We start from the raw sequence: 69,869 nt of genomic DNA on the forward strand, positions 1-69,869 counted from the left end.
CCACGGATACAACCAGGATTCAGAACATTACAAGGGAATACATCTCAAAACTTTATGCTAATATGTTTGAGTATTTGACAGAAATGGACCTTTTCCTAGCAAATATTGACATGCCAAAACTAAACCAAGATGAGTTAAACCAGCTCAACAGGCCCATATCAAGCATTGAAATAGAAACAGCAATAAGAGATCTCCCAGCTAAGAAAAGTCCAGGACCAGATGGTTTTACAGCGGAATTGTACAAGGCCTTCAAAGCAGAGCTCACACCAATACTCCGCCAACTCTTCAATGAAATTGAAAGAGAAAGCTCACTACCGAACACATTCTATGAAGCCATCATAACCGTCATCCCAAAACCAGGCAGGGACTCATCAAAGAAAGAGAACTATAGACCCATTTCTTTGATGAACATTGATACAAAACTTCTCAACAAAATTTTCGCCAATCGACTTCAACAATTCATCCAAAAAATCATACACCATGATCAAACAAGGTTCATTTCAGGGATGCAAAGCTGGTTCAATGTACGCAAATCAATTAATATTATTCATCACATAAACAGGAGTAAGAATAAGAACCACATGGTTATTTCAATAGATGCAAAAAACGCATTTGACAAGATCCAACACCCCTTTATGATGAAGGTTTTGGAAAAAGTAGGAATCCATGGAACATTCCTCAATATAATAAAGGCTTTATATGACAAACCTACAGCCAGCATTATACTCAATGGTGAAAAACTAAAGCCATTTCCTCTTAACTCAGGAACAAGACAAGGATGCCCACTCTCTCCACTTCTCTTCAATCTAGTATTAGAATGCCTAGCTACAGCAATGAGACAAGATGCAGACATAAAGGGGATCCAAATAGGGAAAGAAGAAATAAAACTCTCCCTCTTTGCAGATGACATGATATTGTATTTAAAGAATCCCATAGACTCCACTCCCCAATTACTAAAGCTGATTCAAAATTTTGGCAAAGTAGCAGGTTATAAAATTAACCCCCCAAAATCAATGGCTTTTCTGTATGCCCACAATGAGAAAAGTGTGGCTGAAATTAGGAAAGCAACTCCATTTGTAATAGCCCCACAAAAAAGAAAATACCTAGGAATTAACTTAACTAAAGAAGTGAAGGACCTCTATGATGAAAACTTTAAAATCTTAAAAAAGGAAATCAACACAGAACTTAAAAAATGGCAAAACCTCCCATGCTCCTGGATTGGAAAGATTACCATTGTGAAAATGGCAACTCTTCCCAAGGTTATCTACATATTCAACGCAATACCTATCAAAATTCCAACCTCATTCTTCAAGGAAATAGAAGAGGCAATCCAAAAATTCATATGGAACAATAAAAGACCCCGAATAGCAAAAACGCTCCTCAATGGAAAGAACACTGCTGGAGGAAAATCAATACCAAACTTCAAACTCTACTATAAAGACATAGTAATCAAAAAAGCTTGGTATTGGCATAAGAACAGACCTCAGGACCAATGGAATAGAATTGAAAACCCAGAAATGAACCTACAGACCTATAGCCATCTAATATTCGATAAGGGAGCTAAAACAATAGCATGGAAGAAAGACAGCCTCTTCAGTAAATGGTGCTGGCAAAATTGGTTAACTACATGTAGAAAACTTAAGCTAGATCCTTATATATCACCCTGCACCAGAATCAACTCCAAATGGATCAAAGACCTTGAACTCAAAGCAGACACTCTGAAAACATTACAGGATGGTATAGGAGAAACCCTAGGTCTCCTTGGCTCAGGCCGAAATTTTCTGAATAGAGACCTGGAAACACAACAAATCAAAAAAGGTTGGACAAATGGGATTGCCTAAAGTTGCATAGCTTCTGCAGGGCAAATGACATAGCTAGCAAGATCAATAGAAAGCCCATGGATTGGGAGAAGATCTTTACTAGCCATACAACGGACTAGGGTCTCATATCTAAAATATATTTGGAACTCAAAAAATTAAACCCCCCAACAACAAATCCTCAAAGAAACAACTGCCCAATACATAACTGGGCGAAAGATTTAAAGAGAAACTTCTCTGAAGAAGAAAGAAGGATGGCCAATAGACACATGAAGAAATGTTCAACATCCCTAGCCATAAAAGAAATGCAAATCAAAACAACATTGAGATATCACCTCACTCCAGTTAGAATGGCAAAAATCAAGAAATCTAACAACATCAGATGCTGGAGGGGATGTGGACAGAAAGGAACTTTACTTCATTGTTTGTGGGAATGTAAACTTGTTCAACCACTTTGGAAAGCAGTATGGAGGTTCCTCAAAAGACTTCACATAGAACTCCCCTATGACCCAGCAATCCCACTTTTGGGCATTTACTCAAATGTTTACAAACAAGACCACACTAAAGCTACCAGCACATCTATGTTTATTGCAGCATTATTTACCATAGCTAAGATATGTAACCAACCCAGAAGCCCCTCAGTAGATGAATGGATCAAGAAAATGTATATATACACAATGGAATTCTATGCCTCCATCAGAAAGAATGACATTGCCCCGTTTGTTAAGAAATGGAAAAACTTGGAAAAAATTATATTAAGTGAAGTAAGCCAGGCCCAAAGAAACATAGGTCCAATGGTTTCCATTATTTGTAATATCTAGTATATGTATGAGTCAAGCGCAAAAGGTCAGATAATGTGATGTCAGGAAAATGAACCCTTAGGTGTGTATTTTAATGTTTTTTTCTTTCATGCATGTGTTTCTAACACATTTATAAGATTATCTCTTTGTTGCTTTGTATGTCCCTCCCCCACAGTATAACCCCTGCTTTCACTATATTTGATGTCAGTATCACTAGTGGAGGAGATGGGGAAAAACCAGTTCTATAAGGATACAGGTGGACCTGTTGCTACAATGAGAAGCACAAGTTGTCATGTCCAAAACGAGCTTTACAACTTCGGTGCGGCAGGGGGGTGCAGGGGAGGGGGGGAAGGAATAGGATTGGGATGGGGGGGAGTGGGGAGCCTGGGAAGGGATGTGAAGGGTAAACAAAGGAGGAGGCTACAATGCTTGGTAAGAAATGTACACATTATCCTGCCCATGTAATTGTAACTCCTCTGTACAGTATGTTCACTAATAAAATTAAATTAAATTAAAAAAACATCAAATTACTTACATTATAATATATGCAGTTCAACTGGCACCACTAGCACCTCCATAAATCAAATGCAAACTAAAAGTTCTATTTCAAAATCCAACATCTAAGGCAGTGCTGGAAATACAAGAAAATACACAATAAATCTAAAGGAGTGAGATCTTTAACAATGGCAATGAGCAGTGATAGCTGAATATTTAACCATGCTTGAAAAGTCCAGGAGTTCACTAACTATGTGATTAGAGTTGCAGAGTTGACCTTGGTATCAATGTTGGAGATAAAATTAAAAGGCAGCTAAGGTTGCTGCAGTATTGTAGCTCAATACAGTGTGACCCTGCCTGATAATGATAAAGCCCAGAATAGATGCTAAGTCAGTAAAATGTATAGGAAGGATTCTCCACTGAGAATAATTGCAGGGGGTGATCATCACTCTTGCGTTGAAAATGTATTGCCCATCATCCTACTTTAAGCTTTAGCATATTTCTGATCTGAAGACCATTATAACACACCAATGTGCCATGAATGCTGATCAGTGTAGACGTATATTACTGTAATATATGTAAAATCCTTACAGGTATGTAACGGCCTGCCCCTGACACTTCATTTTGTGTTCTTGAGTTTCTTGGAGAAATCCTCATAATTAGGCAATTCACACTCATCTAATTCTGAATCAGGAAACAGAGATAAGATATTAGGGTAATCACTCCAGTCACATGGTCTGTGACCTATGAAATAAATGACATTATTTCACAATGTATATGTGTTTCTGAAAATGTATGCAATACCAAATACCTAGAGACAATTATCTTTCTCATATTATCAGAAGTAAAGATACTCCTGAATTGTACTTTCTTGCTAGAGGATCATAGGTTGACTGCTAATGTTTGGTATCTTTCCAGGTGCTCCTATACATTTGTCAATGTTCTGTGAGGAAGTGTTTGTCATAGTTTGTTTTGAGGTGTTCAGAATACCAGTACTGTCACTAACTGCAACCATGGGACAACCAAGATGATGGGAAACCTGGACAAAGAACTAAGAAATCACAGGAAGTGATAGGAAAGAAGACACCAGAGGACCCAAAGCGTCATTGCCAAATTCTGGATCCCTAAATCCTGCTTGACATGCTTTATATTCATTCTACTACCGGGGGGTGGTGGTCAGTGGCTGCAGGTATGTCCGCAAAGACATCAATATAGTTTGTGGTTACAACTATTAACATGAAGTATTGTTTGTAGATATAGTGACAATTGAATCCCTTATTGTTAGGGAGCAGAAGGGAACAATAGTCATTCCAACCATAACACAGACATCCATTGTGTCTCCGAAGTCTTAAACTTTTAGTGTCCAACAGCTCGAAATTAAATACTCTTGAGGTAATAAATCATACCCCTGTCTTCCCTTGACTGCTTGGCCTTTACAGAGCACAGCTCTCAGCCTTTCGATTGCTGTTTGAGATGGCTTCCCAATCTATCCTTTTCCAAGTCTAATAGCTTGACTTTAGGACCACTCACAAGGTCTGTGACAGATGTATTATTTTGAAAACAATATTTTTTCTAGGATAGGCTCAATTTTAAAATTTTATTTTATTTCAAAAATACTATACAGGGTAGTTACAGTTACATGAGTAAGTTGCATTCCTTGTTGAATATTGTTACCCACTCCATTGTTGTTCTCCTATCCCTTCCCACCACATATACCTCCCACCCACTCCAAAGTTGTAAAGTGCATTTCCGTTATATAGTATCTTGTGAATATCATTGTTGCAATGAGTTATTCTTTTTACATCTTTCATCATTATATTTTTTCCCTTTCCTTCTCCAAATCAGATAAATGTATATACAAGATGGAAGGAACCAGAATCAAGACAGAGATTGCCAGGGATAAACCAATGGCAAAAGAAAAATGAAATAAAATAAGATCTAGATACTCTACAGACAGCAAGGTTGACATCTGAAAAAAGACGGTTTTTTCCATGTTTTGGAGTTCATTTCAATTAGCTTCATTTTGTAAGGTCAAATATACGTAGCTCTGGAGCCAGTAATCCCACTCCTGGGCATTTGTTGAAATGATCTCAAGCTAAAACCCATTAAATCTACAACTATGTTTTTGGGAGCATTATTTGAACCAATCAAGATGCCCCTCAAGAGATGAATGGATCAGGAAAATGTGGTATATATAAACAATATAATTTTATGCATCTATCAGAAATAATGACACAGCCCCTTTCATAATAAAATGGAAAGACTTAGAAGCCAAACATATTACGTGAAGAAGCCAGACTCAAAGAAACATAGCTTCCATGGTTTCCCTCATTTTTATTAATTAATATATGCTTAGGATAGTCCTTAAACTCTTAATATTCCCTGTTTTCTCTCCCTCTTCCTCTCTCATTCCATTTGTGTGTGTGCACACACACACGCACACATACGTACAATAATGAAACTTGACTCAGAGCCTCAAACTCTTGCTTGGTTTTTTTCACTCATGATTGACTGAGTTTGTAGTATTTGAACCAAGGTTTAACTCTGTCGTTGATTGAATAATTGAACATAAATGTCTCATGAATTGCTACACCAGCCATCTGTGAACCATGATATTCCAATCTCAGGCTCATGACTATCTGGGAATAGGGAGGAAGCACTGGCTTCCAGCTCTATTGCCAATTGTCTTTTCTTTGTTTTGCTTTTGTTTTTTGTTGGTTTTGTACATCCAAAATGTGTAAGCAAAACAAATCTTTTATAATAAGGACTACTCCCATAAAATGTGTGAGGTGTAATGGTTACCTTAATAATGTTATGCTTTTGCATCCACATTATATGATTTGATTTTTTGAACTCTATTGTTGCGAACAGTCAAGTTACTTATATACAATTTGAATCTTCTGGTCTTGGTTTTATAGTTTGTTAGGTGTTTCCAAACAGAATTTATCAAGGTTTAACTCTGTACTACTGAAGCAAGACATTTATGATTATTCAATGTCTTGAAAAATCGTAAGTTCTTCACTGCATGTGGCACCATATGACCACAGATAGTTTCCTATAACACCTCCACATAGTTTAGACCTCAATGCCACGCATTCTTCGGCCAAATATGCAAGGGCATCCTTAGTAATTTTCCATTCATTTTCACTGTTCTTCTCTTTTCTCTCCATTGTTAAATCCTGTGATGGTCATGTTGATTTTCTCCCCTGTTATATTAATTATTGCATCTTGGGAACTACAGGTATGCACTAATGTACTTCTGTCCATTCCCCTTGTGCTTTGGTTTGTACCCCTCTCATCTTGAAGAGCCAGAAATTGGGGATATGTTCTTCACACTTTATCTCAGACATCTATCTTTACTTTCTAGCAATACATTCATCGAATATTTTTTTGTAAATATAAGGCCTTAAAAATGATTATTGCGTTTTCATGGCTTTATTATTTGGCATTAGGGAAGAACATAGGTCAGTAATTGTAATTTAAATAAAAGAAGATTGCAATCATGCCTCAATAGATATTGTTCATTGGATAATGTTTACTTCAAGGTCTGCCTGCCTGCTTCCTTTTCCTTGTTTTGTTTATTTTTCAATGCAGCCTTTTCTTCTGGACATTATTTGTGGGCCTAGAGAAAATCAATTCCTACTGTAATTAGTCATTAATTTTATTCCAACATCATTTCACAGATCCTTCTGAGTCTCTTCATGGTCTCTATAGAAGTGCTTTACATTCTTAGATACATTTTAACAGCGATGCATCCAAAGATAAATACACATTGTTTAAGTCACCATTTTGATGACTGGAAAAAAAACCATGCTGCAATCCCACTATATGGCAATTTTATTGTTTTAAATCCTTTTAGATTAAAGTTGATGCTGGAGAATGAACAATCTGTGTACATTTTATATTTTCCTAATTAATTTTAGTATACCTTCCAATATTATAAAAAGTTAAAACATTATTACTGCTTACATAGTTTTAGGATTTCTAAAATGGTCAGAGTAAAGGTTTCATTCATTCACAATTTTAAGACAATAGAGTGTCCATTATTACTAAGTGAGACATTTAAAAATTTTTATTTGTGGTTCTTAAAAGTTGTGATGGGGAATCAAGTCCAGTGCTTCATGTGTCTTAGTCTACTGTGTGCCTCTGAGCCTGATGTGACCAGTGGTTTTATTTTCACTCAACTGGAATAAAGAAAATTTTCACTAGAAAGGAATTATTACTTGGTTTCTTTCTTCAATATCTCTCGCATACATAAAAGTAATACAATTCTATACTGACAGAAAATGGTGTTCCTATTTGGAGTAACTGTATATTTTTTGTCACCCAACTCTTCACTAAGTCTTGCCACTTTCCTATCCCCCTTCCCATAAAACATGACTGGATCCACTGGAAACACACTTCCAGTCAGCCTCCTCATTCAAAAGTCCAACCTTAACTAACCTACCCACTTGTAGTCCTGCTGTACACTTTCAAAGCCTGACTGCAACCAGACTACTTCCTGAAAGCCCTCCTCTGTTACAGGGAAAGCCTTCTTCAACTCCACCCTTTCCTGGAATCCTTGCTCTGTACCACCAGAAACCAGGCCATATCCATATCTCCTCCTTCTATGTCTCTCCTTGCTTCACCAAGAACCCAGCCTACATCGGGCTTCTCCCTCGAATCCTCACTTCATCCACCAGATACCCAGCGCCTAACTACACTATTTCCTCATAAACCCATTAATCCCATATCTTAGTACCTCCAAGCTCCTCCCTTCTCTTTCATACCCACCCCACAACCAGACTTCTCCCTCCAGTCCCTTCTGGTTTCATCAGAAACTCTGTCCCTCTCTGTCTGCTTCTAAGTGGCCTAACTTGTCAAACACAGCCCCGAACCTACCTCTTCCCACAAAGCCAATCATGCTACACAAAAACCCTCCCCCTCTGTATAACTGCCCTTGAAGCCCAGCTTTGGTTGGCCAGAAGCTTCTCACATAGCCCATCTCCTGCTTGGAAAGCCAGCTCTGCTTCAAAACAAGTCTCTCCACCTCCCATACCTACTCTCTCAATGCCTTGGATTGCTCCCCAGGTAAATCCAACCCTATTGGATGCTCCCTCAGATCCACACTCTACTCCAACAGATACCCTACCCATAATTATACTACACCTTTGTAGACTTTCCACTCTTTCTCAAAGCCCCTCCTCCAATTAGCCCCATGGCTCGAAGCCCTGACCTGCTCTACAAGACCCCCACTAAAAATCTCCCACCACACTATCCCATCTCTCGACACCCACATTGCTTAACTGGAAAACATTGCACCAGTTGGCCCCCTTCTGGAAGCCTCACCATGCTCAACTGTAAATCCCTGTCCCTCGGTAGTCTCTTTTTGAAGGTTGCCTTGCACTACTGGAAACCCTGTCCAAAGTCCTTGTCCTGCCTTGTAACACTGTAATCCCCACCCAACCTTATTCCTCTTTTTGAAGTGGTGACTGGCTACACCAGAAAGCCATCTTAACTAATCTAGTCCATTGGATCCTATCCCTGCTTTAACAAAGCCCTGGTCCTGAAAAGCTTCTCTATACATTGTGAATACATCCTGCTCTGCTAGAAACCCCACCTCCTCCCTAACACACTTCCCAAAGCCCTGCCATTCTCCACCAGAAACCATGCCTCTTACTAACCCACTTCTTCCTAGCACTGCCCTGCCCTCTTAAAGCCAGACCCTGAAAAGCCTCTCCCTCATAGATCCATATTCCTGCACCAGAAACCACACCTTCTGTCAGCCTCTTGCCTCCATTCCATTCCCTGCCTTATGGGAAACCTCACCCTACATATCCTACTAGAGCTCACAGTGCTCCACCAGAACCCTTCCTGTAAGTAACCTCCTCCTTTGTAGCCTTGTTCTTCCTTCTCAAAGCTCTTCCCCAAACAGCCTCCTCCCCAGTGACCCAGTCTTCATCCACTGAAAACCCGTCTACCTCCCAGCCTCCATCCTAAAGCCCCACCTATTCCACAAGTCTAGTCCTTCCTGTCCCCTCCCTACTATCTCAAAGTCCTACACAGACTGGCCTTCATCCTCAAAGCCCTGCCCTGCTCCACCACAGGGACTGTGCCAATACTAACTCTTCCTTTGAATCAGACAGTAACCCTACACCATCTCATAAATTTTATTAGAAGCCTTAGTCTAGTTGGAGGTTCTGTTATCAAGCAGATACACATTTTGTGAAAATGTATGAAGATGATTCCTCTAATTGGAAAACATCCTTTGAAGTATTAGTAAGGTTTCATGAGTGATCATTTTATTTCTGGAAAATTCATGCACATTTGTGCCCATTAACTTAAAAAATATTAGTTATTTTAAATCATCTGGCTTTGTTGAGGAAAGAGTTAGTGTGTATAAAGATGACTTTCAACTCATCTCTCTAATGAATAATTTTGGAGTTGCTTCCCTTACTATATACTGGAGTTTTTAGTAACAGAAATTGTCTACCAGAATCAATGATTTTCCTCCTTCCACTAAAGTGCCCTTTGGAAAAGACTGAAGTGAGATTACTCAGGTAAAATGCCAGAAATAAAGACACATTTTGAGATCATAACACAATTATTATGAAGACCCCACCCACTAGACTTACATTCCTATTGGTCCAACAGTGTAAGCCAGACCAGTATTTTACCAAAGCTTTGTATGTGGCATGCAATGGCTTATCCAGGCTTGATACAAAATGTCTCTGCCCAGGATTAAATGATGACAATTATAGCTAAAATTACTTAAAGTCATTATTAACATCTAATGCATGGTGAGGTTTTTGTTTATACTTCTCTTTTTCCCTTTCTTTCTTCCTCCTTCTTTCTTTTATTTATTCCTTTCTTTCTTTCTTCATTTTTCTTTCCTCTTTTAGGAAATGAGTATGAATTTTGATATTGTGTTTGCTGAACAAGTATTCTACCATTAGAATATTCTTTTTTGATTTAGTTACTTTGCTCATAGGTTATCAATAATGCTGAGGGCCAAACAGAGGCTAAGTTCCTCATTTCTGTCTGCCAAGTAGCTGGGATTACAAATTCATTCCAACATGCCAGCATTTAGGATGATATGAGACTATTACTTTCCTTGCACACAGGTTCTGAACTGTGATGCTCTCAAGTTTTAACTCTTCAATTAGTGATGTGAGTTCCAGTAGCCTGCCCTCAGTATAGATTGTCTAAATGAATGATTAAAGGCAATTTCACTTGAATATCTTTTTCTTTGCCAGTCCAGGGACTGTTATAGTTTTATTTCTAGAAATTTTTTGTGTATATGTTATATGTGCACATTAATTGTAAAAATGTTACTTTTTCCTCCTTTTTTCCTTTTTTTAACTTTTCTTGGTCATAGGGCTTGAATTCTGGGTCTGGGCGTTGTCCCTGGGCTCAGTGCCACTTCCGGTTTTCTGGTGGTTAATTGCATGTAAGAGTGTCATAGATTTCCTGCCAGGGATAGCTTTGAACTACCATCCTCAAATTTCAGCTCCTGAGTAGCTAGGATTACAAGAATGAGCCAATGGCACACAGCTAAAATGGTACTTATTTTAAGTTCTATGATATAGTTGAGGGAGTAGCATGAGTGTGTAGAAAGATAACTTTCAAGTCATCTCTGTAAATAATTTTTTTCATTTTCATAATATTTATTCCAGTGATTAATAACCGAAGCTCCCAACGTAACAGTGTGATCTTTCATTTTCTCATTCCCATAAATACTATTGGAAGAGAATGAATGAGATTTAAGTCTAAGACAATATGTACTTGAAATTATAAAAAAATATTTTGACATAAAGAGCCACATAACACAACGTGCTTTTCATTTTCTAAAGAAAGGAATGTCATACAAGTATGTTTATTGGCAGGCTTTTTTCATCTGAAAAACAAAGAAAAAACAATATCCTAAAAAAGCTGAAAGCGATCAGCAACCATGTAAATGTGATATAGCATTGGAGACTTGAAGACATGAATTGGTTCAGATAAAATAATTCTTTGAGAAAGGTATCTGTTCAATTAATTTATTCATTACAAATTTTTTATTTTTATTTACATGTTAATATATAAATACATACAAGTGTGTGTGTGTGTGTGTGTGTGTGTGTGTGTGTGTGTGCGTGTGTGCGTGTGTGTGTGTGTGTGTGTGTGTGTGTGTGTATCAGCAGTATCTGTCCAGTAAACTGTCTGGTTATGTATGGTTAGGTAATTTCATCATGTCAAGTTCATCAAAAGGATGGACTTCCATAAACCTTAACAACCCTGCAACACCACTGCACATGCAAACTTAAGTGTTCATCATTGTAAGCTAGACCTGTGTTTTACCAAAGCTTTATATATAGTGTGCTATTTTTTCATGTAGGCTTAACAGAAAATATGTTTGGCCCTAGAAATAAATGATGACATTTATTACTATGATAATTTAGTGTAAATCTTTACATTGAACACATGGTCAGTATTGTTTTTTCTTTCCTTTTCTTATTTTATCTTTAGGAAGTTGATTTGAGTTTTAATGTTCTGTTTGCCAGACAGGTACTCCACCACTGGAGCCACTCCATCAATCCTTTCTCATTTAAGTTACTTTATTCCTAGAGTAGCAATTTTTGCACCCATCCCACAAAGCAAGGATTATGATTGCATTCCAATATCCCTACCTAGTAGGTTGATATGAGGGTTTCTTTTCCTTCCTTGACTGATTCAGAACTGTGATCCTCTCAAATTCTACCACTTTATTTTATGATGTGAGCTCCAGTTCTGCCTACTTCTAAAAGATATGACAGAAATAAATGATTACAGGTAATTTGAGTTAATCATTGATTAATATAGGTGACTTGATATAAAAATGTAGGGTAAGTTTGCAAGTATAATCACAGTAGTCAGATATTTTGCTAAGTAATTTTGTTTCACATTAAAAACACATCTCGACCAAAATTAAGGACTTACTTTTGCTGTCTGTCAACTTGTATGTCATTTTGGAAAATCAACTTCATGTCTTCCATGTGTGATAAAGGACTTTGAGTGGTCTGATGTGTTAGTTCACATCTATAATCGTGGTTAGAAATCAGAAATAAATAGATCATCATTTGAACATAGGCTAACCAAAAAATTAGGAAGTCCCAATCTCAACAAATTAGTGGATCATGTTGAAACATGACATTAATTTAAGCTCAACAAGAGACTAAGTCTCTGCCAAGTACCTGTGCCACTTAGGTAACTGGCTCACATGGAGCCAGTCAACTCTCCTGATGCAGAAACTTTGCTGAGATTGTTCAAGAGGAGGGAGGAGTCTGCCACACTTTCCTAGGTTGGACCTCACAGAATGCAGTGAGCTTGCTTGCTTTACTCCCCTAAATGCCTTAATATGCCATGCTGCTGAGTGTTCATGATTTGATTCCAGTGATCTGTGGTAGAGGTATAAGGGAACATTAAATTAAAGTTCACATTCACTAACTGAGCTACTCTTCCCAGCCTGTGAGTTCAACTCAGCAAGTGTTCATTATTTGAGAGTTGAGAATACTGAAGTAGGAGAGAGAGAGAGGGTGAGTGAAAGAAAGGAGAGAGAGAGAGAGAGAGAGAGAGAGAGAGAGAGAGAGAGAGAGAGACAGAGAGACAGAGAGACAGAGAGACAGAGAGACAGAGAGACAGAGAGACAGAGAGAGACAGAGACAGAGAGACAGAGAGACAGAGAGATAGAGAGACAGAGAGACAGAGAGACAGAGAGACAGAGAGACAGAGAGACAGAGAGACAGAGAGACAGAGAGGGAAGGAAGGAGGGAAGGAAGGAAGAAGGAAGGAAGGAAGGAAGGGAAGAAGGAAGGAAGAAAGAAAAAAGAAAGAAAAAGAAAGAGAGAAAGAAAATGTTTGAGAATGAATTTTTTAGAGTCTGGAGTCACATGGCAGTACTACGTGTATTTTATATTAGGTCTGCCCCAGGCCATGCAGACCCTATGCAGATGCCTTTTCACTTCTTGGCTAAGTTTCCACCCTTTATGTGTTATCTAAGTATCTGGCACACCTGGAGGCAGCCACCTCCTCCTCCCACTAAGTCACGACCTGGTCAGCCTCTGATCACACTTTCCATCTGACTGGAGGTGAATCCCAGGCCCTGAAGTCACATGCAGATCCAGTATTGCTAGTCTTTCCACCTACCTGGCCACACCTCATCCGATCCTTTGCCTAGATACATCCAGGCCGGAGGTTGGGTCGCCCTATTTTTTGTACATGCCTTTCCACCATGTATGGCATGGGCAGCAGTTCAGTAAATAAACAACTTTACCTGGCTTAATACCGTGTTGTGTTCTCTTCATTGGTTACCTAATGAAATTCAACTAATTAGTATGCTTTACACTTCAGAATTTCTTGTTCTGAAACCATGGATATTTCAGTGACACATGTGAGTTCAGTATCTAGAAAACACATGCATTAACTCATCATTTAACATTATAATTCTGCCAGGAATCTTTAATAACAGCTTAATTAACCATAACATCTATTTTCTTTACTTTCCTTTTTTTTTTTTTTTGCTTAAAATAATAAGAGTTGTCGGGACAATATGAAAGGATCTCTGGTTTCATATTTTCTAATCACCCCGGGCTACAACCTGTGTGCTGCCAGCTCAGATGATGGTACTTTGAAATCCTAGAAAGTAGATGCACATCATAAAGGCCAATGGCTACAGGATTTCTCAGATTTTTTAAAAATGTAATTGTTACTAATTGTACAGTGAGGTTACCATTTCACAATTCATGTAATGTTTACATTTGTCTTGTAGACAAGGCCATCCTTTCCTGAGCTTTCTCCAGTTTCTGGGTTTTTTTGTGTGTTGAATGTTTTTGTTTTTGTGCCTGACCTTCTGCTTGAACTCAAGATTGGGTGCTGCCTCTGATTTTTTTTTGGGGGGGGGTCTGTTCATGGGTCCTGAACTCTGTGCGTGGGCACTGTCCCTCGCTCTTCAGCTCAAAGCTAGTGCTCTATCACTTGAGTCACAGCACCACTTATGTTTTTTTCTTTTTGCTTATGACGTGCTGAGGAATTGAACAAAGGGCATCATGCATGCATGGCAAGCACTCTACCACTGAGCCATCTTCCCAGCCCCTGCCTCTGACTTTTTGTAAGCAAGGCTACTCTACCTCTGGAGCCCCAGCTCCATTTATGGTTGTTGGTTGTTAATTGGAAAGAAGAGTCTCACAGATTTTCTCACTCCAGTTGGCTTTGAACAGTGATCATCAGCCTCCTGAGTAGCTAGGATTAGGCCTGAGTCCCCAGTGTCCAGCTAATATAGAGTTGGTTTCATGCTTTCCTGGTTGTGTTACAATTTTCCTTACCTCTTGCAACTAATACTACATATTGCCTGGCTCAAATCTGAATTGGTGGAACATGCTTGTATTTGAGGAAGGCAGGAATAGGAAACTATAGGCCATAGGGAAATATAAGCTAAACAAATCATTCAGAATATTGCATAAAGACAAATAAGTTTACTGAAAGTTTACTGTGTCCTGTCTTTACTATTAATTCTGCATGGCCTGTGAATGATGTCATACATATCCAAATAGCCATTGGTAGAAATAAGATTTCTCATCCTGTCCTAAAAACAAAACAAAAACCAACCAAAAGTATTATGTATGAGCCCAGCAATTTCCTCTAATTAGAGACCAATCTGCCCTAGTTTATGAAAAAATGTCCTTTATTCAAGTGCTGCTACTTTTTCTAACCATAAATATAATGAAATCTGTAGTAGACTGTAGAATTGTATACCAGAGCTGTCATTTTAATTCATAAGAAATTCAGACATTTATATTTTTTTTTTTTTTTTTTTTTTTTTTTTTTTTTTGTCAGTTGTGGCGCTTGAATTCCTAGCCTGGGTACTGACTCTGAGACTCTGTGCTCAAGTTAGTTAGCACTGGGTCAATTGAGCCATGGAGCCACTTCAAGCTTTTGAGTTGTTAATTGTAGATAAGAGTCTTATGGGAACTTTTCTTCCTGGGCTGGCTTTGAACGCTATACTCAGGTCTCAGGCTCATGAGTAGCCGGGATTACACGCATGAGCCACTGGCACCTGGCTTCACATAGACTTTTTTTTTATTGTGAAAATAACATACAGAGAAGTTACAATTAAATGGACACGTTATTGAATACATTTCTTATCAAGCATTGTGCCCTGTCCTTTGTTTCCCCTTCCCATACCTTCTTATCTCCACCACACACCTCCTCAGCCCACCCCCACTTCTCACCCCTCCTGGCCAAAGTTGTAAAGTTCGTTTTTCAAAATATTGGCTTGTACATTTCATTGCTGCAATATGTCCAACTGTATCCTTTTTTAAAAATATGTTTTTTCCTTCCCCTCCACAAATTATACCAACATCAAATACAGTGAAAGCAGTGGATGTACTGTGGGGAAGGGACATACAAAACAACAAAGAAATCATCTTATGAATATCTTTGAAACAATCGCAAGAAAAAAAATATTTGAATCTTTCACTTCGGGTATATCTCATCCAACATCAACTTATCTGACCTTTTCTGCATGTCTCAGAAATATACTAGTTATTGCAAATAAGGGAAAACAAGGGACTTATGTTTCTTTGGGCCTGGATTACTTCACTTAATATAATTTTTTCCAAGTCTTTCCATTTCCTAACAAATGGGGCAATGTCATTCTTTCTGATAGAGGCATAGAATTCCATTGTGTATATAGACCACATTTTCCCTTATTCTTTCATCTACTAAGGGGCATCTGGGTTGGTTCCACATTTAGCTATGGTAAATAATGTTGTAATAAACATAGTTGTGCTGGTAGCTTTGGTATGGTCTTGTGATCATTTGGGTAAAACCCCAAAACTGGGATTGCTGGATCATAGGGGAGCTCTATGTGTTGTCTTTTGATGAACATCCGTAATACAAGTTTACAGACCCACCAACAATGCAGTAGGATTCCCTTCTGTCCATATCCCCTCCAGCATCTGTTGTTATTAGAGTTCTTGATTATAGCCATTCTATCTGGGGTGAGGTGGTACCTCAATGTTGTTTTGATTTGCATTTCTTTCATGGCCAGGGAGGTTGAGAATTTCTTCATATGTTTATTGGCCATCCTTCTTTCCTCTTCAGAGAAGTATGTCTTTAAGGCTTTAGCCCACTTATTTATTGGGCAGTTGTTTCCTTGAGGGTTTGTTGTTGGGGGTTTTAATTTTTTGAGTTCCAGGCATATTTTAGATATGAGACCCTTGTCCGTTGTGTGGTTAGTGAAGATATTCTCCTAATCTGTGGTTGATCTATTGATCTTGCTAGCTATGTCCTTTGCCATGCAGAAGCTCTGCAATTTCATGCAATCCTATTTGTCTAACCTTTCTTTGATTCATTGTGTTTCTGGGTGTCTTAAGAAAGTTTCGGCGTGTGCCAAGGAGACCTAGGTAGTCTCTTATTCACGGACTCCACTCCTAAACTACTCACGGTGATTCAAACCTTTGGCAAAGCAGCAGGGTATAAAATTAACCCTCAAAAATCAATGGCTTTTCTGTATTCCAACAATGAGAAAAGCGTAGCTGAAATTAGGATAGCAACTCCATTTGTAATAGCACCACAAAAAATACCTGGGAATTAAGTTAACCAAAGATGTAAAGGACCTCTATGTTGAAAACTTTAAAAACCTGTTAATGGAAATCAAAACAATGTAAAAATGGAAAAACCTCCCATTCTCCTGAATTGGAAGGATCAACATCATGAAAATGGCAATACTTCCCACGACTATCTATAACTTCAAAGCGGTACCAATCAATATTCCAACCTCATTCTTCAGGGAAATAGATGAAGTAATCCAAAAATTCATATGGAACATAAAAGACCTCAAATAGCAAAAATTATCCTTAACGGAAAGAACAGTGCTAGAGGAATATCAATACCAAATTTCAAACTCTACTACAAAGCCATAGTAATCCAAACAGCTTGGTACTGGCAAAAGAACAGACCGCAGGACCAATGGAATAGAACTGAAATCCCCGAAATGAACCTACAGACATATAGCCATTTAAACTTTGATAAGGTAGCTTAAAAAAGAATGGAAGAAAGACAGCCTCTTTAGTAAATGGTGCTGCCAAAATTAGGTTACTACTTGTAGAAAAATAAAGCTAGACCCTTATATATCACCCTGCACCCCAATCAACTCCAAATGGATCAAAGACCTTGGAGTCAAAGCAGACACTCAGTCATTTTATAATGATGAACTGCTTAGTGTCTCTGGCTCACATATATAATCCAAGCTATAGTTAGGAATAAAGGTATGAGAAACAAACACTGAGTGTGTGTTGTTCATGATGCTTTGCATTGGCATGATTTAATATTGTTTGTTTCTTATACTACAATGCTCTTATTTTTATTTTTACCTAGGTGGGGAAGATAGGTGCTAGCCAGTGTTGAACCTTCTTTGGTTGAGAGGGAGCCATGTGGAAGTTCTTGCCTTGTATGGCATGTAACTGAAATCCTCCTGCTTTCACCTCCCCATGGACCAGGGTGATAGAAGTATTCCATCATGCACAGCCAGGGGTTGGGGATCATTGCAGGTAAAACTTCATTGGTCTTGAAATGATGTCCCCACTAGCTGGCTTTACAGGCATATGCCTTCAAAACCTTGTTGTAATCCGTTTCACTTTAAAGTAGTGTTTGTACATACTTAGAGATAAAATGGTAACACATTACATGTTTAATATATAGAATAGTCAATATAATTAGCAAGTTTATCTCCTAAAACATTGCAGCTAATGTATTTTGGTAACTTCCTGACTCTGCTAGTCACTTTTTCGAATATACCATAAACATGAATACATTAATAATGTGCACTAGAAGATTGGATGTTGATAGATATAGACAAGTTAGACTATGTGTAGTAAATATATATTTATCTCTTGCTGCTCTGAAGAACATTATCATATGTTCACCATAACAATACCACCATATATTCACCATGACAATAATTTTCCTGCAGTGTAGAAATTTTCATTTCATAATCTGCCATCTTTTAATCTTTTTTCATTCTCATAAGTATGCATTTTTTCTTGTTTCTTGAAATTATTAAGATGGAATTTAAAAAATCGTAGAGTCTCCTAAAATTAGCTCATTTTGTTTGGTTTTGTGTTGCTAAATGATTAAAACCAAGGTTTCCTGAAAGTTATGCTAGCAGACTATATGACTAAATTGTATTGTAATTACATCTTATTATTGTATTTTGCTATAGGATTTTGCTGTTGCTGTTTTATGATATAGTGTCTTGAAGCCGGACTGAAACTTGCAATCCCACTGCCTCCATTAACAATGCTTTATCACCAGGTTATGGAGGCTCATAATTATAACTCCAGCTAATCAGGAGGTTGATACTTGACATTTAGCCTGAGCAGGAAATTTTATGAGTCTCTCCTCTCTAGTTCACTAAAAAAAAGCTTGCAGCTGAACTGTAGTACAATTGGTAGAGCAACATGGTCAAGGGAAAGAAGCGTGGGATTGTCATATAGCTCCCGAGTTCAAGCCCTAAGACACAAATATGCACAGACACACATTCATACACACACACACACACACACACACACACACACACACACACACACACACACACACACACACACATACTCCCACACACTTGTACACGCACAAATTACCAGGCAAAGTTGTACCATAAATACTTATCCAGAGATTGGACAACAGTCTACTTATTTGTGAAGGTTTTTCCTTGATTATTTTGATGGAGGAAGATAGTTCATGGGACACAGACGACAAAACTTTAGTGAGGAATACTTTATAAATGACTAGCTTATAAAAAGAACAGAAGCACGGTTTTTATCTTTAAATCTTACATTCCTTCAACTATACTATTTAAAAAAAATAATCATTGAATTATGAGACAATGCACCTCTTCCCTTTTCCCCTTCCCCTCTGTCATAAAATATGACAAAAGATTCAAAAATACTCTTTTATCTTACAAGAATGTACACCTGTAATAATGTCTGTCTATATGTGTAATAATACATGTGTTTTCCAATACTTGTTTGATTTTCCCACCGCTAAGAACTTGCCTTTTTTTCCAGATGAAAGCACACTGGGGCTTCAAAGGCAAGCAAGATTAGGAAACAAAAACCTAATAATGTCTTAGGAAGTTGATTTCAAAAATAGATGCAAGAAGCACATGGCAGGCCGAGGGGACCCTGAGAGGCAAAATGATTTGTGCAGGATGAGAGGAATAGTGACAAATAAGGCCTGGATCTGACCTAGGAAGGGCTCTTTGAGGCTGAGACATGCCTGTATCTAGGCCTAGCTGAGACTATTGGGATTTGACAATGTCCACATGTGTATAAAGTGATGTGGGAGGGGAGATTTCAGCCTCCAGTTTGTCTTTGGGATGGTCTTATGTGAGCAAGCAGCTTAGATCATTGGGCTCTGAGAGATGACACTACCTCACTCACAATGGAATAGAATATAGAACTCTGAGAGCCACGCAACTGTAACCTACAGTTAGCTCAAGCCAGCTCACTTGGCCTGTGGCTCAGGAACAAGAAAGATGTTCCTGTACTGTTTTCAAAGTCAAGAGACTCAGGTCTCAAGCATGGGAGGTGTGAGTGCCTCACTCTATGCTGCAGACATTCGATCAGTGCCCAACCACGAATCCAATGTCTCAGGACTTTTTATAAGAAGAAACCAAGGAAATTGCAAGGAAATTCAGGCCAGGTATAATTATGACAGAAAACCTATTTAATCTCATCCTAGCCCACACTAGAAACTTCTTATGTGCTTTTATATGTGTAGACAGAAAATATTTGCTGTGCACTTTTCAATCCACTCTACTACAATTACTCAGTTTGAAGTCTACTCTCATTTCCATGTTTCATAGATCCATTCTTTTTTACCACCTCAGTGTGACAATGAGTCCATCCAAACCCTGAATGTGCCTTATAATATATGGAGCCTGGACTCAGGCTTTCTGGAAATTCTGGTAATGGACCTTGTCCCTGCCTACCAGAAAGCTGATCCCTTCTATGTGGGAAACTTCCTCCACCACTACACAGAGTGTAGGACAATGGAGCAGTTGCTGGATATTCTGAAAGTGAGTGTTCTTGGGCTGGGAAGGTGGCTCAGTGATAGAGAGCTTGCCTTGTATGCATGAGGACCTGGGTTCGATTCCTGACCACCACATAAGCAGAAAACAAGCCAGAAGTGGTGCTGTGGCTCAAGTGGTAGAGTGCTAGCATTGAGCTGAAGAGCTGAGGGACAGGGCCCAGGCCCAGAGATCAAGCCCTGACAAACAAAAAAAGTGAGTGTTCCTAAGCCAGGCACCAGTAACTCACACCTGTAATCCTAGATACTCAGGAGACAGAGATCTGTGGTTCACGGTTCAAGGTCAGCCCTGGCAGGAAAGTCCATGATACTCCTCTCCAATAAAACACTAGAAAACCAGAAGTGGTGCTGTGGCTCAAGCAGTAGAGTGCTCCCTTTGAGCTGAAGGGCTGATGGATAGCACCCAAGCCCAGAATTCAAGCCCCATGACAAACAAAAAAATGTTAGTGTTCCTCCTTCAAACCCAGGGCTGATGAGACCCCCTGGCAGAATAATGGAATACTAGGTATATCTCTGAGACAGTTTCACTGGGGTCTTCTCAAAGGAGATTGGCTTGAGACAAAGAAGTGCAGTCCTTGTCTAATTCCTTAGGACTGGGCTGCCAGAATATTTCATGTGCCTCATATGCTAGTGGAGCCTTAGTAATTTGCTTGCTGAGAGACTAGGATTTAAGGAAGGAGCAAGTGGCACCCAACGTCCACGCTCACCTAGGAAATCACTATCTTTGAGACCTTTGAAGGAATATAGACAGAAGTAAGGAGGCAACTTTTACTTTAATTGGGGGCTTGAGTGCTGTCCCATTTCTAACACACTACCAATTTAGCCCCAGGTCCAATTCTGGCCTTTGGCTGGTTAATTGAAGATAAGTATATTTAGATTTTTACAAACCAGACTGGGTTCAAACTGTGATTCACATATCTCACCCTCCGGATTAGTAGGATTAGAGGCATGAGCCATTGTGCATTTATTTGGACAGATGCACATAAGCATCTTCACAGAATTACCATGATGTTGTATAGACATATCAACAATTTTGTCTGTCATGTTTACATTACCATGTGGGACTTAGCGAGTCCTATGTGTGTCCTGTTAGTTCAGAAAAGGAGAAGCATAGAGTTAACTTCCTTCTCTCCTCCCATTGGTACAGATCCTTCTACCATAACTGGGAAGAAGATGAACAAGTGAAGAAGTAAGTGGACGCTGGCACAAAGAATTCTATCCTTGAAAATTTGGTATCTTTGAGGTTTCTGAATCAAACTCAACTTTCTTCTTTGCACACCAGTTGTGATTTTCACCAGGGGGTTGAGGCTTGGCACTTCAGTGGATAGCAGATTACACAGTTGTGGTTGTGGTTGTGCTTTTGGAATCTCATGGATGACAGGGAGGGCTGTGTGTAGCAAGTCAGATCCAGTGGGGAAACAAATTTCTCTTCCTATTACAGGGAGAATTTTAGAGGATTATATTTGAGAAATTACTAGAAGTGGGTTGTGAGGAGCATCCTGCTTGCAGGAGTCTCTTTCCACTTCCCAAAAATCAATTTGCACACAGTCTTGTTTGTTTCATCTTCCCTATGTGGATGGACTTCTACCCTGATGATTTCTATGAGCCCAAGAACAATGACACCCTGAAAGAACTTACACAGAATGTCAAGCTCAACATGGCCTCTTCAGACCTGCTCTTCTGCTTACATATTTTTCTGGACCAGCTGGAGAAACCCATGAGACAAAGAAAAAGAGGAAGAAGTCCTTGTTTAGATGCCTCAGAGCTTGTGAGTAGGGATGGAACCTGAGTCTCTAGGGATGTGCCTGATTGGCCAAGAGCCCTTAGTACTCCCCAGCTTGGCAAAATTTCCTTTTATGGATATTCTTTGCCAGGTAATGTCTATTCTCCTTTTGAAAGAACTTGGAAGTAGACACTCATTAGAAAGAGCCTACCTCCTCATCAGTGTTCAGTCCCAACTCAAATCCTACTGCTTCTCCCATTGGATCCTCTTGGAAGTTTAGTGACACCTTAACTACGAGGGTCTACTCAAAGACTCCTGTACCTATTTTCATTCTCAGGTTTGCATCACCGTAGAGAAGCTTCTGCAGAACTCCAGATAAAGAACCCATCAGTGATGTCGTCTATGGTGACTGATGGAGATTGCAAGCCATCGCTGATCTCCAGAAATCCTGTGAAGGTAGAGGTTATTTTTCAATTTGTAGAAAGGCCCAAGTAGGTTTTGAGTCCTGTGGACATCCCACTGATTCTGAACCCCACATGTGATGCAGGTGTGTCTACACATACCACCAAGGAAGAAGACGATACAGAATGTCTTCCATTGATGTTCACAATCCAGCTAGATCAGCTCTAAATCAGTCAAAAAATAAAAACACTTCTTGATATGATGGTTAAATGTGTGCTAATGGAAAATGACCCCAGTCTATGTTTAGGAAAACCAATAAGTGAGGTCCAAAATCTAGATTCATTTGAGGAAAGGGAATCTTTCCTCACAGAATACCAAGACCAATCTCTCCTCTTGCAAGGGATCCAATTTCCAGTTGATAAATTAGAATCTGTCCCTCCCTGGACTCAGGAAGAAAATCCTGTCTTTAATGAGGAAGTAGATCCCTTTGAAGACTCTGAGGCAGAATTTCTGCCTGAAGGCAACTTAGAGGCCAATCTAGATTTTGAGATTCCTTCTCCCCTTCCTAAGAAAATCCTTATTTTTCTTTTTTTTCTGATTTTTGTAAAAGGTTCATTCTATTTATTTTTCTAACTTTATTAAAATGACAATGTTTTTGACATATTCTAGAATTCATGAATCCTAAATATATTTCTTTTTAAACCTGCAAACTGAAGAATCGTGCACACCTGTTCTGGAGCGGGGGAAGCAGAGTGATAGGGGGCTGTAGAAGAGAGCCTACTGGATATAATGGGAGCTGTTAAATGCAAAAAGAGTGACTAGGAAGCCAGGCCATGCCTGTATGGGGTGATAAGGTGGCTACAAAAGGTCTAGGACATAGCAGATCAGATATCCTAGAAAGCTATTCTGTAAATTGGGACAAATACCACAATACTTACAGTGTTAAGTGGGACTCTCTTCCAATAATGAGTTCAAATCTGTATACATTTTCATTGCATTCATTTGCGTTGAGCAAATATGGAAGGAAATTTTGACTCCAATATTATAAAAAGTCTACTTTGGGCTGAAAATATTTGACAAAATATATAGGAGATATGTATACTGGAAAGTAAAAGCCATCATCAATAGAAGAAAGAAGGCTTTCATAGATGAACAAACACAAAACCAAAAAAAATTTCCACAATTAAATCAGTTATATGTAAATACATGTTATATTCTTTATGTTATATATAGTATATTATATTATATATAAGATTCAATATGATTTTTCAAACTAAAAAGGCATTTAAAGTTTTAGAATTGAGTGTTTTTTGCACAAAACATTAGTGTAAATGTTATTGGAGAAAGTAGTGATATAATTTTATTATAATTATATGAATATATATTTGTGTGTTTCTAGATATAACACTGATTATAAATAAATATTTTATACATATATTTGTATATATCTGTCTATGAAGTGAATATAATGAAAGTGAATATAATGAAACTGAGTATAGTATGTATAAAAAAGTTGAGTACATGAGACTCAGACCTGTAATCCTACTGATGTAGGAAGCTGGGTTTTGAGTTTTAGTATCTCTTATCCCCAAGCCTTAGATTTTTTCAGAGGAGGCATGGGCCCTCCAGTGTAGCAAACAGAAACATATGCCATGGGATCACACTCCCTGACCCGAGAGGAAAGTCAGTAGAAATCAGGACAAGCTTCTTATCTTGACTGTGTACTCAGTTCCTGTACCAAGAAGGCCATCTTTACAACACCAGATGGAAAGTTGGCATTCCCTCCAAAAGGTTCTAAAAAGATCCTTCTGAACGATAGTCTGACTATATTGAATTAAATCTTTTTTCCCTTCGCAAGCTGCAAACACATAGAAATATGACAAGAGCTCAATGACAAATTATCAAAGGCATGTCAAATTTTTTTAAAGGTAATAGAAATATACTCTGAGTTTATTAGGAACTGAGTGATATTTTGGTTGCTGAATTGTTGAATGCACTTCTGGGCAAAGGAGACACATACCTTGGGGGAAATTGTGTGGGGTTGGGTGTCCTCACACGGCTTCACAATAAAATGGCCATAATATCTAGGATGTCACAGCCAGCTTTGCCATGGCAGCAAGTAGGTGTCAGGCACTGATTTTGCCCTGAAATGGACTCAACAACACCAACAGGCACAAAGAATGAGAAGGAGTGACTATTATCCACCAAACTTCAGCTTAAAGAGCTGTCCTTACCAGAACTAGGATAAATTGAGCTGGAAAAGGCTGATCTCCATGTAAGGCTCCTGAGCACTAAGGACTATTGTGTGTGTGTGTGTGTGTGTGTGTGTGTGTGTGTGTGTGTGTGTGTGTGTGTGTGTGTGTGTGTGAATACTGGGGCTTGAACTCAGGGAGATGACCTTTAGCTTTTTTTAACCAAGGGTAACAGTCTATGACTTGAACCAAATTTCCATGTCTTGATTTTGAATGGTTAATTAGAGATCAAAGTTTCAGTGTTGCACATGTTCATTCTTTGTCCCTCCTTTTCAATGACACCTTTAACTTCTTTTTTTGGGGGGGGGTCCGGTCATGGGGCCTGAACTCTGGGCCTGGGCGCTGTCCCTCAGCTCTTCAACTCAAGGTTAGCGCTCTACCGCTTCAGCCACAGCACCACTTCCGGCTTTTTTCTTTTTGCTTATGTGATGCTGAAGAATGGAACCCAGGTCCTCAGGCAGGCAAGACAAGTGCTCTACCACTGAGCCACCTTCCCAGCCCCCCCTTAAACTTCTGAAAGAGAGATAAATGTAAAAAAAATGAAAAAAAATGAAAGAAAATAAATATCATCTTGTTTCTGTTTCCTGGTCACTGATTATTTTTGAGATAGTGCTTCTTACTAATAAGAATTATTGGTAGAATCTGAAAATCTATTTGAGTAATAAATAGACTAGGAAAAATGTTGTCTCCTATTTTTTATCACTACATTTCTTTTTGTCTAAGTATAAATGCCAGACTTACCCTAAGGGCCTAGAATAAGCAAAATGGCTTATAGAGCTCAGATCATATCTTTCCACAGAAGATGACAGCCCCAGAAGAAAAACCTGTCCACAACTTGCACAAGGAAGAGAAAGTTTGATGTCTCCTTAAATCTTAGGATCGAATACTCATGAGGAGCCCTGGGGACTGATGACAGCTTAAGGACCTAACATTTCCTGTGTCGTTCCACCATAGGAACAGTCACCAGTCTCCCATCACACTGTAGGTGCCACGCCTGACTGGTGACCTTGGCTGTGTCATGAGAACGTGCAGCAGGGCTCTGTCATGGTCATTGGAGAGTCAGTATTGCACACTAAGAGGACATTCATGAAGGTGGTAACAAGGCCTGAGTCAGGGTTTTGTCAGATCTAGATGATTTGTAACAGGCACTACTGTATTCAGGCTAAGAATGTGGATATATCATCGGGTTCTTGCACACAAATTTGTTAAGTGTTAGCTTGCAACAGTTCTGCATGAAAGCCAACAAAAGGTCATCAATGCCCTCTGAACATATTTTCATCAACATTTAGTAAGTAAAAAGCTATAAAATCAAGTTCATCATGAGGAAAAATCTGATATGAAAACCAAATTGCAGGAGCATTTACAAAAAAATGTTTTTCTGTATGTATCAAATGTGACAAAATATTAAAAGTTAATGAAGCTGGGAAAGTTAAATTGATTTCTTTTTGTACTATGGTTGCAACTGTCTTTTACATTTCAAATACTTAACAAAAAGAAGGTAGGCCAAGCACCACCGGTGTCTCACGCCTGTAATTCTAGCTAGTTAGAAACCTGAGATCTGAGGAAAGTGAATTGAAGTTAGACTAGTTAGGAAAAACCAGTGAAACTTTGATCTCTAATTAACCATTCAAAATCAAGACATGGAAGTTTGGTTCAAGTCGTAGACTGTCACCCTTGATTAAAACAGCTAAAGGTCAGCTCCCTGAATTCAAGCACCAGTATTCACACACACACACACACACACACACACACACACACACACACACACACACACACACACACACACACACACACACACACATTCTCAAAAATAACCAGTGACCAGGAAACAGAAACAAGATGATATATATTTTCTTTCATTTTTGTCATTTTTTTCAGAAGTTAAAGGGGTCATAGGAAAGGAAGGACAAAGAATGAACATGTGCAACACTGGTATTTAATTGGTACTATGTTGAAAATGACCTATGCAATTTGTTTTGGGGGAAGAACGGGAAAACAGAAAAAGAGATAAAGTGAAAGGGTAAAATTGTCCAAAAAAAATGCACTCAGGGAATTAGAGCTGTGGCTTAATATGAGTGCCATTATTCAGCAAAAGAGCTCAGAGAGAGTGTCCAGGCCCTGGATTCAAGCCTCATTACTGACTAAAACAAAAACAAGAATAAAGAAATGTAATCATTACCACACGATTGTACCTAAAACCTCTACAGCACAATAATAAAAATAATAATGATAAAGAAGAAGATGATAATGAAGAAGAAGAAGAAGGAAGTTAAAAAAACCAAACCAGTGAGAAAAATTGAGAGAGCAAGGAAAGGACTGACCTTTCAAAAAGAAATATATCCATACCTGACTTATATGACTGTAACCTCTGTGTAATTCACATTTATAATAACAATACAAAAGAAAAAACAGAAATGTAGTGCTGGAGCCATAACTCAAATGGGAGGTCAGACTAATATGTATGTGATACCAAGGTCAACCCCCTTATCAATTTCTCCTTCAAAAATGGCTCTTCTCATCACTTGTGCTTTCCCTAGCTTATGAAAAGGGGTGCAGTTAAAGAAAGAGAAAGGTAAATTGTCAGGCACAGAACTGTACTTGCAAAGAGCAGTACTCACTAGAACACATGTTTACTAGACCACTTGATGACTCCATGTTTTCTGAAATAAACAGAACTATTTGGACTTGAATACATGCTCCACTGTATACTAGATGGGGACTCAAAATTAATGAAACTCTCTGGATCTCAAATTCTTTACAGGTAAAATGAGAATAACAATACGTATCTCACAGCATTATGAGATCTGGTTGTCATCAAACATGGAGTGGTTTTATCTTTGGTGTGTGTGCAACACTCAAACACTGCTGGAAGGAGTATAAACTGGCATGATGTTTACTATATTACTTAACAGTAATACAACATGCCTGTAATCCTACTTACAAAAGAGGCTGAGAAAAGAGGATCCAGGTTTTAAGTCTGGACAGGAAACTGGATCAGATTCATCTCCAATGATCTCTAAAAAAGCTTCAGGTGGAGTTTGGTTCAAGTGGTAGAGTGCTAGACTGGAGCATAAGCCTCAGGAACAGTGCCCAGGCACTGAGTTCAAGCCCTAGGACCAGCACAAGCACACACACATGCACAAGCACACACACACACTAAATTTTTTGTGTTCTTATCACCCTGCTTAACAATATATTTCCTCTTGCAAGCTCACCTGATTTTTTTTTAAAGGGACTTCCTGTGTAACACAGGCTGCTCCTAAACTTACAATCCTCCTGGGTACTGGTAGTACAGGCATGCCTACTATAATTGCCTTCACTCAGTAACTCTATTTATAACATATTAGCAAGAAATTCATTCATACTCATGAAGATATTTGGCTTAAAGCTGTTCACAGTAATATTCTACTGTACAAAATGTAAATAATATAACTGGATATGGTACTATCCTACCGCATGGTAATACCAGCGAATACTCAGGAACCTGACACAGGAGAATAAGCAGGTGAGGAAAGCGTGGTCTACGCTGCAAAACCTGGTCTCCAAAGGAAAGAAATTCTATAAATACTAATCTACTATGAAACATACAATATGTTAAATTTATATAATGTAACAAATAGATCATTGTTAATAAAAATAAAATCTTGGCAGACATTTTAAATACATACATATGCATATATATTTAAACTTGTAGAAATAAAATTTCAAGTGCTTTTATCTGCATCTTTCAGTCTACCTGTCACCTACTTATTTACTGACACATTGATTTCTGTTTAGTCTTCACAAAACACTGTTCTCTCACATAAGTACACAAAATTGTAAAACAAAAAGTACAAAACAAATATTATCATAAATACAAATGTAGTTTAATCCCTACCAAAATAATTTGGAGAAAACATACATTAAGTTAATGGCATTGTATACTGCTCAGGAAGGGGAGTCTAGGAAAATGTAGATTGTATGTGTGTGTGTGTATGTGTGTGTGTGTGTGTGTGTGTGTGTGTGTGTGTGTGTGTGTGTGTGTCTGTCTGTCTGTCTGTCTGTCTCTCTGTGTCAGTGTGTTTTCCATGAGAAATATTGGAGTTAGAATTAAACGTATTATTCTTGTTGGTCTTTTTGCTCAAAGGTGACACTCTACCACTTGAGCCACATCTCCACTTCTGGATTTTGGTTTCTTAATTGGAGAAATATCTCAGATTTTCTGCATGGGCTGCTTTAAACCTGAATCCTCAGTTTTTGACCTCTAAAGTAGATAGGTTTTAAAATATGAGCCACTGGTGGAAAGCAACTACGTTAACATTTTTGCATGTTTGAATGAATTTTAAAGTAAGACATATATGTTACTTTTGAGAGTGACTGGAAATATTCATTAACGTTTAACAGAATTTAAAACATACAAAGCTGAGAATGGTAAGTAGCTGAGAACCAAATGGAATAAATCAAAATTACCTATGACAGTTTTCAGTCTGTGCACAGAAATAATTACATTATTGGAGCCCAAGGCCATCAGATAGCTGAGCTCCAGCTGGCTGCTATGCTCATGAGGCCAGCTGGTGCTATTCACAAGAATGTGATGTTGTTGGATGGTAGGGATCAGCTTCAAGTTAAGAACCTGAAATATTTCTATTCATCGAGAAGAGGAAACATACCAGGACAAGAAATGTGATTAAAATTGCTGAATGCAAAAACCATCCAGTTAAAGGAAGACAGAATAACTCTTTCTATATCTGAAGAGTATTCTCGCACAAAGAATCATGAGCTGAATATGGTGGTCAATGTTTGTAATCTCTGAACTTGGGAGGCTGATTTAGAAGTTAACTTGAGGCCAGCCTAAGTTTTAGGCAATCAGAAGGACATATAGTAAAATGCTATCTTAAAACAACAACAACAAAAGACCCAGTGACTGGGAATGTGTTTAGTGGTAGAGTGCTGGCCTTACATGCAACAAGCACTTGATTTGATTCCTCAGTATGTTGTAAGCAGAAAAACTGGAAGTGGTGCTGTGGCTCAATTTCCTTGAGCAAAAGAAATTCAGGAAGAGTGCACAGGCCCTGATTTCAAGCCCCAGCTCTGGCAAAATTAAAAAAAAAAACAAGTGCAAAATGCTGTTTGTTGAAATAAATATGTTGAAGAATTTTTATACTCACTAGAAAATTGTGCTGTTGGGAATTCATAATGAACTTTGTTAGGAAAAATTAAAATAAATTAATGAAATATTATCTGGCATTGGAAAGGACATAGTGAGATGTAAAAATGATTGGTGCCTATGGTTAATTGATACAACAATGTTACAGATACACTTGCCAGATTGTGATTTTTTAAAGTATACAATCGTGGGTTTGTTCTTTTTCAAAATAATTTTACTGCCGGGCCTAGCTACTAAGGAGACTGAGAACTGTTCGAATCCAGCCTGGGCAGGAAAGTCTGTGAGACCTTTATATCCAACTAAAGGTTCAGAAAATGTGAAGTGGCACTGTTGCTTAAGTGGTAGAGTGCTAGTCTTGAGCTGAAGAGTTGAGATACAATGCTCAGACCTAGAGATCAAGCCCCACAACTGACAAAAAATAGTAATAGTAATAATATTAATTTTATTGTTACTATTAAGGTGTTATATATAAAGGCTACCAATTCATAAGTTTTTTTCTTTGCTAAAAGAAATACATATCCATCTTCATTGCCAACAGCCAGGAATTAGCCTTCTGCTTTCCAGCTGATCTCTGGGTGTGGAGGCAATGTGTAATACAAAGCAGTACAAACCAATACAAACCATTTCTGACTATAAATAATTTTTTCTCTGCACATCTTAAAAATCAATGCTGACAACATGAAATAAAAAATCCCTAAGTTTAAAACATTCTTCTAAACAAGTTAAAGAAATCCTGATAACTAGTATTTTAAGAATAATTTCAGAGAGCTTGAACTCAGGGCCTGGGTTCTGTCTCTGAGATTTACTACTCAAGATTGGGTTGCCACTTTGAGCCACAGTGCCATTTCCAGTTTTCTCGTGATTAGTTGCACAGAAAAGTCTCACCAACTTTCCTCTCCAACCTGGCTTTGAACTAGGATCTAGAGATCTCAGCCCACTGAGTAGCTAGGCTTATAGGCATGAGCCCCTGGCACATGGCTTTTTGCTTACCTGAGACAGAGGCCAGTTAATATTAAATGTCAATCATTTTTAACTTTGTAAAATGAAGTTGACTGAAATGCCTTCCACTAGAAATAAGGAATCAAATGAGTAGGTGGGTTACAATGGTCTTACCAAAAGTTACATATTTTCCTTGTGTTTTTTTCTTCCAAAATTGTGTGCTTTCCAGAATCATACCTTATCTTTCCTTGATGGTTTCTTTGGTTTATTTCATAATTGTCCACAGCTTCTTCAGCCATCATTTATTTATGTGAAGAGCTTTCAAACATCTATTTTCAGCCCAAATTCCTTGTATACACCTCTCATCCATATATTCAACTGACATAAAAACTTGTGAAACAGTAATCATCTATTATCAGTATTGGATATTAATGTGTAAGTAAAATTTAAGAAAATTACATCAATAATTATAACATGATTTCAATAATAATGCTAAACATAAATACAACGTTGATTATATTCTGAGAAATTTAATAAAAACCTCCAGGAAAAGAAATCACTTTTTTTAGTGCTGATATTATGGTTTAAACTCAGGACCTTACCTTCTCACTTAAGCTTTTTCCCTCATGGGTGGTGCTCTATATTTCAACCACAGCTCTCCTTCAAATTTTATTTGGGGGATAATATAGAGATAAGAATCTCATGGAATAAAAAATATCATTTGTGTCCCTATCTTGGGGTTCATTTCACGTAACATTCTGTTATAAGGTTATATGGTACCATGTACTACTTTCTGAAAGTGAGGTTAACCATGGGACCTATAGTTATTTGAGCCTCGCTTATTTCACTTAATAAAATTGTTTCCCCGTCTTTCCATTTCCTAGCAAATGGGGCGATTTCATTCTCTCTGATGGAGGCATAGAATTCCAGTGTGTGTGTGTGTGTGTGTGTGTGTATCACATTTTCTTGATCCATTCATCTACTGAGAGGCATCTGGGTTGGTTCCATTTTTAGCTATGGTAAATAATGCTGCAATAAACATAGTTGTGCCGGTAGCTTAGTATGGTCTTGTGTGTTATCATTTGGTAAATGCCCAAAAGTGGGATTGCTGGGTTATAGGGGAGCTCTAAGTGGAGTCTTGGAAAATATTATATTAAGTAAAGTAAGTCAGACAAAAGAAATATAGGTCCTATGTTTTCCCTTATTTGGAATAACTAGTGTATATGTAGGACAAGCATAAGAGTTCAAATGCTATGTACATACCACCAGATAAGATGATGTTAAGCGAAGTGAATACCAAGATAGGGTTTATAATTTACCATGTGATTTATTTTTGTTTTTGTTTTTGTATTTTCCCCCACCAAGGTATAACTCCTGTTTTCACTATATTTAATGTCGGTGCCCTGCATCTTGTATACACCATTTCTCTAGCTAGGGGAGGGCAAGGGAAAAAACAAAATGTTTAAATAGGTCAGGCTGACCCGTTGTAACAATGAGATACACAAGATACTATGTTGAAAAAGAATCTTTACAATATGGGTGGGGAAGCAGGGAAGGGAGGAGAGGGGGGTGTGTAGTTGTGGAGGTGGGAGGGAAGAAAGGGTAGGGGAAAAACAAAGGAGGAGGTAACAATGTACTCATTACCTTGCTCATGTAACTATAACCCCTCTATACCATATTTTTACAGTAAAAACCTCTTTTATAAAACAGAAGGTGTCATGTACACCAACTATAGCAGCCCACATATGTAATTCCAGCTGATTGGGAAGCAGAGATGACAAGGATCATGGTCTGAGGCCAGGCCAGAGAAAAAACTGCCAAGACAGCCATCTCAAAGAATGAGCTTTCCATAGTGGTTCACATCTGTATTCCTAGCTAATTATGTGGGAGGTATAGGTAGCAAATTCTCAGTCAATCTAAGATCACACCCTGGCAAAAAGTTGAACACCTCAAGTAATTAAATGGACTAGAATTACGGTAAAAGTAGTGAGCTTGTTGATGCTATACAACCAGAGTCCTATCTAGCAAGCAGGGAACCCCTGAATAGAACCCTTCCACCAAAAAGCCTAAATAATTTTAGCCTATTTGAACATCTAATTTCAAGGAGCCTGACAGATCAGAGATGATGACATTCTCTTTAAAATTAGGTATTCAAAAGAGACAAAATTATTTAGATTTTGAAAAAATTGAAAAGGAAAATACATGTGATTTTTGTTAGCTCTGTAATTCTTGAAAACATGAAATGTACTCAAGTATTTAATATATATCCATATGTGTGCATATGTCCAAGTATGTATGTATATATATGTATATATACATACATATCTGTATATGTATATATATATATATGTATGTATATATACATACATACATACAAGTAGTTCATCTCTATTCTGTGTAGCAAATGGTACAAATGAATCTGTATAATCACTATTCAAATGCATGAATAGACAAAGAGACTGAGCAAAGAACTCATATTCAGGAAATTATGGCTAGCCCATAACCCTGAAAATCTTTTACATCAGTTTGCATGTTTCAGTTACTGCAGTACAGGGACAGTAGGACGACAGTGGGATACAAGGCAGATGAAATGAGAAATGAGAGATACAAATGTTAAAATATTCTTTCTGATGGGTAAGTGGAATTTCCTCTCTCTCTCTCTCTCTCTCTCTGTGTGTGTGTGTGTGTGTGTGTATTACATTTTCTTGATTATTTTTTCTCTTGAAGGTTATCTGGGCAGATTCAATAAGAATGGTCTGGCTGAAACCTTTACTATATCCTGGTTTGTAATCTTTCGGGTAAATGCCTAGAGATGAGTTGCTGGATCATATGGAAGTGGGTAGTCAAATGAGGGGTGAAGGGTTAAAAGGTAGAAGAATGAACAGGAGAAAAGGGGGGAAATGCAGAGAGGAATCCAATAAACATCCTACAATATTAAGAAGAGTGAAGGAAGAAGTGTATAGAGGAGGGATGGATGAGAACATTGAAAGGGTTGGCATTGATCAACGTATATTGTACGCATAAAATGCTTCGTTTAATGATAATTTCTATGCTACTTAAAATAATAATTAAAAAATCATGTCCCTAAACTGCTATGCAATTAGAAGCAAAGAATGAGAATTTGCTCAGATCAACTCCAGGGTCTATAAGTCTTTTTTGTTACGATAAGTTTTAGAACAACACTAATGATACATATCACCTGAAGAAAATTTAATGATTTTCCGTTATTTAAAGTAATCATTTTGGAGATATGGCTCAAGTGGTAAAATGCTACTTAGTGAGCAAAGGTGTCAGATAATGAATTCAAGTCTCAATCTCGAACAAAAGTACAAACAATCAGTAAAATTCAGGCACTTTCCTGGGCACTGGTAGCTCATGCCTTTAATCCTACCTTTAATCAGAAGGCAGAGATCTGGGGATCTCAGTTCAATGTCAGCTTAGATAGGAATGTCTGTGAATTTCATATCTCCAACTCACTGCCAAAGAAAGCTGGAAGTGGACTCATGGTTCAAGTGGTAGAATGCTAGCCTACAGCAAAAAGCTCAGAGGCAGAACCTTTGTATGCATATACATACAAAGGGGAAGTAAGTCACTCAAGTTCTCAATCTTCCTTTTCCCTAATCCTAACTCAAATATTGGACAGAACCCTAAGAGTAACCTTGATGATAATAGTAACCCAATATTAAAATTAATGGAAAATATATCCTAACAGATAATCATTGTCTTTGAAATGATTTGCACTTTGCTCCAAATACTACAGATTTCCTGACTTGGACTCTGAAATCATTCCCTATTGTGAATCATTAATCTAAAATCTTCATATCATGAAAACTTCTGTAGTTTCCACTGATCTTAACTTTTACTGAACTCCTCTATCTCCAAAAAGAAGTTTCAGGTTTACTTAAAATCTACTCTAGTTCTTAACCCTAACTATATATCTAAACCTTACTAGAAACCTAACTCTAAATTTAACCCTATTGAACCCTGAATAAGAAAATTAAGAAAACTCTGTAGTTTTTGTTAAATTTCACACTTATTTTACTTGAAAGTGTTAGCAGAAAACTCAGTTTTACCTGAAAGCTTACCCTTCCCTAAGCCTAAGCCTAACCTGAACTAGAAACGCAACCCTAGCCCTAGAACTAATAGCCTTTGGATTCTAAAGGTCATAAAAATACATTACTTTTTATTCATCCTAACTTTGATTTAACTCATCCTTCTAAAAATACTTTGTAGTTTTACTCATTATCTTGCCATTTTTGTAACCCTAACCCTAACTGGAATATTGAGGCTAACGCTCACACTAACTATACCCTAATATTAATATTATTAGCAGTTTCTTATTTCACATTCATCCTAATTCTAACTAGACTTGTTATTTGAAGATTTACTTTCAGTTGGACCCTAAACTTTCCATTTCCCCAGTGCTAACACTAAGCCCAGCTGGAACTGAAACCTAACTTTCATACTAATGATAGTCCAATTCAAATATTTAAGAAAAATACTCTAGTTTTTATTCATTCTAATGAATACTCCAGTTTGCACTCTGGAAATGAGTTTGTTTGCCCTAATTCCCACAAATTTTCTGACTCTTCCTCTGAAGTTATCTTGTTCCCTAACATGAACCATTATATTATTTGTCCTCACATTCTCTTATCAGGAAAAATACTGTAGTTTCCAATGATCCTACCTTTTCCTGAACCCCTGTGCCCTAAAACAATATCAGATTTACTTACCATCTAGTCCATTAATTAACTCTAACTCTCAACCTAAACTTGGCTGGAAAACTCTCATTAATCATTACAAGAATGATCACTGAGAAATAAATATAATGATAATGGTCGAGTTACTGTTCAATCTCATATTTTTGCTTCCACTTGTTAGTGAAAACTGAATATTACACTAAAAACTTTCCTATTCATAACACTATACATACTCAGAACAAAATACTGACCCTAAAAGTTAATCCAAATTATATGTCAATACTAACACTAACACAAGTACACTAGCTCCATCCATTTCCCTGCAAATGCCATTATTTTGACATTTCTAATGGCTGCATAATATTCCATTGTTTGTAGATACCACAATTTTTGGATACATTCATCTGTGGTGGGGCATCTGGGTTGTTTCCATATCCTAGCTACTGTGAACAGTGCTGCAATAAACATTAAGGTGCACGTGTCATTGTATATTGGTTCCTGTTGTTCAGTTAGATGCCTGAAAGTGGTATGACTGGGTTATAAGGGAGATCAATCTTTATCTTTCTAAGGACCTTCCAGAGTTCTTTCCAAAGTGGTTGTATAAGTGTACATTCCCACCAGCAGTGTAATGGGGTTCCTCTTTCTCCATATCCCCTCCAGCAATTGTTGTTGGCTGATTTGTGGATGTGTGACATTCTGACTGGGGTAAGGTGGTATCTCATGGTTGTCTTTATTTGCATTTCCTTCACCACCAGGGATGATGAACATTTCCTCATGTGTTTCTTTACCATTTTTATTTCTTCCTCTGAGAAGTCCCTCTTTACCTCCCTTGCCCATTTAGTAATTGATTTGTTAGGTTTAGGAGGGATTGGTTTCTTGAGTTCCCTGTATATACTGGATGTTAACTCTTTGTCTGATATATTGCTGGTAAATATTTTTCCCAATTAGTTATTTGTCTTTCTAGCTTGGTTGCAATAGATTTAGCTGTGTAGGAGCTTTTTATTTTAAAGTAGTCCCATTTGTTGAGTCTCTCTCCAATTTGTTGTGATCCTGGGACTCTGTGCCTATTAGTTCAAGTGTCTCTCCTACTCCGTCCAGCAGTAGTTTCAGAGATTCAGTTTTAATGTTAATATATTTAATCTATTTTGAGTTGATATTGGTGCATGGGGTCCATTTTTAGTTTTCTGCATGTGGCAGCGCAATTTTCCCAGCACTAGTGGTTGAAGAGGCTGTGTTTCTTCCATTGTATGTCTTGGGCTCCTTTGTCTAATATCAGCTGGCTGTAGGCCTGTGATTTATTTCTGGATCTTCTATTCTGTTCCATTGGTCTTCTGATCTGTTTTTGTGCTAGTACCATGCTGTCTTTATTATTATAGCTCTGTAGTATAGTTTGAAGTGCAGCATGGATATCCCTCCCATTTTGTCTTTGTTCCCTAGAATTGGTTTGGCTATTCTAGGTCTTTTTTTGATCCATATGAATTTTTGGACTGTTTTCTGTATTTTAGTGATGTAAGTCATTAGGATTTTAATAGGAATTGCATTGAATTTGTATATTAAGTTTGGCAATATTGCCATCTTCACTATATTAAGTTGGCCTATCCAAGAGCATGGGAGGTCTTTCCATTTCCTAGTGTCTTCTGAAATTCTTTCTTTATCTTTTTATAGTCTTCATTAAATAGTTCTTTTACATCTTTGGTTAGGTTAATTCCAAAATATTGTATTTTTGGGGAGGTTATTGTGAATAGGGTTACTCCCTTTATTTCCCTCTGTTCTTGTACATTGTCAGTATACAGGAAGGCAGCTGATTTTTGTGGATTTATTTTGTATCCTGCTACTTTGCCTAAGTGATTTATGATTTCTAAGAGTTTGGGGATGGAATTTTTGGGATCATGAAAGTATAGTATCATGTTGTCTGAAAAAAGGAATAGTTTAACCTCTTCTTTCCCTATGCGGATCCCTTTCATGTATTTTTCTTGCCTTACTGACCTGGCTAAGGGTTCCAGGACTATATTGAAGAGCAGTGGAGACAGTTGGCATCCTTGCCTTCTTCCTGATTTTAGGAGAATTGGTTGTAGCTTTTCCCCATTAAGTATAATATTGTCTATTGGTCTGTCATAAATGGTTTTATTGTTTTAAGAAATGTTCCTGCTATTTCTGTTTTCTCCAGAGCCTTTAGCATGAATGAATGTTGAATTTTATTAAAGGCCTTTTCTGCATCTGTGGTGAAAATCATGTGATTCTTGACTTTGGCTCTATTGATGGGTTGGATTATATTTATTGACTTACAGAATAAAATAGATCCCAATACGATAATACTAGGAGACTTCAACACACCGCTCTCACCAAAGGACAGGCCTACCAACCAGAGGATCGGCAAAGAAGCTACCAAATTAAGTGAGGCCATACTTCAAGAGGAATTAACTGACATCTACCGAGTATTTCACTGTAAAACAACACAGTACACATTCTTTTCAGCAGCTCATGGAACTTTCTCCAAAATAGACCATATCATAGTTCATGCAAGGAACTTAAGCAAATACAAAGGGAAGACATAATCCCCTGTATCCTATCTCACCATAGTGGAATCAAGCCAGTTCTCAATAACAAAGCATACCGCAGAAATTTCTCTAATACATGCAAATTGAACAGCACACTCCATAGCAAATGCCTGGGTAATGGAAGAGATCAGCGAAGAAATAAAACTTTTCCTACAACTCAATGAAAATGAAAAAAAATCTCACAAAGAAACTTGTAGGACACAGCAAAAGCAGTTCTGAGGGGCAAATTTATTGCCCTCATTGCCCACATCAAGAAAATGGAGACAGACCAAGTAAATAATCTCATGTTGCAATTAAAACAGCTAGAAAAACAAGAAAAAATGGAACCTAAAGTTACTAGACGGAGCCAGATAACCAAATTAAGAGCAGAGATTAACCAATTAGAAAATTAAAAAATTACAGCCAAAATTAACCAAACAAAAAGCTGGTTCTTTGAAAAAATAAACAAAATTGATGGCCCATTTGCAAGATTAATTAAAAAAGGAAGAGAGGAAAGCCATTGTAACAGGATTAGGGATGCCACGGGAAAAATCATAACACATACCCAAGATATACAAACAATCCTAATGGACTATTTTCAAAAGTTATAATCTCTAAAGGAAGAAAACCTGGCAGATATTGATGCATTTTTAGAGAAATCCAAGTAGCCCAAACTGAGCAAAGAAGAAACCACTTAAATAAGCCAATATCCTACCATGAGATACAGGAAGCTATCAAAAGTCTTCCAACCAAAAAAGCCCAGGACCAGATAGATTCATAGCAAAATTCTATAAGACCTTTAAAGAAGAACTAATACCCACACTCCTCAAGCTCTTCAGAGAAACAGAGAAGGAGGGAGCTATCCCAAACTCATTCTATGAAGCCAATATCACACTCATCCCCAAACCAGGCAAAGACCCAACCAAAAAGGAGAATTACAGGCCAATTTCCTTGATGAACACAGGTGCAAAGATCCTTAAGATTCTAGCTAAAAGAATCCAGAAACACATTAAAAAAATCATACACTATGACCAGGTAGGCTTCATCCCAGAGATGCAGGGATGATTTGACATTGTAATGATTTTAATGACAAGTTTATTTTGTCAGATATAAGGATTGCTACGACTGCTTTCTTACTAGGGGCATTTGATTGGTAGATCCTTTTCTAACCCTTCACTCTGAGTTTGTTTGCATGTTTGGCTTAGAGGTGGGTCTCCTGAAGGCAACAGATGGATGGGTCATGTTTTAGGATCCAAACTGCAGTTCTTTTTCTTTTGATTGGTGAAGTAAGCCCGTTAATCTTAAGAGATAGTATAGAGAGATGCATTATGGTCACTGTTTTTCTTCTTTCCTTTCCTCTGTCCTTGCTCAGATAGACTTCTATTAATGCCTGTCTGGGTGCAGGTCTCTGTTTCTGGTTGCTTTTCTCAGGTTGTGTTCCACTTCTTAGTAGTCTTTGTAACGCTGGCTTAATGTTTATGTATTAATTTAGTTTTTCTTTGCTATTGAAAATTTTCAGTTCTCCATCGCATGTGAATGCTAGCTTTTCTGAGTATATCAGTCTGGATTGGCAGTTATTGGCTCTCAGGGCTCATGTGGTACTTTCCCAGGCCTTTCTTGCATTCAGTGTTTGTGTGGAGAGATCTGTAGTGATTCTAATATTTTTCCTATAGTAGTATAGCTCCTTCTTCATTTTTGCTGCATGCAAGATTGTTTCCTTATCATTCAGATCTATCATTTATTCTATAATGTGTCTAGAAGTGTTTCTCCTGGGATCCTGCTTGTTAGGTGTTCTATATGCTTCTGTTATGTGGGTAAGATGTTCTTTTTTGAGATGGGGAAAATTTTCACCGATTATCTTGTGGAATAGGTGTTGCATTCCCTTGCTTTGATATTCCTCACCTTCGTATATGAAGGTTAATTTTCTTGGCACTATCTGCTTGCCCTTGAATTTCCCTTTGGTATAATTTAAGTGAATTTTCCATATCTGTCATTTTTTGTTCCAGTTGATGTATTCTGTCTTCTGAATTCCATTTTGTTCACTCTGTTAACTGTGGCTTCCATTGTGTTTTGCATGGAGGAAATGGACTCATTGTTGATTTCAATGGATTCAATGTTGGTTTTCAAAATACTAATCTCACCTCTTAATGAGGTGTGTACTGCCTCTATTTTGTCACTTATCTCATTGCTTAGTGAGGTGTGTGCTACCTCTATTTTTGCATGCATCTCCTGTTCGATGTCCTGCACCTCTTTTGGTATTTTGACCTGGTGTTCTTTCAAATTCTGGTCTATTTCTCACTTTATTTCTTGAGTCATTGCCTCCAGCATGTCTTGGATGTAGTGTTTGTCTTCCATTCCTGCTTTGCTCCCAGTGGGGCTCTCCCCTGGGTTGCTGCTGGCTTTTAGAGATAGCTTGCTATCCTAGCTGTTGATAAACCTTATAATATTTCTCTGTGATTTTCTCATGGTTATTCAGGGATTATTGCAGACTAATCTGAAATTTTGTTTTGGTCAATAGGTGTCTGTCTTTGCTTGGTTACTGTTTCTGTGCTGGTAGAGGGAGTCTGTACCTGATCTCGGTTCTGTTGGGGGCCGACCTCCAGCTGCTGGTCTGACCCACACAGGATTCTCAGCTCTCTGCTGTAGATCACTGGCAGTTCCCGCCGTTAGAGGGGTTGAGCAACCTAGACTGCTCCTGTTTGTTCCTACAGGTGCTCTTGGCTAGTTTGGATGTGCTGGATGTATTCTCCCAGATGCTGGAGTCTGCTATGGTCTCCTGATGTTTTGTTTTGTTTTACTTTTTTGGCTATTTGTGGGCTTGAACTCTGGTCTTGGGTGCTGTCCCTCAGCTCTTCAACTCAAGGCTGGCACCCTACCATTTGACCCATAGCACCACATCTTGCCCTTTCAGCTTATGTTTTGCTGAAGAATCAGATCCAGGGCCTCTTGCACCTAAGACAAGCACTGTACTGTTGAGGACCTTACCAGTCTGAGCTCCTGACTATTATCGGGTGCTGGAGGCCTGTGTTGTTCAATTCTTAGCCTAGAATATATGGGTCAGGTTCTTGTGGAGTTTGGGCTTCTCTTGTCCTGTACCCCCCGCATCTTTTGCTGTCACAGGCATGATTACCAGGAGTGTAGTTCCCTGTTTTTCTCCCCTCTACTGAGGCGTATGCACAGCTTCTGATTTCAGTTGGGAGGATTTGGTTATGTTGCTCAGGCACCAGATCCCCAGGCCTGGTCCCAGACCCCAGCCTGGGCACACCTGTTGGACCTGTGCTGCTGTGTATCCCACCTATATTTCTTCCACCGTTGGTTTCTTGACCCAGTGGCGCTGTACCAGGCTTGGGCTTTTAAGCTTCCTTCCAGGGTCTCTCTTATTCTAGCCTGGCCAGCTGAGTCTGATTCATGGGCTGGTGGAGCTCTTGAACAGTTTCTAGTTTTAGTGGGTCCTGTGGTGCAGGTTTTGGGGTAGGGGGTCTGGGGATTCGCACCAGCTCTGGTCTCCCTTGAGGAATACACTGTCCCCTGTGGGGTACTCACCCTGGAGCTATTTGTTTCCGTGTGATGTAGGTTGTTGTTGGTTGCCATTGCAGTCAGAGTTCAATTGAGGTGGTTGTGGGCTAGGCTGAGAGGTGGTGGCTCTGTGTGTTTCTTTTCTGTCACTGCCTCCATTGACACTGTTTGGGTCCGCTCCACGGGATTGGCCTCTGACCTTCACCCGAGGGGTGGGGAGGGGACTCTGTTCAGGTTCTGATTGCTGGGGTTTGTCTTTGTTTGTGCTCTCTGGATCAGCACCACTTCCTTTCAGTTCTTCTGCTCTGGTGTTCTGTGGGCATCTCATGTATCTCTGAGGTTCCTGCCATGGGGCTGAGTGGCTTTGGTGGGATGGAGCCTCTCTGCTCCAATGGAGAGTGAGGGGAAGGGGTGGGATCTTTGTGTAAGTTCCCTGCTCGGAGGTTTCTTCATTCGTCAGGATCAGCGGGTCTGACACTGATACCTCAGGGGTCTTTGGTGCTGGTGATCTGCAGACAACTCCCTGTGTATCTGGGCCACCGGTAGCTCCCACCAGGCCAGGCTGGCCATGGCTTGGCACGCTGCTTTGTGGCCAATAGACGTTGGGGGAGGCGTCTTCAAGCTCCTCTGTTGTGAAATTCTTCTTTTCAACTCCTGTTTTTCTCTGGATGTTGATTTTTTTGTTGTTGTCGGTCTCTTGGGGAGATTAAACGTTGGAACTCAAACTCTCTTTTTGGTTGGGGAGAGCTGTGGCGTTCTCCTAGTTCCCCGTCACCATCTTGGACCCCCTCGAGTTTTTGCTTTTTTTTATTCAGAAATAATTTTAATTTATCTGTTGAAATGAGTACTAAAGAAACTAAAGATATTTCTGGTGCTTATGTGAAAAATTATACCTTAAAATATTCTGTATTCTGTTTGTATAATGCCCATAATCTATTTTATTCTTTCCTAGATATAAGACTTTGAATTCTACATTGTTTTGTAATATATAGGTTCATTAATAAATGTGTCCTTTCAGATTGCATTCCATACCAAAACAGTTTAAGATTCCTTTTTTACTAAGTCCTTATAGTATATTTCTTTGGAATAAAATAACAATGTTGCCTAATTTTAAAAGTTTTATAACGATTATGCTATGTAAAGGCCTTTCTAAGGTTAAGATTTAATACACTGATGTCAAACTAACTTTTATTTATATGGATTACATGTATTGTTACACTAGTAATTTTGTAATCAACTTTTTAATAATTGTTTTTCATTTCTTGCATCTGAAGAATGAAAAATCTGGAATAATTCACAGATTTTCATATCATCCTTTGTAATTGCCATGTTAATCTCTGTATTGGTGTAATTTGGGTTCATGTGCTGCTGAAGCATGTAATGTCCTCTAAATTTAGGTAGTTAATGATGGAATATTTATACAGGATTATATCCTTGGGTGCCTGTTTGTAACAAGGAAACCTTATTGTTTCTAACAATGCTACTGATCTTATTTCCCTAAAATTCTGTGTATAATGAAAAATAATTATATTGTTCAGTTGATTGCTCACGTTTGTAATTTTTTTTGTCAATGACTATTTTAAATCTTTTTCATTTTAGTTTAATCATACTTTGAAGCATTTTTAACTAGGTCCAAAGGGGATGGCTTTTTCAAATACTTATTTATTCAACTGAGTTTGCTCTGTGTAGCTAACGGATTCAAAGTAAGCCTTGCTTAAGAGCTACTTCTAAACTTCTGCAGCTGAAATTTTCCCAAATGCGGTCTCATTGGCACAAATGTCTACCTGATTCTTTACCCTTCTTCCATGTAGGATCAGACCAAACAGAATATCTTACCCTGATGGCGTAAATTGTCTTCCTTGAACAAAATAAATCTTAGTTCCAAGGGATCGTAGAAAAATGAATATTTCAGACAGAACTTTTCAGACTAGAAGGTTTTTTTTTTATCAAAATATAATGGTTTATTATACCTACCATTTCAAAAGTAGCTAAAGCCAAGAAGGTGAAAAAATTGTTCATATGCATGATTACCTAATGTCCTGGCCTGTCTACCTTCCAACCAGGCAGGAACTTAGACTACTGCCTTTCTATCACCAAATATTTTCATAGCTCTAGGAGAAGTCCATTTGTTTCTCCTTGTTATTAGGCCTTAAATTGGTAATGTTTCCTCTTGCCTCCAATCTGTAAATCTACAAAAGGTAAAGGTTTAAATCTAACTCTATCAAACACTGAGGTAGAGATAATGGAAAAATACTTTAAAGCAGAGTTGCTTTGGATACCCTAACCAAAACAGAACAATACAAAACATGTGCCATTTTATTATATTATATATAGTTATATATTTTATATTTTTATGTGCTGATTTTATATTTCACACAGTGAAACTTACTAGAATCAATTGATAATTTGACAAATAAATTGATATTTATTTATTCCAATAAATAGAATTGGAATGTAAATAATTAGGTTTAGAATATATATTAGAATATAAAAAGTATCAATGCAATGTCTTCGGTATAAACTTGTGATACCTTCTAAGTGTTCATGGTCTTCTGAATTCACATTGTTAAAAATCAATGTTGTTTTCCTCTAATCTATAAGAGATTTTACTCTGATGCTCTGTTTATTGTTTTAACTCACTGGTCCCAAACTGTTTTTCTCCATATTTCTGATGCATTCCTCCTACATATTATACTCCAATTTTGCTAATATGATATCTAAAAGACATTATTCTTCTATAGACCCATGGGTCCTAATATCTTATGGCTGAGTTACCTGCATCATCAGATAACAGGGGCAATACTTCTCACCTAGGCCTACGCAACATGCCAGCAGACAGTAACTGAAAATCCATCTCAATTTCTCATTTCTTATATTTCAGGGCTCCAATTCCTTGAGAAACAAGAATTAGCAGCAAGCAATTGTGTAATGTAAGGCAACTTAAAATGAAAGATGAAGTCACAAAATCGAGAGAAATTACTCTATTTCAACCTGAATTGACAGATGACCAGCCCATATAAGTGAACAAATCAGAAAGTGTCACAAGATTATTTTTAATACCCCTCCCCTAATGACTAATGTAATATTTCAGTCCAGCATAAGTGGGCCCAAAAATAGTTCCTGGAAGGACAGATCCGTGATTGATATACCATGGTCAGGAAAATGACTTAGAGGTTAAAGTTAATTCAGCAAAACATTAATTGAGAAGATCGTTTGTGCTTCAAAACACTGGTACTTTAGTACAACTTGGTTCTGTGGTATAAAAATGTTGTCATTCTCAAACCAACCTACATTTAATCTCCTGAAAGTGTATTCCTTTTCAAATAAACTTTTTGAAATCACACTTACCAAAATAACATTTGATAAGTAGATGACACTTAGTGACACTACAAGTTTTTCAAGTGTAGGGAGCAAGTTACAATAGAGTTGATTCATTTACCCAGCACTAATGTCAGACAGGTTCAACCATTCATTAAAGTCTAAAAGTAATACCACGCACCATTTGTGTTGCTCAGTAGGTGCCTTCCAGAAATTTGTTTAATAGATCAGCCTCCCATATTTCAACCTTAAACATTAGCTAATAAAGTAAATTTCATCACTTAATAACGGGCATTTTAAAAAGTCACAAATACTTGCCTTATCATATGCTGTTTTGTTTTCCCTCTAACACAGTAAGAAATATGTCTTTAAGTCTTGAATATGGGTACTCATCTGAGATGTGACAAAATCTATCTTCTATTTCTATCATATTCTTCTATAGTAGTATATGTTACTTTTCTTCTTTTTCCAAAACTTATAGGTAGTAGAAAGTTTTATTCCATGTAATATAAAATAATCACACATCATTGTACAAAACCATTTATAAAAACTGGTAGTTAAGAATACATTCAAAGACATTTTTAAACTTTCTTGTTGACTAAAGATTAATTTTCAAATGGATGAGAATATAATCATGTCTAGGTGTTTCAAGTCTCCAGTCTTGCAAATTGTTATTGCAGATGAATGAATTATGGAAATATAAGCTGACATCAGTTCAAGTATGTGCAGGACTGAAACTCCATGGAATGTATATAAACCTTTCAAATATTAACAGACAGTTTATCAGAATGACTATCAGGAAGTTGAAACCAGAGAGCCATAATAGTAAAGACATAGAATGAATGAAAAATGGAACAAGGGGCAAGTACAGCTAGAATACTCAATGTACACATTTGAGAAAGGAAGTGGTAAATCGGAAATAAATCTTGGAGAATGTGGTGGTTGAGAATGATAGAAGGTGTCACTGTGATCCAGGAGCAATGGATAATTAGGTGGACATATTTAATTGTAAGACACTTTCACAACCTTTGGAAATTCAGTTAAAAAAACACAAAAACACATAAAAATCACAACCAAACAGCAATCTGTAGGGAGTATGAATATGACCTCTCAAAAATTTTAAGCAGTTAATGGAGAGAAGTCTTAGTAAAAGCAAACAAAGATGTTCAAAGAGGGCAGTTTGGCGTAGAGGAGGATTCTGAACAGATTTAAATAGATTATCTAAGGTTATAAATCACATATATCTGCTGCAAATATTATCTTTCTTCTATGAGTTCTCTTTGTCTGAACTTGATAATCCAGTCCTGAGCCACAATTGATAGCTTGGAAAAATGGAATGGAAGAAACAAAATGAAGAACCCATTACTCCACTGTAGAGAAAACAATCTTTTATTTTTTCCTCTCATCCCTCTTCACTACATTTTATTCATACTTTTAGGTCAATTCATTTTGAATTACATTTTCCTTCTTTATTCTGGCAAAGTAATTGGTCAAATAATTCACTAAAAGTTATTTGCCATTTTTTTTGATTATGCTGTTTAATTGACTAAGCGAGTCCATTAAACTTTCCTCTTGTATTTGGTTGCCATGAAACAACATCTATGTTAATGAGGACAAATCTAATGTAAAAATTGTCTCCAGAAAACCAGTCCAAGAAACTGTGATTACAAATACTTGGCTAACTTTTTTCTTTTTCCTTTACCTTGAAAGTCTTCTTGTGTCTAAATTGCCCAGAAAAATAGGTGCTCCATCACTTTTTGTTTCAATCAATTCTAACCTCAAGGATATATTTTGCTAACAAGATGCTTAGAGGAAACCAAAAAATACTCCATTTTTATCTTCTCACTTAAGACTCACCTTAGATAACATATCAGGAACAGTGAAGTTTTTCTTTGCAAAATTATTTCAATATATTATTTTTCTCTTGTTCTGGCATTTGCTCACCAAGATGTATGGAGAAGAATAGAGGTAAATCACCCATACCTTGGAAGACAGGTCTGTTACAAAAGGACAATGCTTCTGTGTCCTACTTCTATGTCCTCCTCTCAACTCTTTCCTGATTTCCAATTAAACACAGCTTCTTGGCTATTGAAGCCTCACCCACTGCTTCATCTTCATAGTTTCTCTTTTAAAACTCTTTTAAGGGTAGAGACCCAGCTATATACAACCAATCTGAAAAGGATCCCAAACCTCAAAATCTAAAGGAGTTTTATGACTCTTCAGGAGGATGATTGGGAGACCTAGGACCCCCCATGCCAATCGTTTGATCATCACATTCCTGCCTCATTTTGTCCCCTTTCCTATTGGCCAATATTCGTCGCTGTAACTGATCTGGATATGACCAGGTGTCAGGAATGGTAGTGGTTAGAGCCCCGTTCTTTTTTTGTCTAGGAGACAACTCCTCCGCTACTTGCACTCTCAGCAATCACTGGCAAACCAATGACTCATATCCTTTTGCAGGTTTGGTACGTGTTCCCCCATTTATTGTTCTGGCTACTAATGACTCTCAGTTTTCCCAGGTTCAATTGATTCATCCGCGCACTAAAAGAGCAGTAGGATTGATCCTTGCAATCGGGTCCGCAATCATCGCTACAGTGGCTTCAGCTACCACCGCCGCTGTATTGCTGTCCCAAAGCGTGTCCACCGTGCAACAGATAAACCAGCTCATCCCTCAACTGTCATCCATAGAATTATAACATTTACAAGTTGCCAATCATCTTAAGGGAGGCCTCCTTGTGCTCCAACAACAAATAGACTTGCTCCAAGAACAGATTACGTTTCTTTGATTACAACAAGGAGGACTATGTAATGCTGTGACTAATTCTGTCTGTCAGCTTACCCCTCCCGCACCCAATTTCACTGAACTTAGTAACGACCTCAAAGGCCCTAAGTTCCTTAAGTACTTAAACTTCAACCAAATCCTGCTGCATGATGTTACCCACCTAAACCAGACCACCATTCAGCTTATTCCCGCTGTCTCCTTTTTAGAAGATGTGCTTAAAAAGTTTCAATGGTTTTCGCCATCCTCTCTGGTCATCTGGGGAGGCTATGCACATGTAGGGCTTACTCTCCTAGGAATTATTAAATGCTTGCACTCCCGGCAAAAATGCCTCCAATGACGGTTCACCATAATGATGGTCCTTTTAAAAGAAAAGGCAAAATTTGTGGGTAGAGCCGGTCAGATCTGGTTGAGTCAGCTAGAGTAGCAGTTGAAGCACACTTCCTGCTCATAGAGACGTGACCCACAGGCACGTCTGCCTAGCTTTCCAGCCATGAGCTGTCCATGCTCCCTACATGCCTCCGGGGGACCAATCAGTGCCTGTCACCAAGCAGTGCCCATCATCAACTCCCCGCTAAGTAATTGGCTGGGAAGGACTCAGGAGGTTGGGAAAGCTGGAGCTATAAAATCCCAACCCTTGTGCAGAAATAAATCAGAACTGCTTAAACCTGTTCTCCCAACGTGTGTTCCTTGAGTGCGTCGTTCACACTTACCTCCTGCCAGAGATCTAGCCCTACAATGTAGCAATGGGGGAGGCCTTATAGTCCTTCACCTTCATTTGACTTGAAGCTAAAAATCTGTGATTAGTTGGAAATCAGGCAAGAGCTAAGAGGAGGACAGAGAAATAGGACATAGGAGCATTGTCTTTTTGTAAAAGACACTGTCATCCATGGTATGGGTGATTCAACTCTATTCTTCTCCATACATCTTGTTGAGCAAATGCAAGATGAAGAGAAAAAAATAATCTATGGAAATAATTTTGCAAAGAATAACTTCACTGTTCCTGATATGGTATCTAAGGAGAGTCTTAAGAGAGAAGATAAAAGTGCAGTATTCTTCGGTTTCCTCTAAGCATCTTGTTAGCAAAATATCTTTGAGGTTATAAGTGATTGATCCAAAAATTGGCAGAGTACTTATTTTTGAGGGCACTTTAGACAAAGAAGACTTTCAAGGTAAAAGAAAAAAAGAAAAATGTATAGCTAAATATTTGTGATCACAGCTTCTTGGACTGGTATTTTGGAGACAAAGTTTTACATTAGAGATTGTCCTCATTAACATTGATGCTGGGTTTCCGTGGCAACCAAATGCAAGCGGGAAGTTTAATGGACTCGCTTGGACAAGAAAACAGCATGATAGAAAAAAATGGCTAATAATATTTAGTGAATTATTTTGACCAATTACTTTGCCAGAACAAAGAAGGAAATATTTAATTCAAATCACTTGACTTAAACTTATGAATAAAAGTAGTCAATAGAAATGAGAGAAAACGTAGACGACTGTTTCTTCTCCAATGGAGTAATGGGTTCTTGATCTTGTTTCTTCCATTCTATCTTCACAAGCTATCAAGTGTGGCTCAGGACTGGAATATCCTTTCAGACCAAGAGAACTGGCAGAGGAAAATATTTGCAGCAGATGTAGGTGATTTATAACCTTAAACAGTCTATTTAAATCTGTTAAAATTTCTCCTCTACACCAAATTGCTCACTTCGAACAGCTTTGTATGCTTTTCCCAAGATTGTCCTTCATTAACTATTTAAAATTTTGAGAGGTCATAATCGTACTCTATAGAGATTGCTGTTTAGTTGTGGTTTTTGTGTGTTTTTGTGTTTTGTTGTGTTTTTTCACTGAATTTCAAAATGTTGTGAAAGTGTGTTACAAAAATGTCCATCTAATTGTCCAATGTTCCGGGATCAGAGTCACTCCTTCTATCATTCTCAACCAACCCCTTCTACAAGATTTATTTCCGATTTACCACTTTCTTTCTCACATGTGTATATTAAGTATTCTAGCTGTACTTGCCCCTTGTTCCATTCTTCGTTCATTCTATGGCTTTATTATTATTCCTTTACTATTATTACTATTAATTTAATTTCCTGATACTCATTCTGTTAAACTGTCTGTTAGTACTTTGAAAGGTTTATATACATTCCATGGAGTTTCAATTCTGCATATACTTGAACTGATGTCAGCTTATATTTCCATAATTCATTCATCTGAAGTAACAATTTGCAAGACTGGAGACATGAAGCACCTAGACATGATTTCATTGCCCTCCATTTGGAAGATTAATCTGTAGTCAACAAGAAAGTTTAAAAATGGCTTAGAATGTATTCCTAACTACCAGTTTTTATAAATGGCTTTGTACAGTGGTGTGTGATTATTTTATTTTACATGGGATAATATTTTCAACTACCTATAATTATTGGCAAAAGAAGAAATATAAAATTTACTACGGTAGAGGAATATGATAGAAATAGAAGACAGATTGTATGTTTGTCAAATCTCTGATGAGTACCCATATTCAAGACTTAAAGTCATATTTCTTACTATATTAGACATATAGGGAAAACATAAAACACCATATGATAAGGCAACTATTCATGACTTTTTAAAATGTACTTATGTGATGAAATTTACTTTATTAGCTAATGTTTTGGTTTGAAATATTGGAGGCTGAACTATTTAACAAATTTTTGAAGGCACCTACTGAAAAACACAAATGGTGGGGGGTACTATTCCTACACTTTAATGAATGGTTGAACCTGTTTGGCATTAGTGCTGGGTGAATAAATCAACTCTATTGAAACTTGCTCCCTACACTCGAAAGACTAGTAACCTCACTAAATATCATCACTTGTAAAGTTTATTTTGGCAAATGTGATTTTTAAAAGTTTATTTGAAAAGGAATATACTTTCAGCAGATTAAATGTAGGTTATCATTTGTTTGAGAATGACAACATTTTTATACTACAGAGCCAAGTTTACTGAAGTACCAGTGTTTTGAAGCACTAAGGATATTCTCAATTAATGTTTTTTGAATTATATTTGACCTCTATGTCAAGTATTCCTAGCATTGGTAGACCAATTATGGATCTATCGTTCAGGAACTATTTTTTAGCCTGCTGATACTGGACTGAAATCATTCATTAACCATTAGGAGAAGGGTACTACAAATAATCTTGTGACATTTGTGGTCTTTTCCACTCATGTGGCATGGTCATCTGAAAATTGATGGTTTGAATTACTGTACTTTCACATTTTGTGATTTCATCTTGCATTTTAAGTTGCCTTGCATTTCCCAATTGCTCACTGCTAATTCCTGCATTTCAAGGAATTGGGGCCCTGAAACATAAGAAATGAGAAATTGAGATGGGTCTTCAATTACTTTCTCTTGGCATGTTGCATGGGCATAGGTGGGAACTTTTGCCCTAGTTATCTGATGATGCGGATAACTGGGAGCTGGGATCCTAGGACCCATGGATCCTGTAGAAGAATAATACCTTTTAGACATCATATCAGCAAAATTTGAGTATAATCAGGAAGAATGCTTCAGAAATATGGAGAAAAACAATTTGGGACCAGCGAGTTAAAACAATAAACAGAGCAGCAGAGTAAAATCCCTTATAGATTAGAGGAAAACAACATTGTTTTTTTTTTTTTTACCATGTGAATTCAGAAGACCAATAACACGTAGAAAGTATCACAAGTTTATACCGAAAACATTGCATTGATCCTTTTTATATTCTAATATATATTCTAATCCTGATTATTTATATTCCAATCTATTTATTGGAATAATATAAATTAATTTGTCAAATTATCAATTAATTCCAGTAAGATCCACTTTGTGAAATATAAAATCAACACATATAAATATAAAATATATAATTATCTATAAGAAAATGTTTTGCATTGTTCCGTTGTGGTTAGGGAATCAAAGGCAACTGTTTTAAAGTATTATTCCATTGCCTCTACCTCATTGTTTGGGAGAATTAGAACTAAAGCTTAACCATTCAGGGATGTACAGCTTAGAGGCAAGAGGAAACACTGTGGTTAAAACACTACCAATTTCAGGCCTAATAATGAGGAGAAACATATGGACTTCTCCTGGAGCTATGGAATATATTTGGTGATAGAAAATCAGTGGTGTAACTTCCTGCCTGGTTGGATGGTAGTCAGGCCAGGACATTAGGTAATCATGCATATGAACAATTTTTTCACCTTCTTGGCTTTAGCTACTTTTGGAATGGTAGGGTGTAATAAGCAGTTATATTTTGAAAAAAAATACCTTCTAGTCCGAAGAGTTCTGTCTGAACTGTTCGTCTCCATATAATCCCTTGTAACTAAGATTAGTTTTGCTCCAGTAAGACAATCTATGCTGTCAGGGTAAGACATTCTGGTTGGGCTGTTCCTATATGAAGCAAGGGTAAAAGGTCAAGGAGACATTTGTGCCAGCAAGACCTCATTTGGGAAATTTTAAGCTGCAGAAATTTAGAAGTAGCTCTTAAGCAAGGCTAACTTTGAATCCATTAGCTCCACAAAGCTAAATCAGTTAATAAATAAGTACTTGAAAATCCATTACCTTTGCACCTATCTATAACGGCTTCAAAGTATGATCAAATTTCAAATGAAAAAGACTTAAAATAGTCATTTACAAAAACTTGCAAATGTGAGCAATCGAACAAACAACATAAGTTTTTTCCACCATACACAGAATTTTACAGAAATAAGATGAATAGCAATTTTGGGAACAATAAGGTTTCCTTGTTACAAATAGGCAACCAAGGATATATACCTGTCTTAAGATTGCATCATTGATTACTTAAGTTTATAGGATACTACATGCTTCAGCAGCAGGTCTACCCGAATTACAATACAGAGATTTACATGCCTCTTGCACAAGGATGATATGAAAATTTGTGAAGTATTCCATATTTTTCATTCTTCAGATGCAAGAAATGAAAAACTGTTATTCAAAAGTTGATTACAAATATACAAGTGTAATAATATATGTAATTCATAGAAATAAAAGTTAGTTTGACATCAGTGTATTCAATCTTCACCATTTTAGAAAGGCCTTTACATAGCATAACCTTTATAAAACTTTTGAAATAAATAACATTGTCATTTTATCCGAAAGAAATAAAATTCTATAAGGACCTAGGAATTAAAAGAATCTTAAAATGTTTCTGTATGGAATGCAATCTGAAAGGACACATTTATTAATGAAGGTATGTATTATAAAACAATGTCGAATTCAAAGTATTATATCTAGGAGCGAATGAAACAGATTATGGACATTATACAAACAGAATACTAAACATTTTAAAATATACTTTTTCAGACAAGCACCAGAAATATCTTTAGTTTCTGTAATACTCATTTCAACAGATAAATTAAAATTTTTTTCTGATTTAAAAAATCACAAACTCTATAGAAATCATTATAGATGTATACAAACAACTAAAATATATTTTGACATCAAAGTCAGGCAATTCACTTGGAAGAATACCATGGAATACATGAATTTTTAAAGTAAGGTATTGCTGTTTCTTTGTATTGTGAAAATATTTTCTATGGTCACATAGGATGGACTGGCAATTTTGAAATTAAAGAAACTTAACTGATCCATTAGGACTTAGGAGAACAATTTGTACAGCTTTCCACAACTTCAAAGAGGTAGTGATACATACTTATCCTTTTGGCAATATCAAATTCAGTTTCTTCCAAGTTGTGCTTCAGAACTGACTTGATATAATGGTTCAATAGAAGGAGATCCAGCGTATCATTGCTATATCTATTCCCAGCAGCAAGATGCATGGGGGGCAAGAGGCCTTTAACTTGGCCATTGGTATCTGCATGATGATGAAATAAAGAAGCCACTCTGTTATTATTCCATGTATAAGTACTGTGCAGGGATGTCCAGCCATTCACAGTTATTGCATGAATATCTGCCTTGAGCCACCAACTCATGGACAATATCTAAGTGTCCACTGTAGGCTTCTCGATGAAGAGGGGTATACTCATCGTCATCCCTAGTAATCACATGAGTGACCTTTTTGGAAAGTAGTCTCTGCACTGTAGTAAGGCGATTATTTTCAGCAGAACAAAGAATTTTCCTTGGATACTATTTCATTTTTTTTTGCAATTGATACCATTTCTCACTTTTTCATCTTGTTCCTCAACTTCATCAGAATTGCCTAACCAGAGACTTTGAGTGCCAGTGAGAATGAGCTGTCCATGTATTTCCCCAAAAGTTCACATTGGATGAAATGGTCAGAAAAATCTGGTGAATTTGCTGCATCTGTTTTTTTCACTATTATTTATTTTCTCTTTTTTCATTTTTACTATTCTAAATTATTCTAACTGGAGAGTAGGGAATTGGTAGAGAGCAGAGGAAAGATTTTCCTCCGTATTTAAAGGTACAGACTGAAAATGAGGACCAGTGTTGTCTTCTTTTGCAGCTTATTCTAAGAATGAGAAAACAGGAAATAATATCTTCTATGTAAATGAATTGGGATATGGCAGAGCAGAAAGTGAAATGATGCAACCAAAAATATAAAAGCAAAATAAATTATGATAATTATGGAGCAATCATATTACTTATAAGAACCATGAAAGGGAGAGAGGAAGAGAGAGAGAGATGTGCAATGATTTAGCTAGCCACAAAATCCATCCCTCTCATCAAATTATAGAGCAAATAAATTTATTTTTTAAAAGAGATGGAAATAGAATTTAAAATCAGATGTCTCCATTGTTTTTAATTATATTCTTATTATCTTAAATACTTGTACAAGGGAATTTTCATTCAACATATCAGTTTTTTAAAGTAAAATGGATCTTTATATAACTTTTCCACACCCTTCCAAACCTCACCCCACTTTAATTTTTTCTAGTTTCATACTATCTGTATTGAATATTATACCTTCAGGCTCCTCCTCCATAACTCTCTTTATTCCTTCCTTTTGACTTCCACTCACATATTCCAAGTGATAGTTTCCTGGTATTCATTTTGTTGGAGTAAAGTTCAATTTTATAAGAAATTACACCTTTGAAATACTCCTCTGCAAATAGCATGCTTTGGTTAATATTTTTGTGTAAACTTGTATAAATTTCTAGCTTCCAAATATGGCTCTGACTTAGTTCCATTAATATATTTTTAGATCTATCCATTTCGTTGCAAATAATGTAAAAGTCTTCAAAATGGATGGGTTCAATCCAATTGTGTATATGTGCCATTCTTTCTCTAATCATCACTCTGCCAAAGGGCATCTGGGCTGTTTCCATAACTTGGCTACAGTGAATAGTGCAGCAGTGAACATGATTGTGAAAGTGATTTTACTGTTACGTTTTGGAATAATTCATCACTTCCTTTGTGGGAGCAATACTCTATCCAGTTTTCCATAATAAGAACATCCTTCCCTTCATCTTCATCACAATGTATTGCAAGTCCTCAAAAACACACTTACCCCTACACTTACCCCTACAGGTCTCAATAAGCTAAAACACCACTGTGCCCATATTCTTTCAAAACATTTTTTTCATAATTGTACATATAATTTAGTGAGAACCTTCTATGTACTTTCCTAATGTGGGAATGAGGGACATGACAGAGTAAACGTAAGAAATATGCAACTTAATTAGCTATTATCATATTTAAAATCATGTTCAGCTCTAATTCATAGCTTCACATAATATTATTTTAATCTTTATTTGATTACTTCATCTAACCCGTAAATTATATCAGGTGAGTTAAAAGCAAAGGCAAAAAGTGTGGTTTGATTTTGACACTCATGTGTGAGGATGCACAACATGGGCAAATAAATGGATTGGAATTAATAGCTCTTATCCATTTTGTTAACGTAGAGATGATTTTCCCAACCTGATTCTTGAATTCTTATTCCATTCAACAACAAGAAACATGTGATAATTTCCTTTGTTTTGCTCCTGATTAACTTTTTTTCCATTTTATTTTATAATGGATGATTTCATAAATTTACTGTAGATACGAAAATATACTAAATATTTCTATCCGTATGCATTGATATATACATACACACATATATTATGCAGGTTATATGATAATGTATAATTTCAGTTACTGTACAATTTACTAAATTATTAAAACTATCGATGGCTCATGCCTGGCATCCTGGTTACTCGGGACGCTGAGATCTGACAAACATAGTTTGAAGCCATCCTGGGCAAGAATGTCCAGGAGCTTCTTATCACCAAACAATCAACAGAAAATCAGAATTGGAACTGTGGTTCAAATAGTAGAGTGGTAGCCTTGAGAGAAAAATCTCAGGGATATCATCCAGGTTCTTAGTTTAAGAAGTACAATCTACCCTAATAAAATCCATTTAATTTACACCTGTGTAATTAAAGTATTTCCATCACCCAAATGCACAACCATGCTCATTTGCAAGGTAACTCTGTTTTGTCTGAAGTACCATAAAATATTTTCACTTAAGGTGAAAGCATTGGAACGTGGGTTCATTCTATCTCTCTCATGCATTTTTCCACTCAAATATTCAAATGTTACAATTATTCCAATTATTTAAAATAATAGCTTTTTACTTTAATACCCAAATATTAGAGTTTAAATTGAGTGTCTTGTGCCCCCTAAATGGGTGCTCTTACCACTTTGTCATGTCCCCAGGGCTAAATTATCCTGATTATTTTTCAGATCCTTGTGTATGACCTTGGGCTCAGTCCATGTTATGTTATTCTTCCTGGAATTTAGAATAATAGGTGCATGGCATTGTGTACTGATTTTTTTGTCCAGTCTGGGCTTTAACCTCTATCCTCTGAAGAGTAGACTCCCATGTAGTCAGGATTTTCATAAGTTTCTGATAGCTGATGTTTTTTTTAAGTCTTTGAATTTCCTGCAAGTTCTTGACTACTGAATTAATTTGTTTTCTTGGGTTGTGTTGTTTCATTTGAATGTATGTGTTGAGTTGTTCCTCACTTGTCCTTTTGTTTCTTTCAATCAAGTTCTTACCTAAAATGCTGAGAAACCAATTCTTCTTTTTCATGATAGTCAAGGTGAACATGATTTATTACAAAGCAATTTCAATAATATTTAAACATCTTCATATCTATGGATGGTACATAAATGATAAGTGCTGTGACGGGTTTTTTTTATTTTCACAGCAGTCTTTGCCATGCACAGACAGATCATCATAAAATCTATGAAGATAATAAAACTACAGATGCAAGCAAAGAGAAGAAAAACCTATTATTAATTGTTTGACAGAGGCTTGCGTTCTAGTGAAAGAAATACGTTGCTTGATGCAAGATTTCACAAAATTGTATTGCTAGGGGGAAGCTAAACAATCATCTAATTCTACAGAATTGAGGGAGAAGAATCAAACTCCTGAATCGTTTACATGTGGGTCAAATAAAAGCATGCTTCTAAAAAGAGAGTTTACTTTAGAGAAACATGATGAGTTCTATGTAAATAGGTGCTTAGTTGATTTTGTTAATTTGTAAACTAATACAGGGAAATAGGGTACAGCAAGGTAAAAAAAGAACTTCGCATTGAAATACTCGTGTGTGTGTGTGTGTGTGTGTGTGTGTGTGTGTGTGTGTGTGTGTACATGCACGTGTATACATGCATGCATATGTGCAAGTGCTCATTTATTTATTCATCATCCCTAAGCTTCTGTGTCCAAGGATAGTGGCTTACCACTTGAGCCATTGTTCCACTTCTGGTTTTTTGGAGATAATCGCATGTATTTTCATGATTGGACTGGCTTTGAATAGTGGTCTTCATATCTCAGCCTCCAGAGTAGCTAGCTAATCTTACTCAGCCCCCAAGTAGCTAGTTAAAATTCGGCCTGTCCTCTATACTTCACTGCTTTTTTATTCTTGTCCTGAGGTGTTCACATGCCTAAGTCATATATATGTCTGAACTCTTAACTACTGAGGAGGCTTGAGAACAGAACCCAGGCCAAAAGTTTAGTGGACTTCCTTCTCAATCTATAGTTGGGTGCATTGGATCATTTCCACCATCCTTCACTATCTACAGGTTAAGATTGGAAGGGCTGCCGAATCCAGGCCAGCCAAGTTAGGAAGCAAGACAATTTGGTGTGCAACTCTTATGCCCTTGATAATGGGAAGGCTAAAATATCAGATCAGATGCATGTTCTTTTGAAAGGGAACCCCTATCCTAAAATTAACCACTGATATGACACCACTCTACAAAAACAATCACCAAGTTGAACACAATTTCCCACAACCAAAATAAGCATATGCTTTAACATGCAAAAACTTAGTACAATCTGCTCTTTGCTCTAATATCAGCTGCATCTAATTAACATATCATGTGACAGAATAGTTTCTTCATTAAACTGATTATATATTTTAAGAAACCTAGAAAATTCTTTCTCACATATTAAATCAAACGAATGGCAAATTGCCTCATTTCTTACCTATTTGACTACCACTATAAATTCATCTTACGATTATTATTAATAGTAATATATTCAGATTTATTAATTTACTTTGTAACAGTTTTTAAACTTTTGGCTTCTCTGCGGAATTTGAAGTATTTAGATAGTATCATCAAATTTTATTACTTGGGTACTTAGGGCAGTTTTTAAAAATGTTTTAAACCAATGGTTTCTAGTAATTCTGTTTTTTTTTGGGGGGGGAGGGTGTCAGATCGTGGGACCTGAATTCTGGGCCTGGGTACTGTTCCTCAAGGCTAGTTCAAGGCGAGCACTCGACCACTTGATCCACAGCACCCCTTCCAGTTTTTTTTTCTGTTTATGTGATGCTGAGGAATTGAACCCAGGGCCTCAAACATGCAAAGCAGGAGTTCTACCACTGAGCCACCTTCCTAGCTCTCTATGAATTCTTAATTGGTATATTATTTAGTTTATTTTTAATTTCAATTTAATTTTATTGTAAAGGTAATTTACAGAGGGGATACAGCTACCTAAATAAAGTAATGAGTACATTTATTGTGGAAGGAACATATTTATCGCTTCCATTGATTTTTTTGCACACTCAAAAAAAAAAAACTATTGATGCTTTTCCTGTCGATATTGACCAATGGGTACTTTTCTTTCTTCATGCATTTTTTATTATAAAATTGATATACAGAGGGCTTACAGATATTTAAGTCAACTAAAGAGTACACTTCATTATATTATCTAAATTTTGAACTTAATTATTTTCTTTTGTTTCTTTAGGGTAATTCTTTTTTCAGAGTTGTAAGATTAGTTAATTTAGTTTTGCATAATTTTAACACATGTAAATTATTCAGAGATATATTTTTTGCTTTCAAAATAGTTAACATGTGAATATTTAAAAATTATTTTCTTAAATTTTATATGGTTGATGAATTTAAATAAATTTAATTTCTTAAAGTTCTAAACATATTTGTTCAGGTAATGAATACTGTATTTTCAAGAAGCACATACTTAATAAAAAAGGCTGCATTACATGGTCACTTTTTGGAAATATTTATACTTGAATTAAAAAAAAACTGAGCTGGGCATAGTGATTTGTAGTTTCCATTTTCAAACTATGGTGGGAAGTGTAAATAGGGTTTGCAACTCGGGAGAGACTGGGAAAATATGAGACCTTATCATAAAATTTCCAGAGTGAAATGATTAGAGATATAGCCATGCCTAGCAAGATATAGAGCACCTGGTTATCATATACTAAATCTTGAGTTAAAACACCAGTAACATCAATCTTTTATCAAAATAAAGTATACATGTTTCAAAATGTTTATTATTTAAAACTTGTTTGCAAATTTCTCATGTCTTTTATTTCTTATTTTTCAATTTACTTAATCTATAAGAATCCAAGTATCTTGTGACTGTATTATTTCTACTAAACTTTTAAATAGTATGAGCAATATTATGATTTCATATATTAAAATGCTTTTACTGTTTGTGATAATTTCCTCTGTTTAATATGATAATAACAGTATTCCAAATATGTGTATTGCTATGTGTGTGTGTGTTTATGTGGGTTTTGTGTGTGTGTGCTTTGTGTGTACTTTGTAGTGCTTGGGAGATCACAAAATTGCTTCACATATGTTAGGCCAAAGTTTTATCACTGAACTATACTGTCTAGTTATAATACAATTTGTGTTTTAAGTTATGACTTTTTAAAATTTTCATTCCTAGTATGCTTTTCAAAATTATATATGATAAAATGTGATCCATCTTCTATCCACATTAGCAACTGTTAGTTTTATTTTTTCTCTTATTTCTTTGGAAATGAATTATATTCCTAATACAACTTTTTTACATTGTAACAGCTCTATACAATGCTTTGTTTTCTATTTTATTTTTTCCATGTTATCTGACTTTTAGTCCAAACTATCAGGTGGATTAAAAAGAAACTTGATTCAGAACACTTTATTTTTCTCCTTCTCTTCTCTGAAGTCTTTCTGTTTTTTGAAACAATACCAATGACATACAACTCCTATGTGATCCACCATTCTTCCCCATCTCTCTCTCTTCTGCAGTACAGCTCAAGTCGTTATCATTCAGCTTTATTATGCTATAATGTTATCTAAAGCTTAACTCATTCTTAAATTAATTTTAGTTGCTTTGAGCAATCTCTAAAGACATTTATCTATATATAATATCAGGGGTTTGTGTTTCCACAATGTGCGAAATATGAGTGACTATCAAACATCCAGATATCTCTGGAGAATATTGGTCCACCTGCTCAATAATACCGTATGTAAATTCAAGGAATTCATAACAATCTTGTAAAATGGTGTAGCTTGAACCTTCATACAAGCTTTGAATCGTATTACCATGTTTAGTGAAGATAACCTAGTTCTATTATAAGAACAGACACATAGAAGAAGGTAACAGATTTTTCAAAAATAAATTCTTACTTTTATGTTCCACAGATCATGAAAAAACTCTCATGCTATGAGAGTTTATGAAATAAAAACAGAATCTTAAATGGTTGTATTGGCACTATTGCCTCTCTAGTTTTAAAGAATGATCTTAGAATATTACCTCAATCCTTTGTGTGTATGTATGTCGGTCATGGGGTTTGAACTCTGGGCTTGGGAGTTGTCAATGTGCTCTTCAGCTCACAGTGAGTACTCTACCGCTTGAGCAACAGCAAAACTGCCAGTTTTCTAGTGGTTTTTTGGAGATAAGAGTCTCATGGACTTTCCTGCCCAGGATAGCTTTAAACCACCATCCTCAGATCTCAGCCTCCTCAGTAGCTAGGATTACAGGCGTGAGCCACCGGCACCTGGCCTACCTGAAACCTTATAAAGAATGATTATCAAACTAAATGTGAGATGTAAAAACCTGTAAAACATAAATGTAAATATTCATGACATCGGATTAGTAAAGGTTTCTAAAAATTTGACATGGAAAACATTATTAGCTAAAGAGAAGCAAGAACTGGATTATATCAAGTGATAACCTTTCATAATTCAAAGGACACTATAACAGAAACGAAACCATATCCAACAGATAGAGGGCATATATTTGTTAATGCTACAATGTTAATGCTACAATGATTCTGAAACTTAAGTGTTTTTTGGGAGGGGTCCGGTTGTGGGCCCTGAACTCTGGGCCTGTGCCCTGTCCTTCAGCTCTTCAGCTCAAGGCTAGCGCTCTACCACTTGAGCCACAGAGCAACTTCCGGCTTTTTTTTTTGCTTATGTGATGCAAAGGAATCGAACCCAGGGCCTCAGGCATGCAAGGCATCGCTCTACCACTGAGCCACCATCCCACCCCCTGAAACTTAAGTATTTTTATATCTTCTAATTCTATATAAATTTTTTCCTGAATAGTATATTTCGTTAAATAACATATGCAAATTAATAGTCAATAGGAGGAGCATATGAAATAAGCTCCTTTTTAGTGTCTAAGAAATAATAAAAACTCACTAATAAGTCCATAATATAAAAAGAGGACACACAATATAGTAATGAATTTGTGGAGAAATTGATATACTTCTGATAGTGATCGATTTTTATAATACTACAATCATTTTTGCAAATAAGATTTCAAGTCTTCAAAAGGTGAAAGAGAATTTTATAGGATCCAGGCATTACACTTCTATGAATGTATTAAACAGAAGTAAAAAAACTTTTTTGGATAAAGAATGTAGTTCATTGACAGTGAACTTGAATAGTATGTGTGAGACCCTGGAAATGATCCGCTAAAAACAAATTTTGAAAAGACACACTATAGAGGATGTATGCTGGGCAAATTCCTGTAACTGAATTTTATATCTATTTTTAATGTCTGTTCTAAAATTTACAGCATTTCTATTTGAAGGAATGCAAGTTTGTGAAAATCGGGCTTTGAAAACCTATGAAGGCACAATTCACTTCCAAAGCACTAAAATGTATACAATTAAAGGAGATAATATATTGTAAGTGAATTGCATGTTAGGAAAAGAAACTATTGTTAAAACTTCTTCACACAAAATGCAGAATAGCTAAAAAGAAGTTTTGGTGTTGGCTAAAAACTCTTTGTAAACTACTGCATTTAAAACAAAGATGTGATTTCTGTTTATTTTGAGGGTATTTTGGCCTTTGGATTTATACAGAGATAACTCAATCCAAAAGTATATGTGATAACTGGAATACCTAGGTATTATGCATCAATTCTACGTAATTTTTTTATTATTTTTTATTGTGAAAATACTGTACAGATGGGTTACAATTACCTGGGCAAGATAATGAGTACATTTCTTATCAAGCATTGTAGCCTCCCCCTTTGTTTCCCCTTCCTCTCCCTTCCCATCCTACCCCTGTCCCCACCCAATCCTCCCTGTTCCCCCCCAAAGTTGTAAAGTTCATTTTTCGACATAACGACTTTTACATCTCATTGTTGAAATGAGTCCACCTGTATCCCTATTGTTTTCCCATGGTTTCCCTTATTTGCAATATCTAGTATATGTCTGAGTCAAGCAGAAAAGGCCAGATAAGGTGATGTTAGGGAAATGAACCCTAAGGTAGGTATTCAAATGTTTTCTTTTCTTTCGTGCGATTGTTTCTAACACATTTATGATTATTTCTTTGTTGCTTTGTATGTCCCTCCCCCACAGTATAACTCCTTCTTTCACTGTATTTGATGTCGGTATAATTGTGGAGGGGAAGGGGTAAAACTTCTAAGTAATTGAGAAACTTTTCTGGAAGATACTTTTAGCAAATGACAAAAGACACAAATCTATGCATCTGCATTTTATGAAAGTCATATGTTACATGCTCAATCCAATTGCTTATCTCTAGTTTTCTAGGAAAAACGTATTCTCAAGATAAGAAACAAAAGCAGTGAAAATAACAAAATACACAATCATCTTGATTTATTTGTGAAAGTAACAAATGAAATAAAATAATTCCACTGAAGGGAATCCAATATTAGTGTATGTGAAGATCTTCCTAAATGCCAATATCCATTACATTTTTGGAATTTTAATTTCTACTAACATAGGAAAACTAGAACAAGAAAACAAATATAGACTTAGAGTGAACCAGCCTTGAAATCATTTTCTTAATTGTTTTGAAATTACAAAAGAATTGATACTCCTTTGCTTTGGAAATCATTTAAAAATATTTATCACTTATGATAATTCAAATACCAAGCAAGAGTAATTTTATATAATCATTATAAATATCATTTTATTACTATTGTAAATTAGAATAAAAAAATCAGTCCCAATATATGACGTACCTATCATTATTCTTAACTTCTAATCATTACCTAAATGTCTTAAACAATCTAAATAATCATGTCTTTAACATGGACGTAAATGTTCTATACTTTTTTACTTAACATTTTCCAGGGGTATGTATTCATGTTTCTAAGAAATGTTCACAGCAGTTAAAAGATACTTTTGTGAAATTAATGTGCTACATTTTTGGTTGTGGGTGTTGTTTTTAGTGGTTAATTGGAGATAAGAATCTAACAAGTACTTTTCTGTCTGGGCTAGTTTCGGAAACAATTCTAAGATCTCAGCACCCAGACTAGCTCTTATTATAAGGGTGAGTTACTGGCACTTGATTTCATGAAGTTTTTTTAAATTTTAATTATATTTTAAGATACTTGTTTCACTATAATGTATATCATTCTAACATAAATTTAGATATATGTATATATTTCTGAGGACAAATATTCTCTAAAAATATACTATTCTACACATAACATTTATATATATAGAAAGAAGACAGATATATATATATACAGAGAGAGAGAAGACAGACTCGCTCTAAAAATTTTATGCTACTATTTTTGACCTTTTTCATTTCAAAGAGATACAGTCAATTTTTCTAAAAGTTTCCCAGAATAAAATAACTAATATTTCAATAGAAAATAGAGTTTATTACTTTCAAGGGAATTTTAGATATACACATGATATTATAGTAACATTTACAGTATATTACTTGAAAAGGTTCTGCCCAAACTCTCAAATATTTGATTGTAGTTAGGGGAAGAGAGGAAGTTAATTCATACTGATTAGGAAATTGCAATGCTTCAAAAAATCTATTCCATAATTTGTTATAAGCACATAGTCAAACTACCTGATATGGTTTAGGTTTTTTGTTTATTTGTTCAAAATTTCAATATGAATTCATGCACAGTGGTAACATTAAAATTATTAATCAAAAGACAAATAATAAAATCATAGACACATATCCGATGTTCAATAATTAGCACTTATGTTGCTAATAATAATTTTGATGGGTAGGATGATGACCACAGTGTAGCCTGATAATGACGATGTTGTGATTGAAAAGGAAAAAAAAATACGTAGATATCTTTGAAGCTGGATTTCCCACATTGAATGCATAGTTATAAACAGCGTTGGATTACATACAATAAGAATAAGAGGAGGAGGGCTGGGAAGGTGGCTCAGTGGCAGAGTACTGGCCTTGTCTACATGAGGCTCTGGGTTTGATTCCTCAGCACCACATAAGAAGAAAAAGCGGGAAGTGGCACTGTTGCTCAAGTGGTAGAGTGCATTGAGCGAAGAGCTGAGGGACAGTGCCAGGCCAAGAGTCCAGGCCCCATGACGAACCAAACAAAACAAAACAGAATAACAAAAGGAGAGTTTGAATATCAAGAATTACAATCACATAAACAGGTACAGGCAGTAAAAACCCTCATGTTATTCCAGCAGTCTTTCTAATGTATATACACTCACTGTTCTTGGTGGTATTATTTTCTTATAAATAAAATCTTTTATTTCCACATTTTAATGGACTAAGATGTAGGTTTCAACTTAGTGTGATTAGTTCAAATAACATTCTCATATAGATACCATTCAATAAATAATGTTTACAAATGATATATTAAGAGTATGTTCTTCATTACAGCTGTAAATACATGACACAATTTACATAATACTACTTACATATCTGCAGTTACCATAAAAGGACACAAGCTGCAGTGCCAGGAGTTAAAATTTATTTTTATTTCTGCATGAAACTATTTCTGACTTTATACCAACAAACTGAATTTGACACTTTCCTTATTTGTAAGCTAAGGTAGAAAATGTATTGACTGTTTACTTTCTTTTTCCTTGCTCTAGAAGTCAACAAATATATTCTTCAATATTTCTGGCAGATTACATCCATTAAATTAAGACCAACATTCAATGTTGTGAGTAATTAATGGTACTAGAATTTTTGTCTGAGTTCTTCACTCTGTGTGCTTACAAGGAGACTCATTGGGTGATGGAGAGGACCAATATGAAAAGACTGGGGAGAAATGCATACTTAGTAAACAGTTGGTTTAGGACTGAGTGACTGGTGATGAGTATTTGCAATAGGCTGGTGTGTCAGGGTCATAAAAAGAAGTACATAGAAATTACATTAGTGACAGAAACTGAGAAAATCTTGATCATTCATCTTATCTAATGGATGGAGGTGGGGTAAGAGGAAATCTAAAGTTTTTCCACATCTCTGTCTCCTAACTGTGTTAGTTACATTCTTGCTGATAAGGATGGATTTAGAGGGATTTATCTTGGTGATAAAGATGGATTTAAAGGAAAAAACTCTCTGATAGTTCGAAGATTTATGTTAAACAGATGCAAAGATAGGTCTGTTTGGACATTATCAAAATATTCATAACCATAAATATGAAAAATAATAAAATCAGGGACATTATTAAAGGGAAGAAGAAAAGGAATGTTCTGACGAAAGTGTGAAGAATGTGAGTACCAGAGTGGACAAGATTGGAGGAAAGTGATAAATAAGGAAACAAAAAAGGAATAAACACATATTTACAGAAGAAAAGGAAGGAAAGAATTTTCAGGAAGATATTGAAGGAAACCTACTATTTGGATTTGAAAAGTAAAAGGACATAGACAAGTTCAATAAGAACAGTGTTTTGGTGAAATTTATATTGATAAAATGTTGAGATGTGAATGTGTGGACAAAATTCTGGATCAATTAATTCAACAGATCCTGTTGATTCTAAATGTTGGGAACAAATGCTTTAATCCTGACCTTAGAAATATTATACAGATATAACTCTCATGAACTTTTCTTAGTGGTATTCTGTGAATATTTTTGAAAACTTTATTTAGCTAGGAGATTATAGATTGAACTACTGCACAAAAAAGCCTAATTTGTCCTACAGTTCCAATTAGTGACCCATCTATGCATATCATTTTGGGATTTTATTGAAATATATTTAGATATGTTTGGATATCTTATCAGCCTACTCATTATAAATGTAGGACAAGTAACACCAAGTATTAGGTTGAACATACAACTTTAATGATGTGACTGAAGACTCCTGGAATTGATTCCTCTTTAGAATAGAAAATGCCTCAATAGCAATTGACACATCATAACTGCCATATACACTATTGAAATCTAAATCTTGTTAGGTATATCTCCATGCTGAAATAACACTTTCAACCAACCTGACACAAGTTCTTATATGTAGGAAAATGTTCTTATAAACTTCAAGCTTTTATTGAATGGAAAAATTCAGACATTACTCTCACCACGAGGATTAAATGCCTAACAAGATAAGACCTTTTGCTTTAATGCTTTTCTTTCACTTTCTCATACACATTGTCAAGTAGTGAAGGATTCTGATTTAACAATAAGACAATCGTGACTTGTATTAACACAACATCTAGGATCTAATGTTAATTTGGATACTTACTAATTAGCTCCAAATTTTGTGGATATTTATATTTCTCCTGGGTAAACTAATGAACTCCATGAAAATGTCCCTAAGGAGCCTTTCAATTCTAATATCACTGTCTCAAAATTCTTTAAATTCTACATCCTTTAATGTGGGCATAGGGTTGAGTATTACCCTATTGCTTAACATGGACAAAGTACCTTCATACATAGACTGGGCGTGTACAAACAAGAAGTGGTAGTTGAACAATGTTCTTAGCAGTTTGTAAAGATGAAATGGAAATAGAGCAACTATGAACTCAAAAGGAATGTGCAAAGAAGACAAAGGCACAAAGTAGAATGTGCCAAGAAAAGCTAAAGTATAATTTCAAATAATGTGCTCAGGTGTGAGGGTGTGTTCAAAGTACAGGTTCAGACAATATAGTTGGATATCTTGGGCGGAAAACTGCTTAAACTGTTCTGGGTTAATTGTACAAGTAGAAGCCCCTAATTCTGACTCTAATCAGCCACAACATCATCAATTTACCAAGTGCAAAGTGAGAAAAAGAGGGCTGAGCACAGTTAGTGTTGAAACAATGGCAATAACATAACTTTTCTTGTAAGTGTTCATTTATTTTGGAGCATTTAAGTAGGGAAAAGCCAAGTAAATATTTTGCATGTACCTAAATTAAGTGGGACGTATTATATTGGTATCTCTCTAACTTGGAAGTTTTAGATTATGTCTTTTTGTACTCTAACTTGGGATAATGATCTGCTGTCAGTTATTTTCTTCTCTTACCATTTTTTGCCCTTCCACTTACATAATTATTATTTAAAGAAACATAATTGAGCTTGCATTTCTAAATTCTTCAAATTTATCTGAACTACTTCATACTTCTGGCAGCCTCCTATATCTTTCTCAAGGGAAACATTTTGTCACTACCATTTATATCCTACATGATATTGGATATCTTCCTGGCTAATTCGTGCAAGATATATATTAGACTCATCCTATATCTCAACATTTGTACCACCACAAAATACTATCTTACATAGAAATCATGATATTAGTATATCTGTTGAGGCAGCATCTGTCATTTTTGAATGGCCTTAAGTGATACTTACATGCAATCATGTTTTAAAACAATATGCCACTTGGTAGATGAATGAATTGACAAAATGTGATTTATATATGTACGGAGTACTTCTATGCTTCCTATTCATAAGGAAATGGAAAGACTTGGAAAAATCCTACTAAAAAAATAAGCAAGACACAAAGAAACAGATTTCATGGTTTCCCTCATTTGTAATAACTAGGAAATATCTGATAGTCTTAGCAGATGAGCAGAATGAATCAGTAGCTATGTATAAATGACCATATAAAATGATGCTGAGCAAAATAAACTCCTAGATATGGAAAGAGAGGTTTTTCTTTGTGGTTGTTGTTTTTAATGTACTATGTGATTTCTTTTTTCTTTTGTGTTTTCCCATATGGTTTGTCCATTGTTGTATTTGGATTCAGTATCCTGTGTATTGTATATACATTTATCTTCATTTGGCAAGCGAAGCAGAACAATAAAATGGCGAGACAAAGGACAAAAGGCAAACCAATGCAATAGCAATAGTCACAGGACAATATGTTGGAAATTTACATTACAATTTGTGAGTGGTATTGGGGTGAAGGAAAAGTGTGAGAAAAATGAGGGAGGGGGTAAAAATTTTGACATGTTATTTACTCAATACCTTACAATTACTGCAACCCCTTCTATATATCACCTTGACAATAAAATTAAGTTAAAAATGAGCTACATAAAATATAATATCACTGTATTGGTATAGTAAATATTATTCTATGTGTATTACCTTTAAAAAATGAACATTTTGGTTGCTAATTTGAATTACCTCTTTCTTTATCAGACATCAACTGGAATGTTATCAAACTATACAATATTTTCAGAATATACTTGGCATTGTTTGGAAAAAAACATTATTTTTAGTGTTGTATTATACTAAAACAGAAAACCGTTCAATTCTATGGAAACTCCTAACTTTGAAAATTTACTAATTGTAAAGAGGAGAGAATATATGTGTTCCTCAACATTCCTATGACTACTAACTACTCATTTTCAAATTCTGAACATGCCATACCAGAGACATTCAAAACAATACCTGTTTGTATTTTATTTAATTCTGCAATAGATGCAGTTTTCAATGAGGCATTACATATTTAAAAGTCAACAGAAAAAATAGACACGTTCTTGTAGAGGATAAAACTATGAAGTAACTATAATAATTAATTTTTTTTGGTAAGTCGTGGGGCTTGAAATCTGGGCTTGGGCACTGTCCCTGCACTCTGCAGCTCAAGGTGAACGCTCTAGCACTTGAGCCACAGTGCCACTTCCAATAAAAATTCCGTAAGAGTAAACTTTTGTTCATCAGATTAACTATTATTTCTATGACAATCAATCCCAAGTTTTTATGCCGTAAAGTCATCCTAGCCCAACAGTTTCCAACTTGTAAGGTGCACGTTAAGATTCCCTAAATTCACATCATGACTAGTTTATCAATATTGTGAAAAAATACTACACTTTTGCTAATGTGATGCCCTTCCTATTGTGGAAAGAATAATACACTTAACTTTGCTACATCATTTTCCCAACAGTGGTATTCTTGAGATCAGAACACTTGCAAATAGAATTTATTTTTATTTTTATTTTATATTTATTTTACTATATATATATATATATTATCTATCATAGATATTTAGGAGATCTGTATATCTTAATATTAAGATTTGAAGATTATGGTTGAAAGCCCACCCAGGCAGGAAAGTTCCTTGGATTCTTATCTCCAATAAACTCATAAGGAAAAGCCAGACCAAAGTGGCACTGAGGTTCAAGTGGTAGAGCAGTAGCCTTGATCAAAAACAGGCTCAGGGACAGTGCCCAAGCCCAGGGGTTAAGCCCTAGGACAAACCAAACAACAAAAACAAAATTTAAAAACCCCTCAAACCTAGCATTTTTCTCATTGTATACAGATGTACATAATTAAGAAATTACTTTCTGTGTTATGTAAAGGTAGAAAAAAAGATGTTACACAATTACTCTCTACATACCATGTTACACCAAAGCCTCAAAAGATTGCTCTTTTCCTATATTTATAAATTAATATCATCAATTTGTTGACAATTTGTCTCGATTATTCACATTATCATTTTACACATGAACTGTTGGAATTATCTATTAACTAAGTTCTTATTATACCTCA

General features: G+C 36.4%; 1 pseudogene; it reads left to right on the forward strand.

Annotated features, from left to right (window-relative positions):
* The first annotated feature begins 52,351 nt into the window (after nt 1-52,351).
* On the forward strand, nt 52,352-52,448 carry LOC138818450 (U6 spliceosomal RNA; annotated as a pseudogene).
* Nucleotides 52,449-69,869: the final 17,421 nt, after the last annotated feature.

This window comes from Dipodomys merriami, unplaced genomic scaffold (genome assembly GCF_024711535.1).
Source record: "Dipodomys merriami isolate MVZ:Mamm:240054 unplaced genomic scaffold, mDipMer1.0.p SCAF_76, whole genome shotgun sequence".
NCBI lineage: Eukaryota > Metazoa > Chordata > Mammalia > Rodentia > Heteromyidae > Dipodomys > Dipodomys merriami.